At 31.8% G+C, this 57,732-nt stretch overlaps 7 protein-coding genes and 1 non-coding gene across 8 annotated transcripts; 5 read left to right on the top strand and 3 right to left on the bottom strand.

Annotated features, from left to right (window-relative positions):
* Nucleotides 1–10,337: 10,337 nt before the first annotated feature.
* On the top strand, nt 10,338–11,270 carry LOC103489916 (uncharacterized). The gene is made up of 3 exons (XM_008449261.3): nt 10,338–10,481; nt 10,578–10,683; nt 10,775–11,270. Exons 1-3 carry the CDS (start codon nt 10,446–10,448, stop codon nt 10,924–10,926), a joined length of 294 nt encoding a protein of 97 aa, XP_008447483.2. The 5' UTR covers nt 10,338–10,445; the 3' UTR covers nt 10,927–11,270.
* Nucleotides 11,271–16,102: 4,832 nt separating this feature from the next.
* Nucleotides 16,103–17,495, top strand: LOC103489908 (protein SLOW GREEN 1, chloroplastic-like). Its single transcript, XM_008449251.3, has one exon. It carries the CDS (start codon nt 16,171–16,173, stop codon nt 17,206–17,208), a length of 1,038 nt encoding a protein of 345 aa, XP_008447473.1. The 5' UTR covers nt 16,103–16,170; the 3' UTR covers nt 17,209–17,495.
* A 6,053-nt stretch (nt 17,496–23,548) lies between these two features.
* On the top strand, nt 23,549–28,582 carry LOC103489894 (uncharacterized). Its single transcript, XM_008449231.3, has 5 exons — nt 23,549–23,909; nt 25,072–25,160; nt 25,257–27,173; nt 27,338–27,515; nt 27,836–28,582. Exons 1-5 carry the CDS (start codon nt 23,846–23,848, stop codon nt 28,444–28,446), a joined length of 2,859 nt encoding a protein of 952 aa, XP_008447453.1. The 5' UTR covers nt 23,549–23,845; the 3' UTR covers nt 28,447–28,582.
* A 1,945-nt stretch (nt 28,583–30,527) lies between these two features.
* LOC103489885 (protein SODIUM POTASSIUM ROOT DEFECTIVE 3-like) lies at nt 30,528–33,374 on the bottom strand. Its single transcript, XM_008449220.2, has 4 exons — nt 32,904–33,374; nt 31,808–32,030; nt 31,227–31,302; nt 30,528–30,827 (listed from the first exon to the last, which is right to left on the bottom strand). Exons 1-4 carry the CDS (start codon nt 33,251–33,253, stop codon nt 30,643–30,645), a joined length of 834 nt encoding a protein of 277 aa, XP_008447442.1. The 5' UTR covers nt 33,254–33,374; the 3' UTR covers nt 30,528–30,642.
* Nucleotides 33,375–36,258: 2,884 nt separating this feature from the next.
* On the bottom strand, nt 36,259–36,332 carry TRNAV-AAC (transfer RNA valine (anticodon AAC)). The gene has a single exon. It is a non-coding gene; the product is annotated as a tRNA-Val (tRNA).
* A 4,156-nt stretch (nt 36,333–40,488) lies between these two features.
* On the top strand, nt 40,489–42,237 carry LOC103489875 (exocyst complex component EXO70H1). Its single transcript, XM_008449207.3, has one exon. It carries the CDS (start codon nt 40,489–40,491, stop codon nt 42,235–42,237), a length of 1,749 nt encoding a protein of 582 aa, XP_008447429.1.
* Nucleotides 42,238–43,837: 1,600 nt separating this feature from the next.
* Nucleotides 43,838–46,986, bottom strand: LOC103489868 (probable pectate lyase 4). Its single transcript, XM_008449198.3, has 5 exons — nt 46,502–46,986; nt 45,551–45,902; nt 45,254–45,464; nt 45,094–45,162; nt 43,838–44,213 (listed from the first exon to the last, which is right to left on the bottom strand). Exons 1-5 carry the CDS (start codon nt 46,761–46,763, stop codon nt 43,977–43,979), a joined length of 1,131 nt encoding a protein of 376 aa, XP_008447420.2. The 5' UTR covers nt 46,764–46,986; the 3' UTR covers nt 43,838–43,976.
* A 2,881-nt stretch (nt 46,987–49,867) lies between these two features.
* LOC103489859 (ankyrin repeat-containing protein ITN1) lies at nt 49,868–54,325 on the top strand. The gene is made up of 4 exons (XM_008449186.3): nt 49,868–50,027; nt 50,379–50,906; nt 51,528–51,937; nt 52,964–54,325. Exons 1-4 carry the CDS (start codon nt 50,006–50,008, stop codon nt 53,786–53,788), a joined length of 1,785 nt encoding a protein of 594 aa, XP_008447408.1. The 5' UTR covers nt 49,868–50,005; the 3' UTR covers nt 53,789–54,325.
* Nucleotides 54,326–57,732: the final 3,407 nt, after the last annotated feature.

Below are 57,732 nucleotides of genomic sequence, written 5' to 3'. Positions count from 1 at the left end.
GTTGTTTTTTAAAATTCAATTTAAAGAAACGAAAAACAAATGAGTTATCAAACAAATTCCTATTAAATCTATTAAAGTAATGTTTCTCATTGTTTTTAAGGTCCTGCACTCAATTTTCATCCCGATCCTCTTTACTTATTTTTCTTCCCTTTTGTCCAAAAAAGTTAAATGTCATTTTTTTGTCGTTATATTCAAGTATATTACGGGATGATTTTGAGATGGTTAAAAACTCTTTTTTCTCTTGACAAAATCATTTTCCTTCAAATAATAGTGTTTGACGTGCACTAAAATTGATTTTGGGGGAATTATGTGATAAATGATTTTTGTTATTACTTTAACTTCTTGTTATTAATTTTAAGATCTACCGAATCGAATAAATTTGAATATTAAAAAGTATATTATCTATTTTCTAAAAGAGAAAAAAAAAAAGTTAAATGTCATTTTTTTCCAAAAAAGTTAAATGTCATTTTTTTTTTGTCCAAAAAAGTTAAACGTCATTTTTTTGTCTCTTTGAAGTTTGTTTGATGTTTTATTCGAGTGTGTTTCGAGGTGATTTTGAGATGGTTAAATCTCTTTTTTCTCTTGGAAAAATCATTTTCCTTCAAATAATATTGTTTGACATATACTAAAATTGATTTTGGGGAAATTATGTGATAAGTGGTTTTTGTTAAATGAAAATAACTCTAAAATGGTTATCTAACTCGGTTTTTGTGTAAACTATTGTTGGTAGTGATTTTTTTTAACTTTAAATATTGGAACAAAAAATAATATTAATCGGTTGTCATTATCAATTATAAATATACGAAAATCACTTCCAACATACCAAACATAAATTTGATTATTTCAAAATCAATGGTACCAAAATCTCTTTTTCTAAAATCACTACCCAAATTATCACCTCTAAACACATTCTTAATTTCTTTCGATAGTCAAACTTTAGTTACTGTACTCTTAGTAAATTTTATATGTAATCTATTGAAGTTGAATTTGCATAGATTAAATTGAAGAGATTGTTTGGGACGCTGAGTTCGAGACGTTATTTTAACCTCTAAACCGTGATTATCATTCCCATTACTTTGACCTCGAGAATTAGAGGTTTGTGATAATATTTGAAATTTGATAAAATGAAGACATCATGTGATTGAGTTTGGAATTGTATGGCCAAATTTGGAGTAGTTCCAAATATCTAAACAAGATTTCCATGGAAAGTGATTTTGTTCTAATTCTACGTTTAAGACAAACCCTTTAGTTGCTTATTCAATGAACCCAATAATTAAGGTTGCTTAATTAAAATGAATAAGCCTAATCCTCTCTGCTTTGCTTGGTATTGTGTTTAAAATGATACAAAGATGTTTTGCCAATTTCTCAATTAACTTTTCTTCTTTGGTAATAATCAAATTATTAAACTCATTTTTTTTTATAAGGATTGTTTTTCTTAAACTTCTATTGAATAATTTAAATTCAATTGAAATTTAAATCATAAAAAAGTCTTTTTTTTTTCTTTTAATAATAAATTATGATTTAATTATCGAATGTGTAAATAATTAAAATAAAATGTCTACTTTTAATTCGTTCGTATAGTTTAATTATATCGAACATTATTTTACTTCTTTTGCAGATAGTTAGATCTAGAACATAGTTGTGTCGTGGAAACCATTGTTTTGAAAGAAGTTTTTACTTTTTGCACAATTATAGTATGATAATGTCGGTTGCTCTTCACTCCACGGTTAACACAACTTTCCCTTGAAACGTGTACTCGTTGAACGAAATATTAGAATCAGATGAAGAGAAAGTATCACTCATAATCACAAAAGAGAATTGGTAGAGAGAATATTTAACGTATGAAAAATCAACTCATATCTGGAAAAATTAGCTGCACGTTGATTTTAAAATGTTTTAATTTTTTTTAAAAAATGAACGTTTTAGGAAATTTAAGTATTTCTTTTTTGTTCACACAAGCACAATTACCAATACCATTATATACTATCACCACCAAGTACACATGATCTTAACAAATTTTTATGAGTGATTCTCTTTATGTACTATCTTCCCATTCTTAAATTTTCCAATGTAGGATTAGAAAAATGTGTTTTTCTCTTATGCCTTCAACGGGTCTCGGGACATGTGGGTCATTCTCAACTAACTATAGTCGTATATGAACATATAAGAACATATGTGTGTGTCATTTAAAAAAAAAACATGAATCGACAAATTCTCATTAATTAATTAAGTGAGGGAACATGAAGAACATGCATATGGTAATTGTTATTACAATTAAAAGTAAATTAAGAGAAAGTTAAATCTAGATTTACATATAGATCGCATATAAGATTGTGTTTATTACTATTTAAAATAAAACAATCGAATAATATTAAAGGTTTAAGAAAAATAAATAAATTTTATCATTCAAATCATCCATTCAAAATATGCGACAACCTAGAAGACTATTGTCATTTCAAGAGATAAAAGTGAAATAGAAATATAAACTTAACCCAACAAAATAGAGAGAGAATCAAACTAAATAAATACAAAAGAAACTATTGAGATCAATACTCTATAAATTATAGAGTTACAATTTAAGAGAATCAAATTAAAATTCACTTAATATTTTAATATTTTGGGTAGGTAGTGTCACGTAGGAAAACAACTTTGAGATGTAGATGTGAGTGTACATTTTGTGTGTCAAGGAAGATGGAGAACTGGGACAAAGGACTATGATCTATAGAGAATTGAGGATGATTCTCAGGATTGAGAGATTGACAGATGAATGATGGCTGAGAGACTAAGATGGGACAACTTGGGAGGCGATGCACTTAGGTTAAACTTAAACCTAAAAGAAGTAATGAGCGTTTGCAAAAATAACAAAAAAAAAAAATTATGATAATAGGGTCCATGTGATCACTACATTTTTTAAATTGTAAGAGTAGCAAATTTAAAAACGGATAACTCTCTGATAGTATTTTAACAGTCCTCCGATAGTTCTCTGATAATCGTCTAATATCATTAATTACTTGTCATATTTGTAATATGCAAAAAAGAGGTGTTATAAGATGTGCTTTTTTCTAAATTTTTTGTTATCTGATGTAATTTCCCAAAAAGTAATACTTACATACACAGACACATATATGCATGCATACATAATACATACATACATGCGTGTGTGTGTGTCTATATATATATATATATATATATACACACACACACACTCGGGTTGACCTAATTAAAAAATGTAATGATCAGATTTTCCAACCCAGCCCAACAGTTTGGGTTGGGTAGTTCAGCTTTATCGTATTACCTTATTTGAGTTGGGTAGGTCAAATTTTTGGTAAATTAAACATACATACATACGCGTGTGCACACACATATATTCGGATCGACCCCGTTCAAAAATGTAATAATCAGATTCCCCAACCCAATCGAGTCGATTGGGTTGTTGATCAACTTCGTCATATTATCCTATTTCAATTGTTGAAGGATAGATTTTATATAGTTTCGATAAATATTAAATTTAGTCATTTAAATTTCATTTTTATTAAAAGTCATTAAATAACGAAAATAATTTAGATGAAAAAAAGATAATTCCATAATTTAGAAAAAGAACAAATTACATAAATGAAGACCACTGACCCTTTAATTAAGTCTCAAATCTATTTTGTGAATCCAAACACAATACAGTTGGATAATTTGTACGAAAAGTAATATAATGGCAAACTAAAATTAAAAATAGAAAGCAAGATACTTAATACAATCCACGAAGCAATAGTGTAGCATACTCAAAAATAGAATTTCAATAAGAAAGTATTTAGACATGAAATTTAATATCAACAACAACATCATTAATATCACTTACACTTGCATCTGCCCATCTTTAAATTTGAAACATTACTACTCTATTATATTTTATCCACACGTTAATTAATTAACAATTCTTACTCACATTATATAATCCTTTAAACCAGAAAATGAAAAAAAAAAAAACTTTTTCTTTTAAATTCTTTTATCTTCCAAAATAAAATTACAATCACAAATCAAACATAACTTAACTTTTCCTTCCCTTAGATTTATAATTTATGATATACTGAGTCATGTATTCCCACATTGCTATAAAGTCTCATTCATAAATACATACGTTCATTTATAAGATTAAGGTCTAAGGGACATTCAAGTTTTGGAAGGGAAGAGGAGATAGGCAAAAGTAGTTTATCGATACCTCCACGCGCATTGCCACCGTCGTCCATCCAGTCGAGTGAGGCGAGGAATTAAAAATAATAATATAATATTTTTTGCTAAATTTTATTTTGAATTTTCAAAACCATTTTTTATGTTAAATCGTAATTGACCGTTGAGTTTATTACAAATCGGTCGACCGTTACATTACCGACTGTCATAGAAACAACCATTAGAGCCTCCCACCCCATCTACTATATACGTGCCCCATTTCCCTTCTCGTTTAACACAACAAACAATTTCTTCCTCTCAAATTCTCTCCCATCTACTACCCTACTCTCTTGGCCAAAATCTTTGTATTTAATTTTTGTTTACGAGCCTATAAGTGCGTCCATCGAGTGTTGATATTTCGATGTGGTTCCAGTGTAGTTCATACCGACGAAATAAGAAGATGTTTTACCTTAGAGACGACGGAACACTTGAAATTTTGTTTGCACATTCGAGCAGAGTCGCGAAACGTCTTAAAAAAGGCATGTATTTTTGTATTACAGATTTTTTCACTAAGAAGCTCAGCTTCATCGATGAAGTGGATCAATATATACGATAGAAACAATTTAGTTTTTAATAGATATTTTGTATTTAACATTTCGACATAAAAATGATATTTTGCAAATTTTAAAGCATAACTATTTTCCAACTTTCAAGAAGTCAAAAAAATAGATTAGATATATATTTTTTATAACATTATAAATTGGATATTTGAAAATTATCATAATTACAAGGTTGGAAGAAATGGAACCGTACGTATTATTGGAAAAGGAAAGAAGAAATTATTGATAGGAAAATTCCAACAAATCAGATGAGGATGTTACTTCCATTTTCATATATATAACTTACATGGCATTTTCTTATTGGACCTTTTTTTTATTATTATTATTTTAGATTTTTCCTATAAAAATTGTTTACTTTTTTTTGAAATAATAATAATAATAATAAATATTATTGTGGCCAGAGAAATATAGTACATTAATGTTATCTTTTTTATCTTATTTTATTATTTTTTTATACATAAAAAAGTGTGTTATCTATTTTATTCAAGTCTCTTCAATTACTTTCTATTCTATTTCTTTATTTGTTTGGAATCTCTTGGTTTTGTTTTCTGGCAATTCTATTTTAGTTAACAAAACATTTAAAATATTTTCCACCACTAGTTTATTTTTTAAATAGTTATTGTTTTTTTTATGTGTTTGAATAACTTCACGTTCTAACTCGTCATTATAATTTGTTTAATCAATTTCAATACTCAACAGGAGCTTAGCTTAATTTATTAGTAACCATGAGATCTACGATTCAAATCTCCTACCTCAAATTCTGTTATACTAAACAAATCAGCTTTGATAAATTCAACTTCTTGTTATTAATTTTAAGATCTACCAAATTGAATAAATTTGAACATTAAAAAGTATATTATCTATTTTCTAAAAGAAAAACATGTTTGTGAATTTTTTGCAACTTATTATTGATTTTTTTTTTTTTTTTGCAATTTTAAAATTCAGAATCAGACCTAATTGTGAAATTTTAAAAATTGAAAATGAAGTCAAAACATGTTTCTCAAATTTTAAAAAAAGAATGGCTATATTTATAAACAAAATTAATCATTTTATTTTAAATATATGGATATATATAGAAATTCCTCTTTTTCACGTAGAAGTAAAGACCAAGGTTAAACTTGTAATTTCGTTGTAATGAAACTTTTATCTTTTTTCGATATGAAAATTATTAATGTATATATATATTCTTTTGTAATTAAGAAGATATTATCTTATTTTATCTTGTATTATTTGTTGTCTTTTTCATCCCATAGGGCCTTGTATTTATACCTTTTTTCCTACAATCATAAGAATAATATTCAATAAAATAAGTTTATATGGTATCAGAGCCACTAGGTTAAGTGACTGTTCAGGCGCTGCCGTCGCCACCAAAAATCGCCGTCGTCCGCGACTCTGTCTTTCCGTTGCACTCCGATCTCTTCACGTTCCGTCTTGCCGCCGCTCAGAAGACCAGAACTCTGTAACCTCTCTGTCCATCCATAATCTCCATTTATGTGATATCGATCCTTCAGTGCTACAGTTTTCGGCCTGTTCAGCTTCAATCTCCGTGAAAACCGTCGTCAAACGTCCGATCTCTTCATGGTTCCATCAAGTCTCTGTGAACAGTCCGATCTCCGTGAACCGCCTCTTTGCGTGTTCGAACCGTCTCTCCGAGTTACCACCAAACCGTCTCTCCGCGTTACCATCAGATCCGAAACCCGCGCTTTTCCATCAGACTCGAAGCCATCTCTTCACGTTTCCATCAGACCCAAAACCTGAAAAATCGCTCCATCTCCGTGAAACCCGACTCGAAATTGCCCTGTTATTTATTTATTTATTTATTTTCGATCGCTGACTTAGTTTCTTCTTGTGAGTAGATGGAGAAAAGTGAAATTGCTCGTCCAATTAGCACAATTCTTAATGGCTCTAATTATACTACATGGACAAATCAAATAAAAAGCTTCTTAATTGGACGAAAATTATGGCGCATTGTCACAGGAGATATTACCAAACCGACCAAACAAGACAAGGAAGATGATAGCAAATTTATCAAACGCCTTGCAGAATGGGACAGCAAAAATCATCAGATTATTACCTGGCTTATTAGTAACACGTCAATTCATGTTATCCATACACAATTTGATGCTTTTGAAAATGCTAAGGAGTTATGGAATTTTTTGTCTACATGATTTAAGTCCATCAGATTAGCGCATTACTAGAAGTTGCACAATAGCCTTGTTAATCTTAATCAAGAAGCTGGTCAATCAGTTAATGAGTATCTAACCGTGCTTCAACCTATCTGGACTTAACTTGATCAAGCTAAAATCAGTAAAGATCATCTTCGTCTTATTAAAGTCCTTATGAGACTCCTTCTAGAATATGAATCTGTTAGGGTTGCCTTATTACACTACAACCCCTTACCCTTATTGGATGTTGCTATCCAAGAAATATTATTTGAAGAAAAACATCTTGGCATCAATCTCTCCAAACATTATGATGCTGTTCTTGCCAGCACTTATTCACCATCTGGAGCATCAAGCACATTTTGTAAGAATTGTAAGCTCACTGGTCATATATTTATTAATTGTCCTAAAATAGAATGCAGGTACTGCCATAAGCTAGGTCATATTCTGGATAATTGTCCCATAAAACCACCTCGACCTCGAAGCTATTCTACAAGAGCAAAGAACTTTACTAAACTCAGTAACTCCTCTGTTGTTGCTGCTGCTTCGGATAATTCCACCACCTCCCCAGTTTCAGATAAGTAATCTTCAAAGTTTACTAAATCAGTTGATTTCATCATCTTCCTTTGCATTTGCCGTCTCACCAGGTAATCGATGGCTTCTTGACTCTGGCTGTTGCAATCATATGACATCTAATTACTCTCTTATAAGCACTCCTAGTCCTGCTAAATCTTTACCTCCCATTTATACTGCTGATGGCAATTGTATGAATATCACTCACATGGGCACCATCAATACCCCCAGTTTGAATCTTCTTCATACTTACTGTGTCCCAAACTTAATCTTTAATCTAGTATCTGTTGGTCAATTGTGTGACCTTGGCTTAACTATCTCTTTTTCTCCCAATGGTTTTCAGGTTCAGGATCCGCAGACGGGACAGACGATTGGGACGGGTTGCAAAGTGGGAAGATTATTTGAGCTCCTATCACTTCAGGTTCCTTCTCCTTCATCCATCTCTGCCCCTGTCACTGACTCTGATACAAATCAGTGGCATCTTCGTCTTGGTCATGCTTCTCCGAAAAAATTGCGTCATTTAATTTCCATTAACAATTTAAATAGGATTACTAAATTTGTCCCTTTTAATTGTTTAAATTGCAAACTTGCTAACAACCTGCTTTGTCGTTTTCTACATCCACTTCTATATGTGATAAACCTTTTGATTTAATCCATTCTGACATTTGGGGTCCTGCCTCTACCTCCATTGTCCATGGTTATCGCTATTATGTGTTATTCATTGATGATTTCTCTCGATTTACATGGATTTATTTTCTCAAACACCGCTCTAAATTATCTCGCACTTATATTGAGTTTGCTAATATGATTCGCACCCAATTCTCTTGTCCTATCAAAACCCTTCACACTGACAATGCCTTGGAGTATAAAGACTCCACTCTTCTATCTTTTCTCTCCCAACAGGGCACTCTTGTTCAGCGCTCCTACCCTCACACTTCTCAACAAAATGGATGTGCTGAGCGCAAACATCGCTACATTCTTGACTCAGTTCGTGTCTTTCTTCTTTCTACCTCATGTCCTGAGAAATTTTGGGGTGAAGCACCTCTTACATCCGTTTGTACTATCAATCGTCTTCCTTCCTCCGTTCTTCAAAACATCTCTCCATTTGAAACACTATATGGTACTTCTCTTAACTATTCCAACCTTAAAGTCTTCGATTATGCTTGTTTTGTTCTCCTACATCCTCATGAACACACTAAACTTGAACCCCGTGTCCGCTTTTGTTGTTTTCTTGGCTATGGCACAGAACATAAAGGTTTTCATTGTTGGGATCCGCTTTCCAATAGACTTCGTATATCTCGCCATGTCACATTTTAGGAGTACACTATGTTCTCTCGTTTGTCCTCCTTCCACGCCTCCTTCTCTAGTCCTCAATCTTTCTTCACTGACACATCTATTGACATTTTCTCTCTCTCTGAGTCCACTCCTGATAATGAGCTTGCTCAATCTGCACCTACTTCTGCAACCTCGGACCAGTCGTCCATCTCTGATAGAAGTCCTAAACCTCCTCTAGACACCCCTCCTCGTCGTTCTACTCGGGTAAGGGAACCTCCTATTCATCTTCAAGATTAACACTGTTTGTCTACTATTGTTTCCCTTATTGAACCTACCTCTTATCAAGAGGCTAGTGCTGACCATTTATGACAAAAAGCGATGAATGATGAATTACAGGCTCTTGAAAAGACGCACACTTGGTACTATGTTGACTTACCTCTTGGTAAACGACCCATTGGCTGCAAGTGAATCTACAAAATCAAGACTCACTCTGATGGTACTATTGAGCGTTATAAGGCTCGTCTTGTAGCAAAAAGGGTATAAATACAAGGTTCTATGGGATGAAAAAGGCAACAAATAATACAAGATAAAATAAGATAACATCTTCAAGATAATATCTTCTTAATTACAAAAGAATATATATACATTAATATCTTCAAGAATATATATACCGCCGAACTTTTATGGCTTCGTTGGCTTCTTGCTCATATGGGTGTTTCCTAGCAGGGTCCTACTCTCATTCATTGTGACAATTGTAGTGCCATCAAAATCGCCCACAATAATGTTTTCCATGAGCGTACAAAGCACATTGAAAATGATTGTCACTTCATCCGTCATCATCTCTTGAGCAACACACTTCTTTTGCAACCTGTCTCCATCACTGAGCAACCGGCCGATATCTTCACCAAAGCCTTACCATCTACTCGCTTCAATGAGATACGTACCAAACTCAAGCTGACAGCTACTCTACCACCTTGAGTTTGAGGGAGGGTATTAATGTATATATATTCTTTTGTAATTAAGAATATATTATCTTATTTTATCTTATATTATTTGTTGCCTTTTTCATCCCATAGGACCTTGTATTTATATCCTTTTTCCTTGATGTAAAATCATAAGAATAATATTCAATAAAATAAGTTTACAAAAATAATTAGAAATTATATAGAAAAACGCAATAATATTAAGAATTTATGATCCGACGTGGAAAGAAAGGCAGATGATCGTCGGATTGACCGTTGGCAGAGGTGGCAGTCTGAACGGCATCGCAAATCCAGGGTGACCCAAGCCTGCCCACGTGTCACGTGGAGGTTGAACACTGTAGCCACGTAAGCGACAAACACAATGCTAGATTTTAATCTCTTGAAATCGTCTCTCCACCAATCCTCGCGTTCCTCCCACGTGGGCATCGGGCCCTACATCCAATGACGTCGTCTCTCTTTTTACCCTTTTTTTTTAATTAGAAAATTCCATTAAATTATATTATTTCCCATCAAATCCACCACTTGATGTTATTATATATATTTATATATATATATATATATAAATAATGTAATCACCTCTCCATTTTCCCACCCCCACAATATTTTCTCTCACTTCTTTTCCCTTCACTTTCTCTCGTTTTCTCTCCATCCAAACAGAAATCATTCCCACCACCATGGACGATGACCCCTCTGCTTCATACATCCACATGGTATTTTCTTTTTCTTTTTTTAATTTTTATTATTTGTCGATTTTATATAATGAACGGGTGGATGATATGCGGGCGTATGTTTGTTACGGTGTGTAGGTGCACCACCTGATCGAAAAGTGTATAATTTTCAACATGACTAAAGAAGAGTGCTTGGAAGCTCTCTCCAAACATGCAAACATCGAACCGGTCATCACTTCCACCGGTTCGTTTCTCTCTCACGTGACATAAATGCACGGACTCCCATTTCCCTTTCATTTTATTTAAAAAAATTATTTATTTATTTATTTCCTTAGTGTGGAATGAATTGGAGAAGGAGAACAAGGAATTCTTCGAAGCGTATAAGAAGAAACGACGTGACGTTACTACGAAGGAGGGGAATTCGTCCGACACGACGGATTTCAATCTGCTGGGTTCGAGGGATACGACGTCGTCTCTGAGGCGGTAGGTGAATAGACAGGCGGCGGTGTCGTAGGCTAGGTGGGAATTAATAAAATAAAGAAAAGAAAAGAAACGTAGTGACGGCGGCGATGCGATGTACAACGTCGTTTTTAGGGATGGTAGTGTAGGTGGAATGGAACAGCGGGAACGGCGGCGTAGGGAGGGGCCGCGATGGGGTAGTTGAGAGGGGGTGTGAAGATATTTTGGGATACTATGGCTGACACGTGTGGACACGTGGCTACACGTGGCATCGTGCTCTTAACTTTTTAAAATATGTATCGCTGTCGTTTGCTGATTGGGATTGTCGGGAGATGTAGGGATTTAAGTGGAATTTCTCTTCTTTTTTTTTTTCTTTTTTTTTTTTTTTTGTATCTTATTTTATTTTGCTTGAAACAAAATTAGCCGTCGAAGTTAATTGGTAATGCCACCTGTTTCCTTTTTTTCTTTCATTCTAATCTAATATGAAAAAGGTAAACTTGATAAGTAACATTAACAAATTAAGTCTTCTTTTATGGTGGATTAAATTTCTGAATTTTAAAATTTAAAAGTATGGAAGGTCCTGAAATTTGCACTTGTTATTGACGCCCTTGTTGCTTATGTTCTTGCGATATGTTGTTATGTTTAGAAAGTTGAGGAAGTTTTGATAATGGTAAATAAAATAATTTAACCGAGTTTAACTAATTCGTGCCGTTTGAGTTTGAGTTGAGTTAGGTTATCAAAACTCATTTAGGTTTAAATGCAAATCTCATGAATTTTAGGGAGTTAATGAGTTCAACTAAAACGAATCTACCAAACTTATTATTATTCTAATAAACGTTAGTTGCATAAATGACCAAAAAAACCTAAATTAATGGTATATACAGTGCAAAGATAAAATAATTGCATATTTAGTACAAAAAGTTAGTAAAAAAAAATAAATTACTCATGAGTTGCTATCATTGTGGGTTTTCTTTTCAAAATTTTCAAATCAAAAGCTATCATCGATGATGTATATCACTAATAGTTGTTACGACGGATAGATACTATTACTAACAACTTTTAATTCGAGAAATGTCATTTTGTATGCACACTTCTTTTAGATTTTCTCACGTTGAAAGTTATGCAATTAATGAATATTAATGATAGTTGCTAACAGTTGTTGATAGCAACTATCAATGATAACTTTCTATTTGCCACCCTTACAAGTGTTTGTTTCTTGATTTTTCGAATTTAAAGCTATCAAATATCTATCATTGATAGCAATTGATAGATGTTAGAGTTTATATCGCTGATAAATGTTATCAATGATATATTTTTATTTAAAAAAAGTGCTATCAATTGATATCGGTAAAAACGACTATTAGCGATGGCTTCTATCAATAATAGTCACTAAATGGACACACTAACTTTTAATTTGAGAAACGTGGTATGGATTGTTGCTAAAAGTTGAAGAATATCACTGATACTATCTACCAATGATGTTGCTAACCGTTGAAGAATATCATTGATATTATCTACTGATTGACATGTGGTTGTTTCTTTTTAGCACAAATGGACAAAGAAAAGAGATAGGATTAGCATCCTACTAGTGATAACTTTTAATCACTAATAACATGTTATTCATGATAGCTTCTATCACTGATAGTATAAATGCAAACTTTATTTACCTAATCGATAGATGTCATGTAATTTTTTACTTTATGATTTCAAGTCATTGAAAAGACTATTAAAAATAGTATAAAAATGAGTATAGACCAAAGGTTGCAGTTAAAAATATAGACGAGCTTGTCGTTGAAAAAGATGAACAAAACCAATCAAAAAAATTTCTATTGAAATATTACAAATGTAATGATTAGGTGTTTGTTTGACGTTTAATAGATTTTTGGTTGACAATAGATTGTTATATATTTTTATTTGGCCTTCGATTGTAATGGTTAAGCTTTTATAAATCACAATGTTAACAAGATACGGTTAATATAGTTTTGAAATGAAATTGATATAGTTGTGCAACTTTTATTGAAACAAATTATTGATTTTGGGCTATGCTATCAACATTTATATGTACCATTTAGAAATTCAAAGTTCAAGCTATGATAAATTCATGAAAAAAAAAACATTGATAAATTGGCATATTGGTATGATGTTATTGATAAAAGTCATCACTAATAACATTATATCATCGATATTATGATACCGCTGATAGCATGAGAGAAGATAAACTAAAAGGCAAAATTAGCATTTTAAAAAAATTTACCAGAAAAAATTTGTCATTTTTATAAATATCGTTCTCTTGTTCTATATATATATATAATTTGTGCTATTTGAGTCAACTTTCTAATTATTAATTGTCTTTTTTACTGCACAACCATATATGATATATTTTATTTTAATTTTATCTATTCCCATAACTTTTTAAATAAAATGTTCTTCAACAAACACCTAACAAATTTCAAATCAACCCATAAAAGTAATCTCTTTCCTTTTTTCTAAAAAAAAACAATCTAGGTATTCAATTTGGAATGGTGCCTTAAATAATAAATATGAGCCAACAAACGAAGTTGGAAAAGAAATTCTAATAGACAAGTTTTGAATGCATAATTTTATACTTCCAACACTATATTATATCACTAATCGACTAAATCACCTGAAGCTTTTAAGTCAATAAATTTAATATTTGTATATATTAAAATTTAATGGTTGTAAATGAATTCTCACTCATTGGGGTGTCAAAATCAGGCATCAATTATAAATGATTGTACCATTGAAGGAAAAACATGAGGTTCGGAATGGGAAAGAAGGTTTAAAGAGCTTTTGGGGGCCAAATTGGTACAATTTATTAGACTTCATAGTACAATAATTCCATCTTCTTTCTTTTTCCCATTTTGGTGGGATTTCCTTTTTTTTCTCACTAGCTCATTAACAATGTGTTTGAGAATCATTGATATTTTGACGTCGAAATCCACTCACACTGTACCATTTAATACTCGTTTTGTAATCATTTCATATCTAGAACGAAACTTTCTAAAAACAAAATCTATTTCTTTTTACGGTTATAATCATTCGTCTATCGATGCGTATACTAAATAAATGTATTGATTTGAGCCATACAATATTCTCAATAATAAAATTAGATACTTCATTATTATTATTATTATTTTTTAGAAAAAGAATAAGAAAAATGAATGGAAAGATGAAGCTTGGGACATATTTTTAGGTAGCTTACTCTCTAGGTTAACTTTTTAGGTTTTTTTTTTTGGCTTTTGCTCAATATACACGAACTAATATCCAACAAAATAAATAACTCATAAAGGAAGACCCCATGCTACCTTCCCATTATTATCTATTTCACCTTTCATAAGTGAATGTGGGGAAACTCTTTGTTTTTCTCACCTACATCACTATCATGCATACTAAAACTATAATATGAGATTTATAAACACATAAAACCACTCAAACTAAAACAAAGTTGAAATCATCAAACAATGATTTCTCTATATATATTTTTTTGAAAAAGTCTTTTAAGTATAACGTGGGATGTGAAGATTTGAATCTGAGATCTTTTGTCTTTAAGAACAAATATATCCTAGTTAAGCTAAACTCATATTGTCAATTTTTCCATATTTTTTTTATATATACATTATCACTGATGTATGAATCAAAACTCATAAAATGTCATTGTTTATATGCTTCTTGTTACTTAGATCTATACGTCGTTGTATTTTAATGAATTTAGAGATATGTTGATGATTTTAAGTTTTAAGCATGAGAACAAATAATATTAAATCGTTTGTACGTCATTTGGAAAGAGAAAAACTTAAAATGAAAAAAATATTTTGGGTGTGTTTGGGGGAAGGAAAGGAATAAGGGGGAAAATGAATAAGGAAATTGAGGGATTATGAAAAGGAAATGATTATAATAATTATTGTTTGGGGGAAGAATAAGTGAAAGGATCGTGAGAGATTATTTATAATCCTTATTTATAATCCTTGTTTAGGGGAAAAAATAAGTGGGGAAGAATATGACAATTTTTTTTTATTATTTCTTTTTTTTAATTAATACAAATATAATTTTTTAAAGATTTATATTGTAAATTATGTACATAAATATTCGTATTTTATTTACCAAAATTTGAAATTTTTATTAGAAAACATGTCCCATTAGTTTTCGTAAATACGATGTTAATTTTGAACATTTTGTATGTAAGTTTTCTGTGCCAAAAAAATTAATTAATGTGTTACATGTGAAAGAAAGTACATATATTTTCTTTAAATTGATGTTGTAATTGCAATATCGAAAAATTGCATGTTGTTAACAATCGATTTAAAAAATTTTATTATTATTTTTTAATTCGTACAAATGTATTTTTTTAAATTCGTATTATAAATCCAATATACAAATATTTATATTTTATTTACCGAAATTTGGAATTTTTATTGGAAAACATGTTTCATTAGCTTTTGTAAATATGATGTTAATTTTGAACGTTTCGTTGGCAACCTTTTCGTGTCAAAAAATTAATTGATGCATTACTTGCGAAAGAAATTACATGTATTTTCTTTAAATTGATGTTGTAAGTACAACGAAAAATTACGTATCGTTGACAATAGATTTAAGAAAATGACGGTCAACGTAATAGCATTGAACTGAAATGAAATATGGGAAACAAATGTTTTTTTTTCGAGTGCAGTTAAACGATGAACATCAATTCTATCATACAACTCTATTTTGAAATATAATATTAAAATAATAATAATAATAATAATAATAATAAAATTCTTAATTTAAAATAATAAAAATAATAACTTCACACCTCTTAAGGAAGAAATAAGAAGGAATAAGAGGGAATAAGAGGGGATTGAGAGGAAGAAAGAGAAGGATTAAGAAGGAAATAAGAGGATTAAATATATTCTTTTCCCTCCCCTTATTTCTTGCCCCAAACATGAAAAGGATTATATAGTCCGTTCCTTTCCTTCCCCCCAAACATACCTAAAGAGTTGTAGTTGGATAGTAATTAATTGGTAAAGAAAATTAAAAGGTAACTTATAATTAATCTCATATTCCCCATTAATTTGCAATCGAGAAGTTTAGAATAGACCATTACAGTGGTTAGATCTTCAAGAAATATAATAGAGTCAGTGGGCTTTTGGTATGGGCCGAAAGCCCAAATAGATTTTAAATAATTGAAGTTTGGGCCTTTTTGGCAGCAGAGAGATAAACCTTGTAATATCGCTCCTTCTCGTCTCTTCGCACAGCTGCTCGAAGGTAAACAGCCATGGAGTCTCTTCCCTCACTTCACCACCGTCGTTTTTCTTCTCACCAACTCCTTTCCTTCAGCCACCGTCTCTCTTCCTTCTCTAAACCCATTTCTTCTCTCTCCTTCCGCTCTCCGCCGCCGTCTCGCCTCCGTTCGTCTGTCAGGTCCTTGCGTGTTAAAGCCTCATCCTCTTCATCGACCTCCGACGATACCACCTCTCCTAACGGCGGCCTTCTATCGGGATTTCTCAAAACCGCTTGTATCTCCGTTGCCGTTGCTGCATTCTTCTTTCATCGCTTCGACTATCGACGCTTTGTTGCTGTTGCTGTCCAGGTGGCGCCGGAGACGACGGAGTCTACTGATGAATCGACGGAATATGAGGAAAATGAGAGCGTTGTAGAAGAGAAACGGGCTGATGATTCGAATGATGTCGAAGCTCTTCGATCTCTCGTTGAGGAGAGTGTGAAATCAGGTAAACTCCCAGAAGCAGTTGAAGCCCTAAACCGTTTGATTGAACTTGAACCCAATGACGTTGAGTTGCCTATGTTAAGGGCTAATTTCCATAGCTATATGGGGGAGCTTGAATTGGCGAAAAATGAATTTGAGGAGATTTTAGCGAAAGACCCACTTCGCGTTGAGGCTTATCATGGACTTGCAATGGTGGCGGAGCAACTGAATGATAATTCATTGAAGGACGTTACTAAAAGGATCGAAGAAGCAATGGAGAAATGCAAGAACCAGAAGGACAAGTCAGATATAAGGGATTTCAAGCTCTTGGTCGCGCAAATTAAGGTAATGGAAGGGAGTTATCTTGATGCGTTGAAAGCTTATCAAGAACTTGTGAGGGAGGAGCCAAGGGATTTTAGGCCATATCTATGTCAGGGGATCATATATACTCTGTTAAGGAAGAGTGAGGAAGCTGAGAAACATTTTGAGAAATTTAGGAGACTTGTTCCAAAGAACCATCCTTACAAAGAGTACCTTGATGATAACATGTATGCGACAAAGTTTTTTGCTCAGAAAGTAGAAAAGGAGGGAGCTGGTTCGAAGAGATGAGATGAGTTCACACCCTGCTGCTTCTGTATGAGTTATCTCCTCACTTTTCACTGCTGTTCTAGAATAGAGTCATTTTTGTTAGTCTTTAGTAGTTTGGGATTCATTAGGGTGGTGTTATATATCTGAATTTTGCCTGAAGTTTTATGTTTGTCTGAATCTTTCAATTGAGTCTCCTATGGAGAATACTGATTATACTTATCTCTAGCATTCCTGAAAGTCTCACAGAAGCCGTGTTCCTTTCACTTGTTCAAACAAGTATTTTTTCTATAAACATGAAGATTGTTGAAGCTGTATTTGAAAATAATTATAGAATCATAATCATAGTTTTCTTTTCTTTGGGGGGGGGGGAGGTTTGAAGAAAATTAGTGTCGGCACCAGTAGTTCAAGGGACAAGTTGTAGTTTAAGATATCTTCAAATTTGATGGAATCCCCACTTGAGATGTTTGGGGGAGTTCTCTCAGGTGTTTAGTTCAAATTTCTTCGGTTGAAAGTTAAAAATATATATTAACTAGATTGGCACGTCCAAAGGGCCGTCATCATATCTAGCCTTTGGTGGAAAGTTTTGAATGAAAATCTTTGATGAGGTCTCTTGGGATGAATTAAGGGTATTAGTGGATTAACTCCCTAGTAATCAGAGGGACGAGCTGTAGTGTAAGATGTCTTTGAGGGTATTTATTCTCAAATTTTGATAGCATTTGCATCCTGGATGACCCTTGGGATGTTTGGGGGAGTTCTCCTAGGCCTAGGGTTCAATTTTCTTAGGGCAAAATGTTAAATGGAAATCTTTGAGGTCTCTTTGAGTTTGGATTAGGTCCAATGTTTTAAAAAGCTATTAAGGCTTACGTCTTGAACGCTAAGTTTTAGCCACAAGACTTGCACCTTTGTTGAGCCACAGAAGGTTTATGCCTTTATAGAAATGCACCAAGGCTTAAGTCTAGCGAGTAGAAAAGTAATAGGGGCCGTGGGACAAAGATTATCAAGCACTATAATAGCCATCTCTTGTTACAGTAAACACTAATTTAAAACTCTCTAATTAGCTACGGTAAACAATATTTTAAAACTTCCAAATTTGCTATAGCATTTACTATTTACTACCATTTTTACTATTTGATGTTCATCATTTTTTTTATTCTTTGCTATAGTGTCTTCTATTTCCTTGTCAAACTAAAGTAGTCTACACACTAAACACATACTATTATAACCATAACTAAAATAATCTACACCCCAAACACGAACTAATGTTGGACTATAATAACTCGCTTCTTGCCCCAAACACCCCATAGTGATTTGCCTAAAAAATTTGAGATGAGCTGTGACAATTTGAACTTGGGCTACTTTTACTGCCGGGACTTTAAGAACATTGAAGGCATAAAGTTACAATATAAATCAACCGTATTAGTGATAATAGTAGCAGTGATGATGATAAAGTTAAAGGCTACTTTTAGAAGTTTTGGGGGTGAATTTAGGATTTGTAAAATATTTTTAATCACCATTTGAGGCTTACACCTCATCCTACTTCGAGGCTTACACCTTAGCTCTTTAAGAGGAAAAGGCTCAAGACTGCCTTTAGTCTTTTAAAACATTGATTAGATGTAGATAGTGGGACGGTGCTTGATACCACAAATATTATTATCTTATGGCATCCTTCCTAAAATATGCCTACTTTTAGGTACATAACTATATCCTTTTTCTAATCAATCATAAGTTGGACAGTGGTTAGGTCAAAGTAAGTTGTAAAGCCAAATGTCGGAAGAGTACGAATTCAAGTTGTGATGAAATTCTGCTTAAGACAATAAATATCCTACAAGTTTTTCCATGTAACAAGGTAAAGCAATTGCTGATTTTCTCCTGGAATTAGTTTGATGATATGCATACATTACCCCAAGAATGCCTCAGTATATGCATATGATAAGAATTTTGAACTTTGCAGGGTTAGGTATATGCATATGTACCCTCAACTTTATAATTGTAGGAAATTGAAAACAACATGATCAAATACCATGCTGCAAAGGTTGGTGTGACTTGTATAGTGATCAAATTCCATCAATTGTTTAAGATTTTAGGATGTAAAAGGACCTGATCCTCTTAATCTGAGATCCCATTTAGTTTGGTTGATTAATGCTTTCCAGTTCTCCATGTATTTATGCCATTTTGGTCTTGCTTTTATTCAGGTTTGCACTTTGGGAGAAATCTGCATAACTATGCCTTTTTGTTTTATTCTGCTGTCTTCATCACCCAGATTCATTTCTCTAGTTTCAGGATTCATTACACAATTGGGATTGTCAACAATGGATTAACAAGATTAAGACTTCATGTGAAGTTGAAGTCTTAGTGAAAAATGATATATATTTTTCTTATTGGGACATGCACGAAGGTTTGTATAGAATGCTTTTCTAAGTTGTCGTTAGAGAAGTGCTGTTAAGTGCGAAGAAAATGTTTTTAAATTCCCAATAAACCCTACGTCTAGATAGGAGATTGGTTCGGAGGGTTGGAGCATAGGAACTTGGTTGATTTAGGGATGTGAGCAAATTGAGAACATAAGAACTTGCTCGACATTAAGATAAGAATAATTGCGCGTTACAATTTTGATTGGTTTGTTGAAAGAAAAAGAAGAAGAAGAAGAAGAAAGAAGAAGAAATTGCCTTTTTAGGCAGGATTGGGAATTAGATTGTGGTTGGGTAAATTTCCATGAAAAAAGAAGGTCCATTTAATCCTCTTTTAAGATCTCTTTTAGTTTTGGAGAATAATTCTAGAAGCCTTTTTAAAAAGGAAAATAAACAATAATAACAATAGTTTACATTTTGGTTATGAACATATACAAACAAGGTTTTCTGGAATTCAATTTGATTACAAAATCTATTTTAAGTGAATTATAGGTTAAATTACAATTTTAAATTTAGTCAGTAAGGTTATTTTTGTATATTTGGTTTATGAACTTTAAAAAAAAAAAAAACATTGTATAATTGTCTAAGTAAGCCTTTTCAATTATTATAAGATAAAAAAGTTGGGTGATACAATAATTAAAAAGCAATCGAAAAAAAAAGGCATGATTTTTGGATTAGACTAATCTAACATTTTCTTTAATTTGATAAAAGAAACTTATTCTCTTTAATCTTTGTAACTGTTACAATGTTGAATATATACATTCACAACCCAATTGAATATAGTTACGTAAACATAAAATTAATTACTTTTTAATTCCTTTCATTTTTTTCTTATACGTTGATTTTGAAATTTTAAATAAACATTGATCACATGTTTGGAGTTATGAATGGAATGGACTATAACAATCAACATGGACTATAATGGCCGTATGAGATAATGTTAAGTTTTAGTTAAAGATTTGGATTAGGATTTGAAATAACCTACACATTATAACCCTAAGACCTCGTCTTTTTCGTAGGGACTATGGAATTTTAATCTAAAAAAAAATTAAAATGAATTTTTTAGGTAGTGGAGATTTTCATATTAGGAAAATGAATGAAACCTAATTGATTAATAAATTAATATTTGTTAATTTTAATTAATTATTGAACATACATACATTATTTATACTTAATCAATCACTATGGTCACGACATTTTTTAGCACATTGCATGAAATTAACAGGTTTGGATTTGATGAAATTCCTTTGTAATTCTAAAAAATAAATTAAGAGAAAGAAGAGGAAATTACAAATACTTTGAAAAGTTTTTTCATTAATAATAATAATAAAAAAAAAGATATCTTGTTAATTAATCTTACATACAGTGTAAATTTGAGAGTTGTTCCCACATACGAAGGCAGGCAATAATGGATGAGGTGAGGGAAATTAGGTTTAGGGGCAACTATGATTTCTTTATATATTCATCAGTTATTTGCATGTATTAATATTAATATTTGTGATGGAGACATGAAAGCTGGTTGGTGTTTCAAATACTACTTTCATTCTTTCAAAACAAGCAACAACACACATTAGACATGGAAAATAGTGCCCTCTCTCTCTCTCTCTAACATGTGTATTTAATCATATCAAATTCTCAACATTATTTTATATTTTCATATCAATCTTCCCAATGTCTTTGACTTTTTCTTTTCTTTTTGTTCCAATTATCTATGTTCACCTATGATGTTTTATGTATAATTTTGCATTGTGTGTCACGGGAGGGTTTCATAATTTCAATCCAGGGGATGAGATGTTTGATATTTACTCCATTTTCATGTCAATATATCTCTTTTAAAGTATAACTAAAACAGTGTTAAGGAAAAGGTTTTATGATATTATTTTTTCTATCGAAAAAGGTCAAACTTCTTGTAGTGAAGATATTAACGATCTTTCTTCTAAAAAAGAAAATTAATAATATAATAATATAAAATCAAAAGATAAAAATCACTGTTCACATGATAAATAAATTATAGGAATCTAATTTGTTAATTTGTTATAATCCTTTAGGTGATCTAATTTGAATCGGATTGAGCCATTGATATCAATTTGATAGTTTGAAAAAAAAACATATAAATATAACGACCCAACTTGGATCAAAAGAAGACAAGATCTAGGTTTCTCTAAATGTCTATTAATTATATGCTTATAGCCATAATCAACCAAAAGAAAAAACAAACAACAAACAAAACAAAGTGGATTTAGACTAATTATTACAATGTTATGTATATATGTTTGCTTAATTTGCAAACATTAACCGAACCAATCAAGTGCTTTTTGAATCACATTTAGCCATAATTGATGGCTTTACAAAATTCCCCTATCAACTATCATAGTAATTTTTAATATAGATGTTTCTTTACGGTTATAGTCGATGTCTTAACTATTTGATTTACGTTTATGTTAAAAGTTAACAAACATGAATGTAATAGATCGTTTGAAATTTTTTTCTCGAGAGATATGTAAAATAAGTGTGAAGGGGTAAGTGACAAAATACGAACATGCCTACGCTCTAACACAATGGTTCCAAAAATCAAATAATCCAATGCTTTGTTTGGTCCATGTCATTGTCCTCTTTCACTTCACTTTTCAATCCAAGATTCTATCACTATTGAAATTACAAAGTCCAAACAAACCCTCCAATACAAACAATAATACACATTTATATTTGTCAAACTTGTGAGCACATACTCCAAGAAAACAAGACCTATCTATATTTATAAATTTTTTGAGTTTGAAAAGTTAGATTTCAAAACTATAAATTAAAAGTCTCTTGTGGATATTTAAATTTCAAATCCTCTTTCAATATGTAAAAACATAAGAGACAACTCAATTACCAAAAATTGGATGTTTCCTAACTATATGAATGGGAAGGTGTTTGATAATATATATATCCACATTAAAGTTCACAAAATTCCATTAATTTTGACCCTTTCTTTCTCTTGCATTTCAAACTTTTAAATTAATATAAAAAGTATTATGTTAAATAATAAAACTTTTAAAAATATTTACGATATATAACAAAATCTCAAATATTTACGTTTAAATTTGGTTACATGATCGTTTAAATTTGGAAACCCAATTCTAAATATAACTTTTTTCAAAATTTGGTACATGATTTTTTTAATTTTTTTGCTACACGATAATTTATATTTCTTTTTTTTACACTTTCGAGATTCTTTATACACGATCGTTTACTTTTTTTACACGATCGTTTACTTTTTTACACGATCGTTTACTTTTTTTTGTTATTTTTTTGTACATGACGTTAAAAAAGGGAAAAGAAAAAGACAATAAAAAGAAATCGTAGCGAAAAAAGAGGAGGAAAAGTAAAAGAGGAAAAGAAAAAACGATGAAAAGATCAAACGACGTAAATAAAGAATTGAAAAATAAGAAAAATGATGGAAATAAATTGGAGAAAAAAAGGAGGAAAAAAGAAATACGAGGAAGAAGACGATAAAAGAAATAACAGGAGCAAGACAAATCGAGGATGGAAGAACAAACTTAAAATATTTAAAAAATTGCTAATTTTACGAGTTTTATTATACGGACATAGATAATTTGATATTTTGTTACATTTACAGAAGTTTTGTTTTTCATAGTAAAAAAAATACATGAAAATAATGTAGTTGATACATTCAATTAAATAAGTCTTTTATTAATACCAATAGAATTATGATAATGGTAACTCAACTCAACTCAACTCATAAACGTAAAGGTTGAAATCTCAAAATTCATACTTTTGTACTTAAAAACACTGAAAAATATTATTAAATAAAAAAGAGAATATTAATTATGTAGGTAAGTTAATGCGACGTGGAGTATGGAGAATATTAGTGTTAGCATACAAGTTGAGTTGCCCGCGAAGATGGTGAACCTCTCTTCTCTCTCTCTCTCTCTCGCCTTTCTATTATAATCTCTGCGGTACCTTTTTTTGAAAGTTCAAAAACAAGATATAAATTCCGCCACCTCTCCCTCTCTCTCTTCTTTCTCTCTTCTTTCTCTCTCCTCACGCGCTCAATTCCTCTCTCCCTCACTACTCACTACTCACAACTCACGCCATTTTCACCGCTTCCACTCTCCCACGGCAGTTGCAACGGATCCCTCCCCCCCCATTCAATTTTCCTCTTACTCCAAAACATTCACCACCATCTTCTCTTCTCCCTCATTTCCTCTTCATCTCTTTCTCTTCATTTTCATGAGACTTCCACTCAGATGATTCACCATACCCGCTACAAGGTTGCTGCTACTCATCTTGATCCCACCTCAGTACGAGCAGGTTACTTTTTCCTCATTTCTCTCTCTCTCTCTCTCTTCTCCTCATGTTTGATGAACTTTGTTTATTACAAGGATAGAAGGAGAGAATAACTTTTTTGTGTTTTTGCTTGTTTTTTTCTTTAGTTCCTTGGTTAATCAAGGATGGAAATTAAATGTGTTTCTATTTTGTTAGTGGTACTTAGTGAAGAGTATCGTCCTGTTTGGTTGATAACAAAAAGCGGAAATCAAGAATCTAGAAGATTTAGTTGTTGAATTTTGTACTTAGTGAAGAGTATTTTTCTATCTCCTTATTTTGGTGTTCGTTATGTTTGGTTGCCCTTACGAATAGGTTAGTTTTTGCTCATCTCTCTCTCTCTCTCTCTCGCTGATGTTTGAGAAACTTTGTTTATTAGAAGGAGAGGTACTTGTTTGTGTTTGTTTTTACTTGGTTCTTGGCCAATCAGGTATGGAAATGTGTTTCTATTTTTGTTACTGGTACTAGTGAAAAGTATCCTTCTGTTTGGTTGCTAAGAAAGAGAGAAAATCAAGAAACTATGAGATTTGGTTGTTAAATTTGGTACTTAGACGAGAGTATCTTTCTGTCTCCTTATTTTTTGTAATCTTTCTGTTTACGAAGATTTGTTGTTGTAAAGATTGTTATCGGTAAATTGTTGGATGAATTAAGAAGGGGAATATGACGGAAACTTGCTTTTTTTTTGGTTGTTATGGAGTAAATATGATGCAATTTGTTGATTATTAGCTAGGTTATCGCCTATAGTTTCGCTTAAAGTGAACTATGTAGTTGCTTTATGACTTTCTATAATGGTATGTGTATGATCGGTGCTCTTCTTCATGATTGTTTCAGTTTCTTTTCGGTTTGGCGTTTTTCAATTATGTTTTGTGTCTTTCAAGATCACGAGTTCTTTTTTTCTTCTTTTTTTTCTCTTTCCGTCATTCTTCCGTTTTGATAATTTGGCACGCCTAGATGCAATTTTCCAAATAATTGCTCTCTTCTAGTGTTCTTAAATCGTCAGAGCTCTTTTTATAACATCCAACAGCTGGACTGTAGGTCTTGGTTCTTGAAATCAACTAAGCGTCTCTGTCGTTGAAAATCTCTGCTCTGTTGTACTTTGGTCCCTCTGTTATAGAATTTGCACCCTAAAGTTTGTACGATTAAGTTTCAGGAAATAGAAAGAATGAGAAACAGAGAAACTTACGGACTATGGGCTGTGATTCCGGTTCTTGCAGTAGTGGAATTACAGAAGACGACTCGGTATGCAAGTTTTATTCATGTCTTCTCTAGCTTATTATGTTTTTGTATCAAAGAGATGTAAATAAGTATGATGCTAAACTAAAATTCTTCTTATAGTTCACTCTTGAGCTGGGGTGGCGATCTTCTAAAGGCTCTTTCGGAGCTCCAGTGAAAAAACTATTAGCAGATGAAATGTCTAAAGAAACTGAAATGAAAAAGAGGTCGCCCAACATTATCGCCAAATTGATGGGGCTTGATGGCATGCCACCTACGAGGTGTGCTAATAATCGACAAAAATGTCCATCAGAGGGCTCCTCCCCGAGGTGTATTTCAAAGGAGAAAGTGGGAAGGAGGGGCACATATTTTGATGGTCAAGTGACTAAGAGAAGCTCAAAGGATCAACAGGAATTTAAGGACGTCTTTGAGGTCTTGGAAACGTCAAAGACAGGGCAGAGTAGAAACCCAGATCAAGGAACTGGATATTTTGAAGTGACTGAATCAGAAATGGCATTCATTCGGCAGAAGTTCTTGGATGCTAAGCGATTATCAACTGATGAGAAGTCACAAGATTCAAGGGAATTTCATGATGCACTTGATGCTTTAGAGTCAAACCGAGATCTTCTACTCAAATTTCTACATCAACCTGGTTCGTTGTTCACTAGGCATCTGCATGATTTGCAAGATGTTGGCTCCTGCTCTGTCCGTGGTTGTTTACCTATTGAATCATTAGATAACAGGAAGCATGACTACCCTGGGTTTCGGGACAATTCAGATAGGGGAACTCCTCCAAAAAATAGAAGTAAATCGATTAACAATCATTCCAGCTACTCAGACAGTTCCTTTTCCGCCCATTCTTCAAAGTCTTCTCAAATTTTGGAAAGTAAAGACGAACTGGATCATCTTCCCACGAGAATTGTTGTTCTCAAACCCAACATTGGCAAAGTGCAAAATGCTAGGAATATTATTTTCCAAGCTCATTCTTTTGAAGAATGTTCAGATCTTGGAGAGTTAAAAACTGTTGAACGGACAAACAAGGAATTTAGGGGAAAGAAAGACTCCCTAGATAAGAAAGTTGTATCTAGGCACAGTTGCAAAGAATCCAGAGAAATTCCTAATGGGAAAACGAGGCAGATGAGAAATGAAGTTAGTGTATCCCCTTTGAATTCAACATGTTCCAATTTCCAAGGATACGCAGGGGATGAGAGTTCTTGCAGTTTGTCTGGAAATGAATCGTCAGAAGAACCTGTGGTGAGGAATGTTAATTTAAAAAGTTCATCCAACTTGAATATGGGATATCGACAATCATCTTCACGTCATAAGGAATCGTCAATCAGTAGAGAGGCAAAGAAAAGACTCACTGCTAGGTGGAGATCCTCCCGGATCTCTGAGGATAAGGGAGTTGTTAGTAGAGGCAGCACCCTGGCTGACATGTTAGCTGCCAATGCTAAAGAAGTTACACTTGCAGATTCGTATGCACAAATTGCAGAGGAGGGATTTGCAGGGAAATTCTCTAACGATGTGCAACCTGGTAAAAAGGTTGAACCTTTTGGCATAAGCAGCAATGATGGCTGGAAAGACGGCAGTATCAAACTAACCAGGTCGAGATCTCTTCCTGCTTCATCAATTGGCTTTGGAAGACCTAAAACAATGCACCGATCTGACAAGCACTTAATCTCAAAAGAGCGTAAACGGGAAAACAATAAGTCTGTAAAAATCAATTTTGATCAGAGGGAATGCTTACCATGGCAGAAATCAACACCCAGCAAGATAACACCTTCATTTAAGGGAAACCAGATTAGCACAAATGCTTGCTCTCTTGATCACAGTTCATCTAAAATGGCTTCTATGGAGTTTGAGGCCTCCTGTTCCTATGTCAATGACAGAAATCCAATTTCTCAAAGTGTTGAGGATGATGGAGATGGCTGCACAATGACGTTTCATGAAACACCTAATGACTTGGAGTTGGACTCATCAGAGTACATATCAACAGTTGGAAATTCTTGTGTTGACCACCAAGACAATACAATACAAGAGGTTTGTCTTTACTTCTATTGCTGATCTTTAAATGTTTTTATTATATAAATTAATTACACTATCATCTTGTTGTGAGCTTGCATTTTCTCCATTTTCAAATAGTAGGCTCAATTAGTAAACATTTTGGGTGGTGTTCCCGTTCTGAATGTCTTATGACTTTTCAGGAAGAGCTATCGGCAGCAAGTCCCGTGCTCTTGCACAAATCTGTACCTGCTCTTGAATCTCCAGCTACCTCGAAGGAGGCTGATCAGCCAAGTCCAGTTTCAGTTCTAGAACCTGCTTTTGGTGATGATCTCTCCTCATGTTCGGAATGTTTTGAGAGTGTTAGCGCAGACCTCCAAGGTAGTTGGATTTAAATTGTATCTATTCAGTCTCTTATCCTTTGGTAAACTTATTGTCGGAAATTGATTTTTTTTTATTTATCAAGGATTAAATCATCGATATTGGTATCGGTATTGATATAAAAAATTGAACCGGTTGAGTAAAAGCAAATAATATTGTTCCTCTTTAACTTACAAAATGATGATCTTCTAGGGAGTTTCTTGGCTGGTTATCATTTTTTCCAAAACCGTACATATCCTGAGGATTTTTATCTCAACAGAATCTTCGTTCATATGCTATTCTTTGAGCCCTCTAACATAGTTTCCCCTCATTGATTCCAGGTCTCCGAATGCAGCTTCAACTACTCAAGTTTGAATCCGAAGCATTTACAGAGGGTCCCATGCTTGTATCCAGCGATGAAGATTCAACAGAAGTATCTTCTGAGTTACCAAATGAGAAGAAGGGTCCGTGGAGAACAAAGGATTGCTGGGAGTTATCTTATTTACTTGACATCTTAACACATGCAGGGCTTAATAACAATTCCAATGCAAGTGCTGTGTTAGCAACCCTGAACTCCTCCAATTGCCCTATCGATCCAAAGATGTTCGAGCAGCTTGAAGAAAAGCACAGTGTAGCTCCCTCAACGACTCGGTCTGATAGGAAGCTACTTTTCGACCACATATACTCAGGAATCATGACAATTAGCCAACAGTTGATGGATCCCCAGCCATGGGTGAGGAGGGCGTCAAGAACACAGATTTCTAGGAAATGGATGATGAAGAATGAGGAGCTCCAGAACAGAATATGTAAGTTTCTTCACACCCAAATAGTTAGGAATGATATAGTAGAGGAGTCAGAATGGCAGGATTTAGGAAATGAAATCGATTTGATAGGTAGGGAAATTGAAAGGTTGATGATAAATGAGCTTTTAGATGAAATAGTCACAATGTGATATAGAGTTTTCGTTATTCTTTTTCTTTTTCTAAAATGTTAAAAGGTCATAGCATGAAATGTGTAGATTGAAATGTTGTGTAAACCACTCATTTCTTCAATAAATGGAATTAATGACCCTACCCTTTCTGTTCTCACTCAAAAGAAATCTTAATAGGTAATCTAAATTATTGCGATCTTACTACTTGAACATTATCTATTCTATAGTATAGGGCGTTAATTGTGTCCCCTCAAGTTATAAATAAGATAATCTAAATTATTATTCTTAGGAAAGTTTGTAAGTATTAATTTGAGGTTATGAGTGGTAAACCTTTCTCTTCCCAGTGGCACATTTTTGAAGGTGGAAAGACGCAAGTCATTTTCTTACATAGCATTGCATTATGTTGAGGAATGAGATCGTATTTTCTTTTCAAAGTTAAATGGTCTTCTCCCAAGAACCAATCTATTTCACATCTCAACGCCTTATATTGCTCCATGTGGACTCCCAATTATGTCGCCATCAATCTAACGGTGCATTTGTTGAGTAATCATATTTAGCTATAGCAATATGCACAAATACATCCCACTTTCTTTCTTTTTTTTTTTCTTTTGAGTACTAAGAGTTGTCTTTTAAAATCAAACATTATGTCAATTAACTTTCAGCGAAACTCACTTCGACATATACATTCTATTCTTATCATGTACAAATAAAAGATTATAAGTTTGTTATATCATAAATTATAATTAGACGATAAATTATAATTAGACGATTGATGAGCGTAACTTGAACTAAAATAATTCACATTATGTTAGTTTATTGACAAAGACCACGTACATTTACACCCAATCACATTATAACCTAGCCAACTAAAAGAGTACTTGGATAATTGGTGCATAAAAAAAATACTTGATTTTCTTTAAAAATCATGTAAAAAGAATAGCTAAAATGAGCATAACTCAATAATTTTAAATAATTTATCCCTCTAATTAAAATGATGAGAGGAAATTGTCTAAACTAACTTATTGAAGTTTTCACATTATCAAATTAGCATCTTTCTTAGGAGGTGATTGAACTAGTTTTTCTTTTCTTGCTCGAGATCGAGACCAAGATTTTGTATAAAGTTTGTTTTTTTTAACTTTGCTAAGGGATTCTTGAGTACCAAAATTCTAACCAATATTTGGAAGAAAAAAAATGGTTCTCGATCTATTTCGAACAAAATTGTATCAAGAAAACTCAAAAAGTTGATAATTTTGGATGAATCGATACCAACATAACTTTTTTCAAATATCATGCAATTTAAAAGTTTTAGCAACAACTATCTCTCGTCAAATTTTTTATCGTAATCTTCCCAAATTTTATATAAACATGTTAATTGTAAATTAATCACCACATAAATTCGGATAAATATTTGAGAGATTGTGTAAAAAAAAAATTGATATAAGATTTATGATACGGGTAATCAAATTTGAGGAAAATTTAAAAAATCAATTAAAATCCGTTATGAGATTTGACAAGATATTAATGCTCAGTATTTTAAGACGTTAATACTCTTAAGTTTTAAGATAATCTTATTGATCGATCACCGAAAAAAACTAGTTCAACAACTTTTAAATAATACGCTATTTTGATAATATGAAACGTTTAATAAGTTAGTTTAGATAATTTTCAATTAAGACTTAAATAAACAACAAATTAACCATAAATCATACCATCTATATATATATATATATGAAATTGATTTTGTGCTTTGTCAATTATTGGAATAAGGGTTTATTATTATCAATCTATGAATGTAAACCAACACCTATAAAAGAAAAAAGGTAAATATACTAAAATTGAGAAGGCAAACAAAACACTATTATTCCATATAATTTCACCAAAACAAGGAATTAAAATTCCAATAAAAGATATTTAAAGTCATCCCCATTTAACAATATAAGAAAATAGGGTTTTTATTTCCTCATTCATAAATTTCTAATCTAAGCTTTTAAACAAAACCAACCAACAACTCACTTTAATGATTCACTTATCCTAAAATAAATATACATTAATATTAACCTTATTATTCCTAATCATTTTGCTTTTACTTCTTTTTGTAACGATTCAATCCAAACTTTATAACATTTTCATATATAATGGTAGTCGAGATTGTCACAATAAACATAAGCTTAATATTTTCACAAAAATTAAAAAAGAAACTAGAAAATAAAATTTTTGTTAGGTTTTTTCCAATCCATTTGGGTGATGATTTCGATTGAGATTAGGGTTTGGAGTTGGGTCTGCATATGGCCAAAATTGGGCATTTTTAACCTTTGATACACTTTCCAACATACCTTGCGGTGTTATATTCCCCATTATCGTCACCTTTTTTGCCGCAAAATCAATGTTGAATGAGTTCACTCCTACATTCAACAGATCAAGAATTGTGAGAGTGTTGTTTTAGTTCGACTTATTTTAAAAGGTTAAAAATAAATCAATATATAAAATTTATTAGAAATATTGAGTTTGAAAATTTGAAATATAAAAATAATAATAAAAAAAAAGTGTTAATTTAATTTCTATATTGTTTTAAAAAAGTTGAATGTGGTTTGAAATTTTTACTATATATTATTTCTTGGGACCATAGAGTTTTCATCAAAATAGACTAAACTCCATTTTATTGTTTTTGTTCCTTTTGGAAAGGACAAAAAAGGACTGTTTACAAATATATAAACTTAATTTGATTCTCTTAATCTTTTAGATAATTTTATATGTATGTATGTATTAGTATTAGTATGGTGGGGTTAATTAATTAAGCTTACCTTCCATTTTGGAAAGATGTTTCCTCAGTTTTCCTTCACAGCCTCTGCAATGCAATGATACCCTCAAAACAACAACCTGATAATAATACTTCACATTAAATCATATTTTATTTTATCATTATTATTATTTTGTATTTGATCACATTAATTTAAACATACACACAAATATTACAATTTTCTTTTGCACCATTACATTCCCACATATCATTGAATTATAATTATTTTATAATACAAAAGTTCTCTCTACCAATTTTTCTTTTTTATGAATAAGAGAAAGAATACAAAAGAAAAAAAAAATTAAATAAATATATTTGGTCTTTCAAATTTTGAAAGTATTTAATAATTTTTTAATTTTTCGAGTTTCCATCCAATCCAATAAGTTCTTTTAAATCCTAACTTCTTTAAAGAAATTAAAACTATTTAGTCCATTAAAAAAATCAAAATATATATATATATATATATATATTTAAAATTATATTTAAGAAAATTTCTAAAAATAGAATCAAAATATTTTAAAAAAATAGATATATATTTGAAGTGGGTATTGTTTTTTCATTTATAATAATGTCTCTTAGACTAACCTGATTGGAAGGTGGAGATTTATTGCAGTGGTCGTCGGAAGAAATCTGGGGCGTTGGTTGAGGTTGGTGTGGATGTTGTTGGTCAGAAGGAGTAAGGTTTTTGTGAATAGGGATAGGCGTGGAAATCCGATCCATAGAACCATCACGAACCGACTTGTCGTTCAAAAGGTATCGCATCGACCCAGGAGGCGTAGCCAAATCACTCGGCTTTGCACAACTCCACCTGATTCCTCAAAACTAATTTGTTATTCTTCAATTCATGAATTAAATTTCCCACACCAATTCCTAATCATTTCTTTCATTTATTTTTCCAAAAATAAAAAAAATAAAACTTTAAATTTAGTTTATATTCCTAGGTTGTACTAATCTTTGGTGCATTTATTAAATTATCTAATCATATTTTATAAATACAAATTTCACTCGCTTGCTTCTTTTCACGAAATATTTTGAGTCGTTATTCATATGTGATGAGAGTGAAGTGAATAAAAATAGTTTGATTATGAATCAAAGCTTTGTCTATTGAGTATTCCAAATTATACGAAAAATATTGTCATAAGCGGATTGGTTACCCTCATCATAGTGTTCAATAAGCTGATTTTTATTTAGCTCAACTGACACCAAAAGACTCAAATGTTGAATATCCTCATGTACTAAAAATGTACTCAAATGTTGCTAAAAAAATATTATTTCGATTGGATCTAAATAATCCAAAATTTAAAATATTTCATCTCGATAAGAATGTTAAATTATAAAAATTGATAAAACAATTATATCAATAAGTATTTTAAGGAAACATTTTCAAATATAGCATAAATAACAAATTGGAGTATGTACGAGTATAATAAAATATAAGTTTTATTGCTAAATCTATTTTAAATATTTTCAAAGTTTTATAGTTAACATGTAAAAATAAAAAAAAAATTAAAAACTTAAAGATAGTAAATGAACATTTTAAAATAGTTATATATGAAAATGTGAAATTTTGTAACGTAGATTTGAAGAAAAAGGAAAAGTAAAATAAATATAAAAAGCAAATAAAATGAGAAAGAATTAAAGGGAATGGATAAGAGTTTGAATTAGGAATGAAGGAACAGACCTTACAAAGTCAGTTGTAACAATCGATGAACTTTTCTTGATCTTCTTCTTCTTCTTCTTCATCTTCAAATCCTTATGATTTTCGGACCGGATCTGGTCCCCGGCGACATTAGGGGAGGCGGCGGCGTGGAGTTGATGGTAAGGGAGAGGATTAATGGGGGAGTATTGGGAGGAACATGGAGGGTTGGGGAAATTAGTTCTAGAAGTGACGTTTGATCGTCTCCCGTCGGCGATGATTGGGTTGTGGCGGTCGATAAACCTTCCGGCGGCGGCAACGGTGGCCGGGGTAGATGAAGGTTGGTCGACGGCGGTGGAGGCTTGGGAAGCGCAGAAGAAATCGATGGTTTTCATGATGAGACTTTTGTGTGTGTGTGTGTTTGGATAAAATGGTTTTTTTGGTATTTCCTTTTATCTCTCACACAGAAAAGTGTGAACTTCAGTATGTGTGGTTCAGAAAAAGAGAAGAATCAGGCTGTTGTTTTTGTAAGGATTCCCATTATATATATACACACACAGAAAGAGTTAGAATTACAAAAGAATGAATATGTGCCAAAAATATTTTTAAATTTTTGAAAATTTAAAAAAGTTTAACAAAAAAAAAAAAAAAAAAAACCACTCGAATTGATCCAAATTTTACTAGCTCTTTACCCTTCTATTATGGTTGAGTTGGATACTAGAGAAGTAGTAGTGAATATTCTTAACAACCGTGTGTCGAACTTTATCGAGGTGGAAAATGTAGTCATTGAGACTAATTTTTTCTTCTTGTTTTGTCCTCATCTTTGGAACTAGCTAGATCGATCACGATTAGTGTGTATATTCATTTTATGTCGTAGGGTTTGTATTTTTTTAAAATAATATTATCTATTTCTTAGAGAAATATTGAATGTTTGTTTTTCTTGATTAAATGTTATATATTATTATTCGGGACCTATTTTCGTTGTCCCTAAAATGTGGGTGCTATTAAAGTTTAATTTAATTAAAATAACATTCAAACTAATATTAGAATATGAAAGAAGTAAAAGGTGAATGATTGAGTGATAAAGATAATGTTTGTTCGATAGATAGGTGTTTAAATTATAAAATCAAACCTAAAAGATAAAAAAGAGTAAAATATAGTTAAATTGGAATTAAATAATTTAAAACTCAAGAACTTATAGTAAATTTTTTTAAACATAAACTAAATAAAAAGTAGACCAAGCTAAATTTTTTTTTTTTTTATTTATGTGTGGAATGATATCTATTTAATAAACTATTTCGAACTAAAATTTGAAAAATTAATTTTTTTTATATTTTTTAAATTTTAGATAAATATCAATTTATATCCTTAATTTTAATTTTGGTGTTTAATCAATTTAAATTTTAAAAAAGTTACTTTTTTATATGTATTAACTTCGAAGTAATAATTGCATTCATTGGTGTTTTTAATTTAAAATTGTAAATAAAATATTTAATTTTAGATGGGATTTGATAAGCATTTGTTTTTAAAAATGGTTAAAGGAAAGAGAAGGGATTTTATTGGAAAAAGGAAAAAAGGGCATCTTTGCATTTCCCAAATATTATTTGATGGGGACAGTTTGTTTGTATCATCAGTCTTCACTAATTGCACTTTATTCAAATTAATAAATTAACTAAATTTCAGAACCTCTCCTCTAATTTATTTATTTATTTATTTATTTATTTATTTTTTTGTATTTTTCTAAAAATAAATTAGTAATATTGTTTAAATTAATTCCATATTTTGGGCTTTCCCATTTCACCCCCTCTCTGCACTTGGGGGTTGTTTATTTATTATTATTATTTCTTTACCTGGAAAGAAAGTTATGATATTAAATATAGGTTGTTAATTATATTGTGAATTTTGTATTTTTGAGTGTTGGTAATTTCGAAAATATTTTAAATTTAGTGTGGTGGAGTATGGTTCTACCACATCCACCATTAAATCAATCTTATCAAACATTTTTAAATCCTACACATATCCTGTTATTCAATTATTCCTTATGCTATCCCTAATACACCATCCATTAAATTTGTTGTTTAAATTTGGGTATTTATTATCTCAATTCCATGTTTATTTAGATTTATTATTTTAATTCTATCGTTTTAATTTGGTCATTTAGATTTGGTTACAAGATCAAATCTAAACAATTTTTTTTTCTTTTCAAAATTTGATTTTTTCGAGCATCGTTTATATTTTCAATATTCTTTTTGGTACAGGTTTAGGTTTGTTTACACGATTTGTTTTTTCAAGATTTTTAGTAGATTGTTTTAGATTTGGCCAAACGATTTTTTTTTTAAATTTTAAATTTCAAGATTTGAAAAAAAAAATCAGATTTTGTTATAAGAAGAAGAAAGGAAAAAAGTGGATACAAAGAAATAACAGTGATTTGATTACTCTAAAATTTGTTTAATTGATTATTTCACTTTAAGAAGGGAGGATTTGAAAAATATTTTAAAATAAAAATAATATTAGAAGTGAAATTAAAAAGTATTTAATTGCAATTTTTGGTGATGTAAATGGGAATGAGAATTGAGGCTTAAAATAGAAAAAATGAGAGGAAGGCAGGTGAGAATGGGAACTAACATTTATGAAAACAAAATAAAATAAAAAGAGAAGTGAAAAAGATTTTAAAAACAATGGGGACAGACTGTCACATACTTTTTTAATTTTTGGACTCACCCAGTCCCCACAACGGTTATGAAATTTGGTATCCACATCTCCCATTGCTTTCATCTATTCCCATCCCAATATTACTTAAACCATTCCCCCTCCCATCCCCTAACTTACACACCTCCAACACAAACACTTTATCTCAGCCTCAGTTTAGTTCAACTAATTTTATAATATTTATTCTATCTTTTCAATTCTCCTTCTAAAAATTATATCAACTCTATTACCAATCTCAAGCTTATGAAATGTTTTGTCAAAACTCAAAACATATTTATACTAAAAGAACAAATGTTTCAAATCTCTGTACTTAGAGATATATGGTTTTCTTAAATTTGAAATAAAAGTAAAATGGAGGAAATGGGTTAACATCTGAACGAAACGACATGTAGTATTTAAATGACAGCGTACACATTCAATGCTCCTTAAACACCCAAACGACAGTAAATTGAAAGGAGAGAGCAAAATTCATTCATTTCAACAATTACTACAAAACTATAAAAATTTGTCATAGTTTTAAATTTTCATAAATATTGCATTTAATAATCATTCAATTGTATTTAATACAATCTTACATATTCATAAAAAGAAACAAAACAATAAATAAATATAATATAAATTGATTATCCCTTCTTTTCTTTTTTTTTTTTCACTACTTATAAAAATGTCAATCTGACAATAAATAAAAGATTGGCGTCGCCCGGACTCGAACCGGAGACCTTCAGTGTGTTAGACTGACGTGATAACCAACTACACCACGACACCGTTTTTGTTCACAAAATTAAGAATAAGAATTATATTTGTGTCAAATTTTGTGTCGTAAAAAACTTTTTTTTTTTTAATTGTTAAATTTCTTTGTTTTCTAATTCATGGATTTCTAGTCATGTTTTTTTAAAACCAAACTAACTTCTAAAAACTAATAATTGTTTTCTTTGTTTTTGAAATGAGAAAGAGAATTATAACTAAACACCGTGATTAACAAGTAATTGTAATTAAAAAAATAATTAACATCATTATAATCGAAAGAGGTGTTTGGAATGAGCAGTGACTTACAATAATATGGAAATTATAATAGTTTGAGTATTATAATAGTCTGCGTTTGGGATGCAGATTGTTATAGTCTGGTTTCATACACGTAATGAAAAACATATAATTACAAATTAATATTATTATAATTATTGTACTAAAACAAATAGAAAAAAAGAATGTAAATTAAGAAAAGAGTTAGTGAGTAAACAACGAAAAAAACAGTTATATTACATATGTAGGAAGTGAAAAAGTATACAATAAACTTTACACATATATTTTAGAGTTTTTTTTTTTTAAAGAATATTACATTACAAATATCAATATTTGGCAAAGAATGATATTTGTAAGTACCACAGTGTCTGTAGTATCTAAAACCAAACGAGTTTTTTTATACGAAATTTATATGTGGTGAGTTATATCAATTTAAGTTATGAACTTTTATGAGTTATTAATTTATAGTGTTCATTATGCTTCGTTGAAAAAACTCTAAATGAAACTTATAATTATATCAATTAAAGCATTTTTTTCCTCTTCGAATTTGCTTAAGTATTTATTCTAACTAAAGCATTTGTTTCTCTAAAAAAAATCACATCGGACAAACAAACCGTAAAATTTGAATTAAAATTAAAACCCTTTTATATTTCCTTTATAAAGACTGATACATCTTTCCTTTTGTTCTTTAATACAACAAAGAATGGAGGATAAAATGATCGAGAGGGAGGTGGTTTTAGGAAGAAAAAAGGGGAAAAAATGAATGAAAGAGAAAACAAAGAAAAAAAATATGAAAGAGAAAACGAAAATGTGTTATAAAAAAATAAAATAAAGAAGAGAAAGAAAATGAAAGTGGAAAAATGGAGAAAAGGAAAAAAAGACGCATGGGGTCTACCTCTAAAATCTTGAAAAGGATTGGAGAAGGAGTGTGAACTAGGTTTTCCGAGAAGGACGAACTAGGTTTTCTGGGAAGGATTGGGGAAGGAGTGTGAACTAGGTTTTTCAGGAAGGATTAGGGAAGGAGCGTGGACTCTGTTTTCCATAATCTAGACCCCAAACGTGGAGTTTTCAAATACACTTATTTGTCCTTTTTTTTTTTTTTTTAATTTTCTTGCTCTTTCGTTTATAAACTCGAGTTCAAAAAACGAAATTCTTTTTCCAGAAAAATCAAAAAATAATCCACTCCACTCACCCATAATTTGGGGCTCAAACGCCCCTCAACTTTTTATCAATTTGAGATAATTTATTTATGAGAAGAATATATGTGAAAAAGTCTTTTATGGTTACAGTGAAAGATGGAGAAAAATGTTGGTTGTCTTCTGAGCTTTATGGACAATGTCTATGCCCATCAAAAGTCCTCTCTTTTGATATCTCACTTTAGGTTATAACTTCATAAATAACTTTCTCCACAAATACTTTAATTTGATTTTTTAAACTTTTGGTTTTTTATTTGGTAATTAAGAAAAAGTAAACTTTTTATGACATGAAATTCAAAGTGTTATTGGAAATTTAATAGAAAAAAACAAACCTAAACTAAAAATAAAATCACCATCGAACAAAGTTTTACACGTTTACTATATATAAAATTGATAGACACAAACTTATATAAAACCATTGCTTTCTATTTTTCTTTTATTAAAATTATGAAAAAACAAAAAACAACAATCATATATTTTTGGAGAAGAATTAAAAATGAGAGCGAAAGTTTAGCTAAGTCGTTTGATGTGATATTTATTATCTTTGTGTTTGAACTTTTAAAGTGAAACCTTCAAAGTTGGAAATGACACAAACAAATACACATCAAGGACTTGTAAAACTTCCAAGTCTATTATTTGATTTAACTACGGAGCTTTGGTTAATGAGCCAACGTTAAAGATTCATTTTCTTTTTCGATAAGTTTTCAAACTCTGAACGTAATAATTCGTTAACTGTTGCATCATTTCAGTAACGTGAGTTGTATTATTTCGTGAAAATATAAGTCTTTTAAAATACTAATCAATTTGAAGAACAAATTCTCATACTCAGAGGAACAAATCACACATTTTTCCATTAGGGATAGGTGCACAAACGATAATATTGAGATTTATTGATCGTTGAACGGAATCAAAAGAATGTTGTAAATTATACAATAACAGAAAGTTTAAATTTTAAATTGATATAATTATTAGTTTATGATTTTTTAATTAATTCAATCTCTAAAGTTTAATGATATAAATTGATCTTTTTCTTACGTATTACAAAAAAAAACTAGTATTTTTCTTTTTAAACTTACTACCAAAGTTTTCAAAAGCAAAGGAAAATTTAAAACCAAACACATATTACAATCAATTTTATTATTAGAAAAACATTTTTCTCTACACATGTAATTACTTCCACCATAACAATTTCAATCCATTGTATCTATGGACGGAGGTCAACAAAACTACATATTTTCATCTCGAAAAAGTTGCTTCTAGTCGACATCATTTGCACCTACTAAAATTGAAAGATACTTGAACACTTACCCTCAAAGGACGTGTTCCGTTTAAAAAAAAAGTAAAATAGGATTTAATTAAAAGAAAATTCACTTACTTAATTTTTTTTTTTATATGACAAATGAGGGTAACATAAAAAGTATAGAATATGGAATATGGAATATAGAATCTATGTGGATGGGGATACATTACATAATTGAATAATTGAAACATGTAATAAAATGATATCATATATATATATATATATATGTATAGATTTTAAAGTTGTTGATATAAATGAAATATATTTAATTTATATATTGACTTGACTCTTTCTTACACTTTTAATTTATTATGATCATTTATTACAAAAATATATTTAGAACTCCTAAGTCATTACATCTTTTTGAAAATTATTACCTCCAAATTTGTCTGTCTTAATTGACTTCTTCTCTCACTAATAACTCCAACTCCCAGACACAACAAATTCCACCTCATTCCATCACCTTCATACCACGACGTCGTTTCATGTCCTTCTTCGAGTCGATAACTTAGTTATCAACGGCTACTTTTACCTGCAACTTTATTCATTTGTTATTTACATTCTATCTATATAAAGCTAAGCAAAAATTTAAAAACTAAAAAGAAGTTTTTAGAATTTGACTAAGAATTCAATTGCTCTATTTTTCAAATATGCAAATAATCGGAAGAAATATAGAGAAAATAAGCTTAATTTTTAAAAATAAAGACAAAAGATGAAATGGTTACTGAACTAAACCTTCGAATTTGAACTTTTGTTTTTGTGCTTTTGGTCAACTTTAATCGTAAAAGTAAATATAACTCAGCTAGTTAATTAGGTTCTGTTCCTTTGATATTGTAATAAAAAAGTATACACTAAGTCTCGAGCATCTAATTTTGGATCTATAATTTTTATACTTTACAAATGTTTAATAAGTTCTTAAAATTTTTAATTCCTGTGCGGAACCAAACCGTAAATTTTCAAAATTCAAGGTTTAGAATAATATTAAACATAAAATTTATGTAGGGTTTAGAATAGATGAAGTTAATTTTCAAAATAAAAATTGATTAGCAAAAAATTGAAAAATAAATCACTAGTGGACAATATGATGTACTAGTTCATGAACGAAGAAGAACGTAGAACAACATCAACTCCAAAAAGTTCGAAATAGGTTCGTAGAGAACTCGATTGATATAAAGTTGGATCAAATTAAGACAATTTCGTTAGATTAATAATATATTTTGAACGAAACAAATAAAATATATAATAACTTTTGTTTTTAATCACAACTTTCAAAGATGAAACCTATAAATTGAATTTCTTTTTTGTATCCAAATTGGTGGCGCCCAAATCCCGGCGTTTGGAGAAACCTTGAAACGCTGGAAGTGGAAACTTTCTCGGGAAACAAAGAGTTCTTCAATAATCTCTAATGCCAAAAAATGGGAAGAAGATTTTTGGATTTTGCTCAAAGGTGTTATCGCCTTTGGTCTCTCCTAGTTACTCCAACAATTCTTCTTCAACCTCGGAAGTTGCTTCCGAATCGATGATTGATCGGACTTTGCAATCCGCTGCAGAAATTATCAACAAATGGAGCACGGAATCCTTGGCCTATACCGAAGTGTCCTCCATGTTTCACCATAGCAAACAAGAGGCCTTGCGATTCATCCGATGTGTCAACGAACTCCAAAAGGTTATGTATCTCTTGACCTCTAAGAAACTTGTGTTTTCTCATAGATTGATGCAGATTGCGATGAAGAGACTTCAGATTGAGTTCTATCGGATTCTTTCCGTGAAACGCGAACCGTTCGATGTAGAATCGAGTCCAGTCCGAGTTCGTACAGCAGAGGATTGTGATGTGAGGAAAATTTCATCCGTCGCCATGGCGGATCTGAGAGCGATAGCTGATTGTATGATCTCCACTGGTTATACGAAAGAATGTGTTGAAATTTACGGAACTGTTCGCAAATCTGTTGTCGACGAAGGAATGTATCGTCTCGGCATCGCGAAGTTTTCATCGCAAATTATCCGTAAGATGAATTCTGAAGCCGTTGATTTGAGAATCACGAAGTGGTTGGAAGGTGCGATTACTGCAATAACAACGATTTTCAATGCGGAGCGAGATTTATGCGATTACGTTTTCGCGAGTTCCGAATCCGTTAGGGAATCTTGTTTCACCAAAACGTGCAAAGACGGTGCTATGATTCTGTTTGCATTTCCAGAAGTTATCGTGAAGAATCAGAAATCGCAGAAGAACTTGTTCTACTCACTCGATATGTTCACTGTCATATTCGAGAACTGGTCAAGAATTGAATCGATCTTCTCATTTGAATCCACTGAAGTAATTCAATCACAAGCCATCGCCTCGCTCAGCGTTCTATCGGAATCAATCTCCGCAGTGCTCTCAGATTACGAATCCTCCATTCAAAACGACTCCTCGAGTTCACTCTCCGTCGATGGCGGAATACACTCGTTATCTCTCCAGTCCATGGACTGCCTCTCTCACCTCGCCGAGTACCGAGAAATCCTCTACATAATCTTCTCCCGGTGGCCGCCGCCAAAGAAATCAACTCTTCCGTCCGATTCTAATTCCAGTTCTTTAGATTCCGACGATTCTCCAATTTCATCAGTTTCTTCATACATGGCGCGGATAATCTTCATCCTCCTCTGCAAGCTCGACAGTAAAGCAAGGCAATGCGACGACATTTCACTCTCATACCTTTTCTTAGCCAACAATGTCCGATTCGTCATCTGGCAGGTCCAAAGCTCCAACCTCCACTATCTTCTCGGAGAGGAATGGATCGAACTGCACAAAGGAAAAGTAAAACAGTACATCGACAGTTACGAGCGATTGGCATGGGGAAAAGTAATCTCGACGCTGCCGGAAAATCCGACGGCTGCTCTTACGACGGCGGAAGTGGCGGAGGTTTACGATAACTTCAATTCGAGTTTCAAAGAAGCGTACCGGAAACAGAGATCTTGCATCGTACCGGACCCGAAACTCCGATTCGAAATATTGTCGATAGCGAAAAGCTGGTTGCCGGTGTACCGGGAATTTTACAACACGCACAGATTTCCGGTGGGGGAAGAGGTAATTGCAAGATTGACCCCTGAAGATGTAGAAAATTACTTATCTTACCTATTTTTTCCACAGGTTGAATCACATTCATTACCCAACTAACCAAATCCTTTTCTTATATACCCTTACTATTAGGTTTAAAAGTACTTCTATACCTGACTGTCTATTACTAATATAAAGTCTATCATCCTTAAATGTTAATTTGATTACTTAAAATATTGTCATACATTTCATTATCCTACCATATTACAAAGATTTGTCCTTTAATCATAGGGAATAAAAAAGCAATTGTTAATATTTACCCTTAAATCCTAAAGATTTTATTAATTAAAATGTTGAAATCATTTTGTATCACAAAACTAAATATCTCGTGAAACCTATTAAACTCCTCGATTATTATAAGTTAATCAATTTAGATATTTTATTATTAAAACTTAAGGAAGGATAGAAATTGATATACTTTTCTAAAAAGACTAACCATCTTCGTATCACATATTTAAAAAATAGATTTGAACTCCATCTTGGGTATATTTATTTATGTCTGACTATTTAATCTCACATAATCTATAGTCAATGGATAAGATAATGATTGTCATTTTAAGATGGTTTTTTTTTTTATTACATGTGTTTTGAATTAGATAAAGAAATAAAATTGAATAGATTAGTATGTTGTGAAAGTAATTTTTAAAGTAATTTTTTAGCAATTAGAAAGTAAATTAAAAAATATATTTAAAATAAATAAAATTATTAATATACAAAAGTGGAAAGTAAAGTCAATTGGGCATACTCTTTTTATCAACTATTTTCAATGTCTCGTGTTCATGCCTTTACTAATCACTTTCAATGTTGAGTTTGACCATGACTACGTCCGCAAAACACCCCTTTTTATTAATCGTTTTCGATATCTTGTCTTCTTTAGTAAGCAAAGGTTTTAATGTCCATGTCATCGGAGTCAACACAAAGATTAAGACTAAACCATTGACAACCAAAAGTTCAAAGCTTACATATTTCTATGAAAGTTTCCTCTACACTTCATCACAACAAATTATATTGGACAAAAACACACTATACTCCATTTTTGCAATTCTAAATATTTTGTTTATTTTCTCATCATTTATCATATCTCTATAAAAAACCCTTCATTTAAAAAAAAAACAAAATTAATAATAGATATTGCTTTATGTGGTCGTCTATTTAATAAGACTAGAGGTTGAAGATTATAGATCAAAAACTGAACCGACCGACCAAATCGAAGTTAGCCAGTCGAAGAATGAGAGGGATCAATCAGCATTGGTTTCGAAAAAATTCCAAATAAAAAAATAAAAAATAATCCAAAGAATTAAATCCACCTGATCCTAACCTCAATTTTAACTTTTACTAGATTGACCTTAATTAGTTCAATCAAAAAATCAATTTCTACCAACCAAATATTCACGGAAGAGTATGGTGGTGCATATTTAATAGCCTTACAATTTACGATAGAGTTTGAATACTACAAATAATGTCTCTTTCTTCAAGTGACCAAGTATACTGGATAGTTATAACATGAAAAGTTATATATATATATATATATAATTTCAACTTTAGCCCTTGAACTTTGACTGAAATTTCTAAACTAACAACATGGATACAACATACAAATAATAAAATAAAACACAACATTTTTACATGGGAAGACATAAAAGTGGATTTGACAAAGAAGTTAAAAAGGACCAAAGTCGAGATGTTAAAACTTGAAGGAGCCAAAGTAAAACTATAGTTCAAGGACCAAAAAAACAAAATGAAAAAAGGATAAAAGAGCAAGGACCAAAACTACAATTTCAACAAGTTCTATTTATCTTCTAAGGTACCAGAGGCTGATCAGTGGGTCTTGGGATGTTTTGACATCCAGTACAATGTTGGAGAATATGTTTAAGAGCATCTGTTGCAGGTTCCACTGTCCAATTAGTGTAATGTTCTGAAGGATGAAACATGTTGTGTTCAGCAGTTGGAGCCAATAGCCCACTTTGAGTGCCCTTTACAAATAAGTCTCCATCAGACCATATGGTACCACTTGAGGGCTCTTCCTTGTCCGTTGCCTGAACTCGTGATATCAGAGTAAGACATAAATATACAACCCATGGTTCCATTTCACTACTCTTTGTTTTGCTCCTTTGTGAATATATATTAACCAGTAAAGTTTGTTTTGTTCTACAAAGATTATTGGCTGTTTTCGAGTCTCAAGCAGTTTCAGACTAACAAAACATCCTTAGACATGTGGCACAAAACAGAGAGTGAGAGAGATGCATGGACAGACAAACAAATCCCCAATTGTTAAGATGCATCGTTGAAAGAGAGTTAGAAGAGTGAGAATGGATATGACCTTTTGTTTGGCTAGCGTGTCCGTATTTGAATCATGTTGGACACTTGGACACCTACCGACACTTGTAAGGACATGTATCAAATACTTGTTAAGGCCATAAATGTGTTAGATATGCATAGAACACTCAATAAGAATACTACAAAGACACGCATATGACAATAGTAATTAATTTTGAGGGTGAAATACATCAAACTAATTTTTTAAGCAGACAAGTACATATAAACTCATTTACTTTGAATTTTCTTTTGGTATAAAAATGATGTATATATTGTTAAAAATGTATGTCTCAATAAATGTATCCTTGATTCTCATTTCCTAAACTTTTTAAAAAACGACTTGAATTCTCTATTATGGGTTACATCAATGTTTAACGATGTATAGAGTGAAATTACAGAAAATAGGACACAAACATGGGTAAAATTCATCATGGATAAGAAGGAATAACACTTTAGAAGCAAAGTTCTTAAAAGCATAAAAAATCAAAGCTGAACACATCGTGAGAAACTTTACCCCCTAATCTTATCACCTGTTGATTTAACCATAGACATAATCTACACATCTACTCGAATCATAAGGACGAAAAAGAATAAATTTACCTTTTCAGTTAGATATTTAAATGCCACCTTTTTCTCTCCTGCTTCGTATATGTTGCACTGAGAGTATATCTGATACAAAACGAAAGCAACAAACTAAATCACCTATCTTTGGAGAAGTTTAAACTAAAACGTATTTGGAAAAGGTGAGGTGTATCAAAACCTTTGATTCTACACTAGCACAGACAGCATAGATACCCCAGTTTCTGGTGTAATTATTGTATAAATGCACTTGAGCATATCTAACACGTGGATGCCGTTGACGTGTACCATCGAAAAAACAATGGTGGATAGTGACACGGATACATCGGTCGCCAATGTGCGAAGGATCTGCTCCAATGAGCATTGTCTTGTCATGATGTGAGAAGTAACACCTACAGATACACAATGGGGAAGAAATCAAGCACAATGCTGGATTGTTAAGGTATCAAGAAAGCTCTTAGATGAAGCTTCCTCTCACCTAGAAATAGTGATATCTGTGCTTCCTCGAGTGATATCAATCAACCCATCATCATAGTCTCGGAGGCTGCAACGGTCTATCCAAATGTGCTTTGAGTTCGGCTTAATTTGAATTCCATCAACATCATGACCTCTACCACCTTCAAACTCCAAATTACAAATAATCACATGCTCACATTCCTTCAGCCTCAATCCCTTTCCTGTAAGTTTTATCCTTTGACCACGACCATCTACAGTCTTGTACGATGACACACTCACATACGAAGACAGGTCAATTGTCCCCGAAACTTCAAAGATAATCCAAAGAGGCTCTTTCATACGACATCCGAACCTAAGTGATCCTGGACCATCATCTACAAAAGACAGAAAATACAGATTGAAGGATTCCTCAACGAAGAACCAACATAATTATATGATACAATGTGTATGGAGAATTAGGAAGCAATTGTAAAACACTTAAAATACAACCCAACAAAGCATAAAGAACAGAATTCTAAGTCCAACTCTCTAGCCTTTATGATTACAAAGTTCCTCAACAAAACTTCAGTTCCTCCCCCTCACCCACCTAACAAAGCATATATAAAAAAAGGGGGGGGGGGGGGGGGGGGGGAATGAAACAAAAACAGAGCAAGACAAGAGAGACTTGTAGATCATTGATATACCAAGTCCATTTGTAACAAAGTCTCTAAGTTCCAACTACAGCTCAGCAACTAATCGAATTCTAATCCCAACTTCAAACAATCAAATGAAATGCACAAAAAGGGGATGATTTATAAAGAAAAACTCTAGCATCAACCAGTCTCCAAAATAAAAAAATCATGATAATTCTAAATCAAGTCAAGAAAAAACACATTTCCCAAATCTTCAACATCTCAATTTCCACAACTTCATAAAAAAAAATAAAAAAAAAAGGACCCAACAGAGCACAATCCAGAAACCACCAAAATAATACCTGATAAATTAGTAACACAATAAACAGAACCATGGAGACCACCAATGGCAGAGCGACCAAAGCCCTCAGCCTGAGCGGCAAGGGCTCGAAGGCTGGAATCAACATGGGGGTAGGGCAAGGACTCCATATTCGTGGAGGAGGAGGAATTTCGAGAAGTGGGTTCAGATGAAGAGTATTTATTGGAGGGAAAAGGAGCGTTAGTGGTTGGAGAGATATTTACGCCATGGTTGAAATGCTTGCGGTGGCCACGGGCGTTACCCATTATAACAGAAGGCGTTTGGACTGGACTGGATTGGATTGGATTGGATTGGATTGGATTGGTTTGGAGAAAGCGAAACAAGGAATTGACAGCTATTCGAAGGTTTCCCTGTAAGAATCAGTTAAGGTGAAAGGCGATCGTGAAGGGATTTCTTTCACCGGCTCGTCGTCTACATTGCGTTGGGATCAAGGAATCAATATTTAATCTTTTTTTTTCCATACCATTTGCATAGATTTGATGTTGACATTTATATGACATTGGAAAGAAATTCATTAAACACACAAGAAAAGACCTTTTTCAAAAATAATTTAAGGCAGAAATTTTACACTATAATTTTTACTAATTCTATTCTATATCACAGCTATTCAATTCGAGATGATTACACTCTGAAATGAGCTATTTTAATTTGATTAGGAAATAATAAACACGATAACAAAAGGAGAAAGATTCATAGAAAATAGTAAACATTGAAGTCCCACACATTGAATAGATTTTTACTCCAAACACTCATGAAATTGTATATTATTTTATGTACGAGTGCAATCTAGATCATAAATATGAGATATCACACTCCAATGGTAAGAATATATTTGAAGGAACAATATAGCTCTTTTCTTTTTTTGACAATTGTTTGAGTCGAGTGGTATATCTTTTCATGTATTGGTGTGTTGTAGACCACCTATATAAAAAATCAGTATCTGATGATAAAAATGTGTTGAACTAACAGTTGTGTCATTTGTTGTTTTACTACCATTCACATTAAAGTGATATGTCATATAATGGAGATATGTTTGAACGAACGATAACGACTTAATGAATCGAGCTATATTTGAGTTGACAAGAAGAATTATCCTAAGCTTATGATATTTTTAACGTATAAATTGCAAAAATCAATCCCTAAACCAAAATGTGTACTTTTGAGATTTTTCCATTCTTCATTAGACCTCAAACTTTGCAATTTGCCCCATCTCTCTAAGGAACCTTACAATTAAGTCCTAAATACTGTAATTAAAAATACAAATTAGGATGGTTACAATCAAGTCTTTGAAGCACTTAATTTTTTTTACCATTTAACCCATTGATCAATTCAATTAGAAAAGTAAAATTTTAATAAATAAAAAATGAAATGATTTTAATCAATGTTGAGTTGTCCTCTTGAATTAAGGATTTTTTTTTAAAAAAAAATTATTGTAAATAATCTTATGCTTCTAATTAGGGGTGTTCAAGGTTTGGTTCGGTTTGGTTTGAAGTTGAAATCATAGCGAACAACAAAATGCAAAAAAATCTTATTCAAAACTGCGTCGATCAGCTCACATGTGTCAAACCAAATCGAAATCAAACCATTTATACATAAACAAAACCGGATCGTAAACGGAACTGCTTATTCATAAATTTTAAAACCAAAATCAAAGTGCAACCTTAGTGGCACCAAGTTCCGCTAAAATGAAAGCTTTTGCTTTTAGTTATGTTATGTTATATATAATTTTTTTTAAATAAAGTAGTTCAGTTCAGTTTTAGAATCAGTTTAATTTCTTAAATTTAATCGAACTGCATAAGAAGAGGTTTCAATTTAAACGAAACTGAACCGAACTGCATGCATTCAATTTCGATTCTATTGCAGTTTGGTTCAATTTTCAATTGTTTTTTGAACACCCATACTTCTAATGTATTTAATTTTAAAACATTTTTTTTAACTTTCACTTAACTCGTAAAATTTAGAATTGATTGATAAAATTAAAACAGTTTAAGGACAACTACAATTTATAACGAACTTTATAGTGTAGGAGCGGTTTTGCAATTTACTCTTATTTCGAAAAACTATCCGATATATTTGTGAGATTTTTTTGTAACTTTAACGTTATTCTTATAATAAGTCTATTAGTTGTAAGTTGCAAAAATTTACTCAATTGAGTTATAAATGTCTAATTCAATAAAAAATGGACAATTAGGTATGAATTATAGAGTTCACTATTATTACAAGCTTTTAATTTGATCAATCATTCAAAAATGTAACGTAATCTAAAGTTTCATGTTTGAGTTGAGCATTTTGAATTAGACTTATTTTGTTTTGACAATTTTCAATTAAACATTATTTTCCATCGTTTTTACTTTTTACGATTTTATTTTTGTGTTGCCCTCAAGATTTTCAAGTAAATTTTGATTATATTTTATTTCTCCAAACATCCATCGACTCTTTCCTTGAAACAATTCAACAATCTAAAATTTTTGAATGCACGTAAGGATTAAATTATTTCAAATTTAAAATGTACACGAACAAACTTGTTATATATTAGAACTTAGCATATATAAACGATTGATTAAAATAGATCGAAAAGGAAACACTCAATTAAGATTTATTTGTTTGAGAGAAATAGAGAAAAAAAAAAAATTAAACCTCTACACTTGTCAAGACACATTAATTATAACTCCAAACTTTAAGGAGTATGTTTGAGTAAGAAGCGCGTTATTATAGTTGAGTTATAACGATTGAGTGTAAATTATTTTAACTTGAGTTATGATAGTACGTTTTTGTGGTATAAATTACATTTTATTTGACAATAAAATAGTAAACACGACAGCCAACAATAAAAATCGATAAATGAGAGTAAAAATATAGGAAATGAATAGTTTTGAAATAATGTTTACTATATCTAATTGTGAATTTTTAAATAATATTTACGGTAGCTAAAAGTGGTTATTATAGTAATTGCATAATTTTCGTTCCAAATGGCCTCTTGATGTTATAAAATTGTACCTTAGACTTAAACGAGTATTTCTATCTCAACCCTAAATAGTTATTGCTTTAAATATTGTTTTAAAAAAGAAATAATTTTCTCCTTTTTGAGTTTAATGAATTGAAATACACTAAGTAAGAAATGAAATTGATAAAATTTTAGATAAAAAAGTGAATAGAGGTTTTTAATGGTTGAAAGATATTAATAATGATTAATTTGTATATTAATCAAACTTATGATATCACCAAAGTTTATGTTATTGGAATGAATGAGTTTATGAAGATTATTTTCCATCCAAAGAAAACTAATTTGTTATTTTAATTTACATAACTTAATAATATTATTAATAGAAAAAAACAAATCCAGTTTTGTTTTTCCTTGAAGATTTCTACCGATCTTCCCTCTCTCTCTGAATACCCATGAAATTCTTTCCTCCTCTGCATCGAAATCTTAATAAAATTCTTCTCACAATGGTGATTTTGTAGGGTTGGGTTTTCTTGAATTTCACCCATGGGGTTTGGGATCAAACCAGGTATTCTTCTTTCTCATCTTTTCCATTTCATTTTACTCGTTTTTCCCCTTTTTGTTGGTGTTGGAAATGTTTTGTATTCCATTGATTCTTCCTTGAGAAAATGAATAGAAATGGATTTTTTTTTAGTTGAGGGATTATTGACATTTGAAGAACGATTTAGATAGGGATTTATTGTTGTTTTTTTCCTTCCTTATTTCGATTTATGGGTTAATGGGGATTGATGTATTGGAGGAAACTGTGTTCATTTTGATGTTTGGGTTGCCACATTGTGCCCATTGGGGATTTTTGTGATTTCTTAGGATATATGAAATGATTTTGATTGAATTTTTGTGGGGTTTTCTGTGGTACTAGGCATGAGAGACCTGGAGACAGGGCTGAGGCTTTCGTCCAGCGCTAGTTGTCTGTACGAGCTACAGCCTCCGCCTTCTCCGACGACACCGACTTTGGTGCTGTCCAATTCAGGCAAGACATTGCTCGTATCAAATTCGAGTAAGTCTCTGGTTTTATCCAATTCTGGGAAGAGGTTCGATAAGAAGAAGTATGTGAAGCAGGTGACGGGCAGGCATAATGACACTGAGCTGCATTTGGCAGCGCAACGGGGTGATTTGACTGCTGTGAGACAGATTTTGGGTGAAATTGATGCTCAGATGGTTGGTACTTTAAGTGGAGCAGATTTTGATGCAGAGGTTGCAGAGATAAGGTCTGCTATTGTGAATGAGGTGAATGAGTTAGGAGAGACGGCGTTGTTTACCGCAGCAGAGAAGGGGCATTTGGCTATTGTGAAGGAGTTGTTGCAGTATTCCACCAAGGAAGGCATGACTATGAAGAATAGGTCTGGTTTTGATCCTTTCCATATTGCTGCAAGTCAAGGTCATGAAGGTATCTTGTCCCTATATAAGCTTCTTTTCTTTTGTTTCTGTCATTTTTGTTACTCCAATTTTGTCCTTCATGACCGGTTTTGCTGTGTGTGCGTGTATTGTTGAATTGAGTTTTTATGACCTAGTCTTATTGGGAAAATGCTAACCCATGAATTTTTACCATTCCAATTGTCCTAATCAACCAATTTTCATAGTTGGGGGGGGGGGGGGGACCAGGCATTATTGAATCCACCAATCTGTTGCTTCGATCATGTGTTAAAATTTGTGTTCTGTTGATCTGTCCCTAGATGGATTGAAGGATGGTATAGGCCTTCAATCAAGCAACATGGATGTAGCTATTACTTATCTCACATAGACTTACAGATCCCATCTTCATCTTAAATGGTACCACATTTTTAGGTAAGTGCTGCCTCATCATTAATTGAAGCATTTCAGTAGAAATGAGACATCTTTTAAGAAATAAGAGACCCTAATAAAATTTGAACAAGCAAGCACGATTTGGATGCTACTGTTGTAGTTTTAATAACATAGAAGGATGTGTTACTTCTATTGTATGTGGTTGTACTTGAGCATCTGCATGATGTAGTTTCAATTCAACTCAGTTAGTAATTATCTTTTGCAGCCATCGTCCAGGTATTGTTAGACCACGATCCAGGGTTGAGTAAAACAGTTGGGCCATCAAATGCAACTCCTATTATTTCTGCTGCTACAAGAGGTCATATCGGAGTAGTCAATGTGTTGCTTTCAACCGATTCTAGCTCGCTAGAGATATCTAGGTCCAATGGGAAGAATGCATTACATTTAGCTGCTCGACAAGGGCATGTTGAAATTGTGAAAGCTTTGCTTCGCAAAGATCCACAACTGGCACGAAGGAATGATAAAAAAGGGCAGACAGCATTGCATATGGCTGTAAAAGGAACTAGTTGCGAAGTGGTGAAACTGCTTCTTAAAGCGGATCCAGCTCTTGTTATGCTTCCTGACAGGTTCGGCAACACTGCATTACATATTGCAACCAGGAAAAGGAGGGCAGAGGTATCAATTGGTATTGCAAAAAGTAATTACGTGCAATCATGTATTTACCATATTTGACCATGGCTATGAATTAGAATTTTCATTGTTTGACTTTCTTGTTTTGGTTTTTGTTTTTCACTTGAGTTTGAGCACATGGTTGGAAAGAAAAGTGTATATATATGAATGATAATGTCAGAGACCAAGTTTATCTTAGGTTAGAAGGAACTCTATAGTACAAAATTTGGTATCTAGATGTGGGGGATTTTGGACGTTTTGTAGTTTTTTGAATTGAAATGGAAAGAATAGATATAACGATTTCTAAGCTTCTGGGATGCTTAGATCTCTCCCACGAGATGTTCCAAATTACCGTAGAAGATTTATGTTTTGATTTTCCTCCATAACTAAGTCATATTAGGTAGTTTAAGGTACTTGGTCTATCTAACCAATTCTGGGCCAGCTGAAGTCAGGCATTGAGTTTGCCCTATTTGCCTATGCCTACTTGACAAAATTACAAACTTTTTGCGATTGATTTTGATAGAATTTGTGGTAGAAATACATGGATGATTATAACCCCAAGGGTGCCACAATGGCAAAAGCTTTTTACATGACATAGGATAAAGAAAACACCGCCTTAAGTAAGTAGAGCTCCTCACTAGAACATAAAAGTTGATGTTCACCAAATGTTCCTGGGTTTGCCAGGCTCCAAGGTATCTAAACACGATGATTGGATGGTGATTTCTAGGTATAAGAAAGGTCTTTTCTGCTAGGTTCTTATTTGAAATTGTATGACCACGATTTTTGTTTTCTAAGGAAAGCTTGGTTTGTTTTGTTTACTAATTGTTGTTTATTTATTATTATTATTATTATTTTTGTAAAAGTTGAAGAATAATGCTAAATGCCAGTTACAACAGGGAGAAAGAGCAATTTCCAAGGGCATATACTTAATTTTTTAGCAGAACCTTTTTGGATGTTGAACGATCTTAAATAAGTAATATAATTGCAAATTTGTTACAAGCTACCTCTCATGAATACTTGTAATTCTTGCAGATTGTCAATGAATTAGTATTACTTCCGGACACAAATGTGAATGCATTGTCTAGAGACCATAAAACAGCCTACGACATAGCTGAAGGACTTCCGCTATCTGAAGAAACCTCGGAGATAAAAGAATGCTTAGCACGCTACGGGGCAGTAAGTGCAAATGATCTCAATCAACCCCGAGATGAGCTAAGAAAAACAGTAAAGGAGATAAAAAAGGATGTCCATATTCAGCTTGAACAAGCTCGCAAGACAAACAGAAACATGAATGGGATTGCAAAGGAACTCCGGAAACTCCATAGAGCTGGAATAAACAATGCAACCAACTCGATCACAGTTGTTGCTGTGCTCTTTGCAACAGTTGCATTCGCAGCAATTTTCACAGTTCCGGGTGGCGATGATGATACTGGGATGGCTGTGATGGTTGGCAGTCCATCATTCCAAGTGTTCTTCATATTTAATGCGATTGCCCTGTTCACATCCTTGGCAGTCGTTGTGGTACAAATAACAGTTGTAAGAGGAGAGACAAAATCAGAGAGACGAGTTGTAGAAGTAATCAATAAGTTGATGTGGTTGGCTTCCGTTTGCACTACAATAGCATTTATCTCTTCATCTTACATCGTTGTTGGTCGGCGTAACAGATGGGCAGCTGTTCTCATTTCCATCATCGGTGGCCTAACAATGACTGGCATTCTAGGTTCAATGACATACTATGTGATCAAGTACAAACGTGTCCGAAGGGTGAGGAAAAAGATGAAGCTTATGAGAAATGGGAACAATTTATGTCGTCATTCAGAGTCGGATTCGGAAGTAAATCCAATCTATGCCATATGATCCTACATACATTTGGAACAACATGGCTACGTTGCGAGATCACCCAACACGCTGCAGTTCGGCACCGAGGGAACCTGTGTTGTGTTAGAGGATGCAATACTACTACTCTCAGTTCCCATTTTTAGACCATCACTCCTCGTTGATGCAGACATTTTTTGATCAGATGATGAAACACATCTGTTCTTAAAGCCCATTGGGGGGTTAAGATAGAGAATTATTGGATGTCTTTGGCTTATGGTTAAGATAAACATACGACTTTGGAGGCTGAGTTGTATTGAATCGTCCAAGCCAGCTCGAAATATCATTCATAATGGTTAATGCATATATTTATCCTAATGTAATTAATATATAGCGAATTTGTTATTCATGACTAAAAGAAAACTTAAAAAAAAAAAAAGAGCCAAAATAGTGAAGAAGATTGCTTTGTTGTAAAGTAAAATTTTGTAACTTCGTTTTGTTCGTACTTTTCATGAAGAAACTCATTGTCAGTGAAAGACTGAGGATTCAATTTTGACAATATTAACTTCATTCAAAATCTGCTTATGTGTCTTCAATACCCTTTCAGGTATATCATATTATATATATATATATATATATATATATATATATATATATATATATATATATATATATATATATAATATTTTAATGTGAGATATTAGTTATTACCTTTTAGGATGTGTTTAGAACGTTAAGATGAAGTATGGAGTTTGAAGTTAATATATTGGACTTTTAAACTTGAGTTGATAGTACTAACTTTATATCAATTAAGTTATACTCACGTTGACATTTTATATCATATATATATATATATATATATGTTATGTTACATAACTTAATTTAGCATAAGAATATAACAAAAAGAAAATAAATTAGCATAAGAATATAACAAAAAGAAAATAAAGATAAGGGACAAAAGATATACTCTCAAACATAAGCCATTTATCTTAAAACTAAGGATGTTGAGAGATTCAATGACATAAAAAAGAAAAAAGGTAAAGTGGGAAAAGCATAAAGCTGTTTTTTTGAAGAGTTTATAAGCACATAAAACTACAAAATTCAAACCAAACTTCAATGTTATCTAAAACAGTCACTCTCTTTTGTTCTCAACTCTGATTTTTTTTTTACACTTTTTTTTTAAATGATAGAATGAACCTTAATACTGTGCTGTCTGACCATGAAGCTAAAATGGAAGTATTTATAAATACTTCAAAAAGTAAACCCTAAACCAAATTCAACTCTCCATCCAAAGTGTGTGGGACACCTTCTTAGGGTTTAGTTGTGTGTGGACTCAATATACTTTGGGGAAAAGCGTAAATGCATTTGTATGCTTTTGTTTTAGAGAGCAAGTTGGTTTCTATTTTTTTTACATCTGAACTGATGTGATTATTATAATTTGTGAATTATAATAGTTTGTACGATGTAATAGTATAAAATATTGTAGTTTGGGTAGGAAATAGTAACGTTAAGGAGTGAATTTTGATCCAATAGTATAAAACAAAAAAATCAAGATAAAATAATATAGGATAGTGCATGATTTGATCCTAACTTGCTAGGGATTAGGAACAAATAGAGTCCCAAACTTTATATAATTCTCTTACAGCATCATCAGAGCCATTTTGCAGGTCCTTTGTTGAATGTGATGTGCGTTAAGTAAATAGTTAATACTGTAAGAAATAGATATTTAAAATAGTAATATTATAGTTAATGGTAAGTTATAATAGTTCAAAACATCGACTATATTACAATTAGAGCCTCAAACTTTAGCATGGCACCCAGTTGAACCTAGAACCCAAACATCCCCTAAAAGATAAGTCCCTAGCTTATGCTAAAACTAACCGATATGTAAGAAAATATGTTTTAACCTTTGAAAAGAGAAAAAAGAAAGAAAAAAAAGATCTATTATTGTCCTCTATTTTCGTTCTAATTATGTTCCAATAAACTTCGAGTCAAATCCCATGTCTTTGCTATGCTTGTGGAGATGTCATCATCTTGGTTGGAAGTACATGCTTGCATTTGACCAATTTCATCATCTATATATCCTTGACATCAATGTGTAGACTCTCATTTTGACCGATCTTGAAAACAATGTCTAAAATATATGGATGTCGACGAAAATATTGAAATCTTAGTTGTAATAACATTTCACATCAATAAACACATACAACTAAGAGAAGTAGAATAGGAACATTGGATTCAAAAGAAAGGGGAAAGAAGAAGATGACAAAGTTTAATTAATTAGTTGCATAAAGAAATTTAAATTTAAGAATGTGAAAGAAAAGAAAAAGAAAAAGAAAAAAAATATGGAGAGATGCTTTCTTTCAACATTTGATTTTTATGTGACAGTGTCCACATGCTCTTCTGCCTTGGCTGCTCCCAATAATGTCATCCACAATCTCTCTTCTTCTTCTCTTTTATTTCTCTTCTCAATCAAACATATCACCATTTTTTCTTTCTTATTATTATTCTTCAAAATTCCATAATATTTTGGAAAACCATTTTACATGACAATCTCTTAAAAATATTTACAATATACAGTAAATTTTTAGATTCTGTTAACGATAGAAACAGATAGATATTGATAAACTGATAGACATTGATATTACATTTTTCTTTTCTTTCCAAAAAGTACTTAAAAAAAATTTTTATAAGCTCAATTTATTGACCATTAGTTTACCATTTAGATTTTATCTTTTAGTTTTTCAAAAAATAACGGTACACACAAACATTTGTCTAAAATTAGACAGTATGTTGTATTTAAAACTGAGACCGAGTGTCTTTAAATATTAATTTCAGTACACATAGTATCATGGTTTTTTTTTTCTAGTTCGATAACATGGGAGAGGTGAGAAGATTTGATTATTCGACCTATTGGTTGGTAGTTTATGCTTTAACTAGTCGAACCTGAGTATTATAAAAGAAAATATCAATCCATAATACCCTAAGTTTCAAGGTTGTACCAATTCAAACCCTAAACTTGTATAAAACTTCTTTAAATGTCAGTTTTTGCAAATTCATACACTTATAAAAATTCAAGACTTCAATTAATATATTTATTAGTTTAAATTTGAATTGATACAATGTAGATTAATGTTACAATGAAATATAATTAATGAGGTTAGTTTGAGTGAAGATGATATGATTTTAGAGAGAACAAAATCTTATGGATGCTCAGAATCAATGAAATCTTTCTATTTTATTAATAATAGGCAAAAGATTTTTTGTTCTTTTCCCTTTTGTTTGCTTCTGCTGTTTGGTGAAAAATATTATATATGTAAATGTTTTTATAAAATAATCTACTTTATTATATTCATGAGGTGACTTCAACTGATGCAAACAAAACATATATATATATATATATATATATATATATAAATATTATTTGATTGGATTGAAACAAAAACAAGTTTTCAATATCTTTTTTTCTTTAATTTATTTAAAATGATTTTATGTCTCTTACAAATGGGGCACAAAAATGATTATGAAGGACAATTCAAAGTACTTGAGGTGCTAAAAGGACAAACAAACAAGAGATTAGGACTATAACACTTTTAGACATGAAAATAGAGACTTAATTTAAATTATATGCATTTGAAATATATAATATTTTGAAATTTAGGGACTAAGACAGTGACTTTCATGTATTAGTTAAACAAACTTACTTTTAAGACTATGATGTATATATATCTATTATCACATCACTTTTAAATATCATATTTTATGAAATTTCGATGGATAAACTTTGACTTAAATTAAGGTTTACAAATGTAACAAAATACCATCGATAGATATTGATAAATGAGTGTTGATAGACATTATTGATAGGCGTCAAAACATCTATTAGTGGCAATCAATGAAAATCTGTTATATTTGTAAGTAATTTTATGTTTGATGACAAAAAAAATTGCACTTTGAGAACTTTACGCAATCAAGTCCTTTAAAAT

This window comes from Cucumis melo, chromosome 8 (genome assembly GCF_025177605.1).
Source record: "Cucumis melo cultivar AY chromosome 8, USDA_Cmelo_AY_1.0, whole genome shotgun sequence".
Classification (NCBI taxonomy): domain Eukaryota; kingdom Viridiplantae; phylum Streptophyta; class Magnoliopsida; order Cucurbitales; family Cucurbitaceae; genus Cucumis; species Cucumis melo.
This window is presented reverse-complemented; position numbering and strand designations above follow the sequence as displayed.

Bases quoted from the DNA above. Each gene is read 5' to 3' on its own strand.
- LOC103489916 (XM_008449261.3), top strand. From the start codon at position 10,446: ATGGACGATGACCCCTCTGCTTCATACATCCACATG. The intron at 10,482-10,577 runs GTATTTTCTTTT...TACGGTGTGTAG, and splicing joins CTGCTTCATACATCCACATG to GTGCACCACCTGATCGAAAA. The intron at 10,684-10,774 runs GTTCGTTTCTCT...TTATTTCCTTAG, and splicing joins ACCGGTCATCACTTCCACCG to TGTGGAATGAATTGGAGAAG.
- LOC103489908 (XM_008449251.3), top strand. From the start codon at position 16,171: ATGGAGTCTCTTCCCTCACTTCACCACCGTCGTTTTTCTTCTCACCAA.
- LOC103489894 (XM_008449231.3), top strand. From the start codon at position 23,846: ATGATTCACCATACCCGCTACAAGGTTGCTGCTACTCATCTTGATCCC. The intron at 25,161-25,256 runs GTATGCAAGTTT...TTCTTCTTATAG, and splicing joins GAATTACAGAAGACGACTCG to TTCACTCTTGAGCTGGGGTG. The intron at 27,174-27,337 runs GTTTGTCTTTAC...ATGACTTTTCAG, and splicing joins AAGACAATACAATACAAGAG to GAAGAGCTATCGGCAGCAAG.
- LOC103489885 (XM_008449220.2), bottom strand. From the start codon at position 33,253: ATGAAAACCATCGATTTCTTCTGCGCTTCCCAAGCCTCCACCGCCGTC. The intron at 31,303-31,807 runs GTTAGTCTAAGA...TATTATTATCAG, and splicing joins AATCTCCACCTTCCAATCAG to GTTGTTGTTTTGAGGGTATC. The intron at 30,828-31,226 runs GTAAGCTTAATT...TGTTGAATGTAG, and splicing joins ACATCTTTCCAAAATGGAAG to GAGTGAACTCATTCAACATT.
- LOC103489875 (XM_008449207.3), top strand. From the start codon at position 40,489: ATGCCAAAAAATGGGAAGAAGATTTTTGGATTTTGCTCAAAGGTGTTA.
- LOC103489868 (XM_008449198.3), bottom strand. From the start codon at position 46,763: ATGGGTAACGCCCGTGGCCACCGCAAGCATTTCAACCATGGCGTAAAT. The intron at 45,465-45,550 runs GTGAGAGGAAGC...GTGTATCTGTAG, and splicing joins ACAGATATCACTATTTCTAG to GTGTTACTTCTCACATCATG. The intron at 45,163-45,253 runs GTTTTGATACAC...GTTTTGTATCAG, and splicing joins GTGCTAGTGTAGAATCAAAG to ATATACTCTCAGTGCAACAT.
- LOC103489859 (XM_008449186.3), top strand. From the start codon at position 50,006: ATGGGGTTTGGGATCAAACCAG. The intron at 50,028-50,378 runs GTATTCTTCTTT...CTGTGGTACTAG, and splicing joins GGGGTTTGGGATCAAACCAG to GCATGAGAGACCTGGAGACA. The intron at 50,907-51,527 runs GTATCTTGTCCC...TATCTTTTGCAG, and splicing joins TGCAAGTCAAGGTCATGAAG to CCATCGTCCAGGTATTGTTA.